The 72,089-nt window shown below is 35.2% G+C and overlaps 1 protein-coding gene across 1 annotated transcript in view; it reads left to right on the top strand.

The window, feature by feature from the left end:
- Positions 1-71,750: 71,750 nt before the first annotated feature.
- Positions 71,751-72,089, top strand: part of LOC141404903 (uncharacterized) — a 4,958-nt gene continuing 4,619 nt past the window's right edge. The window contains exon 1 of the mRNA XM_073988731.1: positions 71,751-72,089. This exon is cut by the window's right edge and continues 1,508 nt beyond it. Within this exon, the coding sequence (XP_073844832.1) occupies positions 71,827-72,089 (263 nt within the window). The 5' untranslated portion in view covers positions 71,751-71,826.

Below are 72,089 nucleotides of genomic sequence, written 5' to 3'. Positions count from 1 at the left end.
TTGGTGCGCACGATAACTCTCGAACGGATCATCCGGTTTGGTCCAAAATGTGGCTTTCGTAATATTTTGTCCAAACTTCGTTTAAGTTCGAAGATGGGCCATATCGGGCCACTCCTTCAGGTACCTCCCCCACAAAATTTCTAAAATGTTCTATGAAATTGTGCTAAAGATAACTTTTAAATGTAGTAACCGATTTGGTCCATACTTTACACAACGTGAAATTTCTATCAGACACAGATGCTGTTCCAATATAGACTTTATCGGCCCATTCCTTTGGGTACCCCCCACACAAAATTTCGGTTAAGTTCAGTTTTGGACCTGCTCTCGAATCGCTTTGATTTTTGTTGTAACAACTTCTATTTGCTGTTTTATCAGGTGCAAGTCCATACTTCCGGAGAAAGTAGCCTGAAAGGTGTGCAAACCCCTATGACACCGTGTGTAGTGGTTGGAGCGCAAGATAACTCTCGAACGGATCATCCGAATCGATCCAAAATTTGGCCTTCGTAATATTTTTTTCCAAACTTAGTTTAATTTTGAAGATAAGCCATATCGGTCCACTCCTTCAGGTACCTCCCCCACAAAAGTTCAAAATATGTTTACACCTCCTAATATATCTAACAGATATAGATCAGGTTCGAATTTGGACTATATTTGTTCACTCTTTCGGGTACCTCCCACACAAAATTTCGAATAAATTCACTTTAAGACCTGCTCTCGAATCACTTTGATTTTTGTTCAAGCAATTTGCATTCGCTGACTCCATTACGACGGTAAAAGTTTTTTCAGAGGCAAGTACATAATTCCTGAGAAAACAGCCCGAAAAAAAACAGCCCTGTTCGAAGATCATTTGAAAATGTAATCGATGCTATTCGTTGTGGCCCCGTTTACAGCGATATTATATTTTCCAAGTCCATGCTTCCTAGCATACTGATTCAAAAGTTATACGATGACCTACTGAAATGACCAGTGGGCGCGATATGTATCGAAAAGATATGATGAAAATAAGATCCAGGTCCAATCCTTCAAATACCTCCTCCGCAAGGCTTTTGAACTTTAATCCTAGTCCACATTTTTGTCGGCAAGTTCAAATGTCCAAAAAGGGTCACAAAATTCTGAAAAGACACTAAATACATTAGATCTGTCCCTAGATCGGTGGTGCTCAAAATATTTTGTGCAGTAGTCTCTCTGAGCGAGTCTTTCCATTGCTAAACCACGACGGCTGAGAATAAAGAGAACATATTTTGTTGTTGCAGTCACGTTAACGTATATGGGTGATCTTGGCTGCCCTAGATTAAAGTTTCACTTCACATAGGCTGAGTGTATATCTTTGTCGGCAAAGCCGACTAATACTTTTTTACTTGTTTCTATTTTTAGAAGACTAATAAGAGGTCTTCTTTCTGTAGATTACTTTTAGGAGGTATTTTTTCTGTAAAAACCTTTAGGACGTTTTCTATCTATAGAAGACCTTGGAGAGGTTTTCTTTCAATGAATGTAATTTTGGATTTTTTCATCTATTGAAGACCGATAGAATATATTATATTAAGGGACTACCTCTAGAAAATCTTCTTTTTAGAAAAGTCTTTTAAGAGGTCTTCTATATAGAAAAAGCCTTTTAGGAAGGCTTCCATGTATAGAAGACCTATGGTGCTCTTCTATTCATGAACACTTTTTAGGAGGTTTTCTATATGTAGAAGACCTTATGGTGGTCTGTTATCTATTATATATAATGAGGCCTTCTAAATATAAAAGGCCTTTGGGAGGTTTTCCATCCATAGAAATCCTTTAGGAGGTTTCCAACTCATAGATGACATTTAGAAGGTATTTTATCCATGGACGATCTTTAAAAGATCTTTATTCCAGGAGGTTTTTTATCTATAGGAAACATTTAGGAGGTATTGAATTCATGGAACAGCTTTTGGTCTGTTCCAGTACTGCAAGAATCTGCTAATTTTATTTTTTCGATAACATAAAGAAAATAATTGTATCGTAGTAAAAAAATAGTAGCTTCTTGCAGGTTCTGAAACAGAGTATTTATCTTTTTATGAGTTCTTCTATTTGTAAAAGATCGTTTGGGGGTCCTCTATAAATAAAAGACATGTATAAGGCCTTCTGTCTTCAGAAGATTTTTCTACCTACACAAGTTTTTAATTAGGTCTTCTATTCCATTTAAATCTTCATTCAATTCAGCTTGGCTGAATGGAAATTTCTATATGAAATGGCTGGATGGAAGTTTCCATAAGAAATAGGAAATTTTTTGTCATCACAATTTTCAAGTTCACTTAATTAACGTTCATATCATAGTTTTATGCTGCATTTCTCACGTACCCACTTCAAATAAGAGAATTTAATTGTAGCTTTCCTTTGGGATATTACCCTTATATTTGAACAGTTGTTCACATGTGATGCGTTGTTTGATGACAATAGGGTGTAAATATTTCCAGTTTTCTTATCTTTTATGTCTATCGTTTGTGAAATAGGAAGCAAAAACAAAGAACTTCGTGATATTTTAAGTCGCACAATTTTCGAAATACAATTCTTTTGAAGGGTATGCATGCGCCCTCCCTTGAAATGAAATTGAAAACAAATATAAAGTCACGCATTGAGAAGATGTTTGTTTGTACCGTACATGAGTGTATGTATCACAACAGATGTGACATTAGCCCAGTGGTGGTTTAAAATAAAATTCATCCAAATATTGCTGCTATTTGATATAATCGCCTATAGAATCGTATCTAAAGGTCTTAGTTATTCAAAGATTAGTAAGCACATTTTCCTACCGAATTACCCGTAATTTGGCATATTAAGTTCCATATGGACATAAAATATCCCTATCAAATCTATTGGCAATGGTCCACATTTATTCGAAACTTCCCCAATTGTCAAGAAAAAAATTCCAAGAGCTTCAAAAAGTCGTTTATTTTTTAGGTGGCATGTCATAACGTCCAGGGTCATAATGTCCATGGACGCTATGACACCAAAAAAAGTGTCGTAGCGTCCATGGACATAATGACAAATTTGGGAGTGTCATAAAGTCTAAAAATTTGCGACACTACGTCCATGACACTTTTGGAGTGACATAATGTCCAAAAATATCAAAACTTAAAATTTCGATGAAAAGAACCGTTATTTAGTGAGTAGTCTACTCAGAAGCTGTTTTGTGATGTGCTATTGAATTGGAGATTCATTCTGAAAGTGTCAATTGAATAGTGCGGTAGAAAATTGGAAAAAAAAAAATAAAAAAAAGAAATGGAAGTTGAAAAATTAAATTTGAAGTTCGAATTCATGTCGGGATTTCGCAAGAATTCCAAATTACTTGTACTAACTGACGAAAATCAAATTTTTAGGCAAAAAAATGTATACACAAGTTATACTCGCTATAAATGTTATTTTGAAAAATGCAGCGTGACTGTGGCATTAAAAAATAATATTTCTGAGCAGCTGAGTGTTGACACCCACCATAACCATGCCCCGCCTGAGGACTTAATTAAAAAGTTCAAAATGATGAACCAAGTGAAAGCTGAATGCGGAAAGAGAGTTGCAAATAAAGAAAAGGTGTACGGGACATTTTTGATGAAGAGTGTTCAAAGGATGTGGAGCTTGCTTCATCAGTGTCGTCCGTCTTTATTCGTCATAAACAAAGAGAATGAAAAATCGGCGGCCGATTTTTCATTCCCTTTCTTTATGACGAATAAAGACGGACGACACTGGGAAGAAGTCGGTGCGGAAAACCTTAAATGCAAATGTAATGAAAAATCGGCGGCCGATCGTTTTAAACAATTGTTTATCAATATCGTCTCTATGTTTTGAAATACAGAAGCTAATTGCATTAACCTTCTTCTTAAATTATTTAAGTTACACCTTATGGATTTTCTGTCAGTCTTGAGCATGTGAGGACTACTAGTGCGCTCGAAGGCTATAACTCGAAATTTTCAATGAAATTGGAAAAACACGGTCAATTTTTAAAGTTCCTCGATATTATTCGCGATGAGGATTTCTCATATTCTGTTTCTTTGGCGCAAGCTTCGGCGGGTAATTTGAGTGTTTTGCCGAAAAAACGACGAATTCAAGATAGTAAAAACTGTAAGATCAGTTGTCTTACCGAAAAACTCAACAAAGGCGTTATGACTCTATCTCAGTTCTTCGAAACTATTATAAACAAGGAAAACAACATTGTTAATAATGACATCATAGAGGATGCTGATAGCCAGGATATTTCTGAATCGGAGACTCAGGAGGATGCAGAAACATCTCCGAGTCAACCTACAGAGGTCCTTAAATGTGTTAATTGTGTGCAGGAACCGAGAAATATTTTGCTTCAACCATGTAAACATTTCAAGATTTGTTCGTATTGTTTTGAAAAGTTAGATGCAAAGTCCAAAACAAATCGATCACCTTTGCTTTGCCCTTATTGCAGACAAATTGTTGAAACAAACGAATAAAACTTTTATACCATATTTTTTTATTTTTAAAGTGTCATATCGTCCATGGACATTATGACCTTTGCAAAAGTGTCGCATTGTCCATGGACGATATGACACTTTTATTGGTGTCATAGCGTCCATGGACATTATGACCCTGGACGTTATGACATGCCACCATTTTTTAGCAAGTTCATACTTCCTGAAACAAGGTTACAAAATTCTGAAATACATACCCATAAACAAATAATTTATGGCAAAAAAGATTTCGGCTCTTTAACCGGTAATCGATAGATGAAAGTCTCAATTTCTAGCCAAAGATCTGCCTCATACGGAAACTGTGATTGTAGGGTTAAATTTGAACGACATATTTTGGTGAATAACTCATGAAAATCCGTTCTCGGGTGATTTCAATAAAAAATCGTGGAATTAGCAGCAAAGCCTTGATTTAAAATAAATTTATTTTAAAGACGTTAAGACTAAAGGTCTCGGTACTTAAGGCCTCGGAATTCTTGCTTAAGTCATGTCTGGCAAAAGAATGACCGAATCAAATTTGCCCTTTTCCTTTTTTGAATAGAGAAAAGGGAGTCCATCTGAGATTTTCTAAACAATTTCATTTTTTTTAATTGTTCAATATTTTTAAAGACTTCTTATCATGTTTTGTCGCGAATATGTAGTTTAGGTACAAATTAGAACCGTAAATCATTAAATACCCATTTATTTGTATAGATGCACGGATGTGAGTATACATACATACATTTTATGTGTTTATCAAAACATGAACATACAAATGTAGGCATATGTACTAAGTGCATTTTACGATCCCTAAGAATATTTTAAGTTACATATTTTTACCTGAGCACCAATTGCCTTCAGATTTTCTTGCTTCCTTCTTTCAGACATTTGTTCTTTAAATAAAAACAGACAATTTTTAATCTTGAAATTTCGAAGAAAAACAAAACCTCGTTTCTCTACCTACTCACCCTAACCTAAAAGGCGCGCCTAAATAACAGCTGTGCTAATTAAGGGATGTTTACATTTGTATTTTGTGAAAAAAAATTGAGACCACTACAAAGACAATTTTTGAGTATAAATAAGAAGACGATTTTCACAATCTTTATCAGTTTGTGTTTTGTCGTGATCGTGTTAACATCGTGGTGTAAAAAAAATTATCAAAACTTTCGTCCAGCAGGACAAGGTTTTGGGATAAGAGGACGTCTAACTCAAGGATCTGGCAATGGTTGGCAGGCAATCTTGGACAAATCTGAGGGTCAAACAATGGAGATTGGGAGACATGAAGATATGTCTGCCAAACCCTTTCACATCGAAAACCCCTGGCCTTTTTTAATCTCCACAATGATGGAGACCTGAAACCGCTTGGAACTCAGTTATGGGTGGAAAAGTAGCCTTGTCGTGAGAAGAGAAATTCTCACTAAGCACTTCCATTATCCGTGGCAACGGATACTCCTAATTCATTGATCTGACAATGGATTTCAACCAATCTAACTGTGGATTTTCAAACTTGAGGGTCAAGTAAAGAAAATGAGGAGGTTTGTACTGCTTTTGTGAATCTCAGCAATGGTTGCTCAGTGATGAAGACAAAAAAACCTTAAAAACCAATATTGTATGACGAGCGTGTCATGTCGTGAGTGCGTGTCGTGCCATCTTAATAACAAGTCTTGATACGCTTCACGTGTGCCAAAAGATTCTTGGGTACCTATTCACATTTTTGTGTAAAATTAAAATAAACATCCGTGTCACGAGCGTGAGCGATCGTGCCTCTTTTCAAAATCACCGTGTTGGTGCGTGAGAATGAATACACATTTTGGTCCTACATGTCGCTGCCTAATGTTGAGTGTCTATTATTGTTAAGAAACATCTGTGAATGGTTTCCTATTCAACCACAGCATTAACGAAAAGAAGTCTAGGGGGCGCCAATGTATATTCCGGTGTTTGCCAACTAAAAAAAAACATTTGGACGAAGGAAGACTTGGAATAACAAAAGATGCCTCGAATTTTCCAAAAAAAAACACATTTTTTGTTTCAGATATTAGTGCGCACAATAAAATCTCTATTCCAGAATCTCCATTAGTATTCAATCTGAAAAAATGAACAATTTTTTGTACGGAAACTCACAAAGGGATATTAAATATGAATATTTTGGCCTGTTCGGAGTATACTTTGTGATAGGTGGATCCAATAACATATACGAAAACTATATATCTTCAACACCTCTCCTGAAAATAAGGTCAACGTTAAGAATGGGTCCTTCAACCATTCTACTCAAATCATAATAATTCCTTAATTAAAGTGGAATATTCCGGAGAAATGAATGATGCCACTATGAAGTTCTTCCATTAAAAGGTAATGATCCTGTTATGAAATAAATTCATATTCTCATTTAGGTTTCCAAAGGTCGGTACATAAAATTGCCAGTCAGTTTTTGAATGGAGAAATATTATGGAAAACAACAAAGGAAAAAATTCTAAATATGCGATGCAGGTTTTGGGTATCTTATCCAGGCTGGCTTTCATTTTACTACCACGGAAATCTTTTCCCTTGGTTGATATGCACCTTAAATTGCCTTGTGAAAGCTAGAATTGGATTCTTACTTCTTTGAATGGAGAAATCACAAAGAGAACATCAAAAGACCCACTTCTAAATTTGTGATGCAGATTTTGGTACTTAAGATCCAGGCTAGCATTGGTTTCCTGCCTGATAGGAGGCACCGCAATACTATGAAGTCGCTGAAACCCCTTTCGATCCCATTCTTCCTATTCTGAATAAATCACATCAGTGTCATTTATAGATCGAATTCTAAATTCAGTGCCTTTAGCTTGGGATTTATTCATGCGGATAATGATCATGCTATTAACCCGACATTTCTAGAAATTTGTCTAGGATTTTGGACTGGGCCTGTATGGGTATGTAACCAAAAATAAAAGTCGTTTACTATTCGAAATTTGAAAATTTCAGCCCCACGAAGATTCATGGAAAAAAATACCGACCACTGAAATGGAAATTGAAGAAAGAAACTCAACTTCAAATCCACGAATATTTTGCTCAACTACTCCGTAGTCAGACGGTGTAATATCTCATAAGCAATTTTATAGTTTTTTGTTATAAATATTCGAAAATCATATACCTATAGCTAAGCTAACATCAACATGGCGATACGCAACTCTTGGCAGAAAGTGGAAGTTTCCTCGTTCGGCTCCCTTCTAATCCATAAACTTAAAATTCGCGTATACCAGACCACCGACATCAGTCAGCAGTTTACCTATAGAAAATGTGGTTTTTAGGTGAGAGCGGATAGCAACGAGTATGGAGTAGCTCTTTTCTCTCAGCTGTCTCACAAAAAATCTCAATTTTCTTCACGGCAAACAATGTGCGTGTGGCTACTGATATATGGAGAGACGTGAGCTTCCTTATCTCCGCTCTCTCTCTCTCTCTCAAGAATTGCTTATAAAATATTTCGCCGTGTGACTTCTGAGTAACCGATAACTTGTGTGATTTAATATGGCTACCAATATCAGCGTTACTACAACCACATGCTTGGACCTGTTTTACAAATTGATGGCACCTTAAAGAAGTTCGTTGAAGACACTTGACTATCACCAGCTTCTACCTACAGAGCCTGCATTTGGTGGACAACATCTTTCTTTGAATTTTTGAAGGTTCACAACATCCCACAAGTTCCAAATATCAAAAAAGAAGATATCATAATAAAATGGTTGTGTAAGAAACTTAGCATCCTGCTGGCGCCCAACACAACCATCAGTTCCTGTCCAGTCGCTTTGGATATTTTTCGGAAGTATGAATCTAAGTACTGCCACCAACTTTTGGGCAAGCTTTTATAGGTCACAACATCCATGGTGCCATGCCTTTCTAGCCAGCCGTTCGGACTATCATCAGCTTCCACCTATAGAGCCTGCATTTAGTGGACAACATATTTCTTTGAATTTTTTAATGTTCACATCATCCCACAGGTTCCAACTATCCAAAGAAAAAAGTTTGAAGGCTCATAACATCCCACAGGTTCCAATTGTCAAAAAGAAGATATCATAAATAAAATGCTTGTGGCAGAAACTTAATATCCTTCTGGCGCCCAACGCAACCATCAGTTCCTGGCCAGTCGCTTTTGATTTTTTTAAAAGTGTGGATCTAAAAACTGGCGCGCCATGTTTTAGGGAAGCATCTTAGAGGACGAAACTTCCATGGTACCATATGCAGCCATGACTACCCGGCCAGCCATTCTGATTTGTTTTCAGAAGTATTGGTGGATGGATTGTCACCACACTTCTTTGGAAGCTGATAGAGGGTCACAAATTCCGCGGTGCCGTATACAACACTTAGTTCTAGGCCATCCACTTTGGAAATTTTTCGGAAGTATGGGTGTTCTCAGTGCAGCCGCGTTTCTGTTAAAGCTGTTACTTGATAACAACTTGGGATGCAGATTAACATCACAATGTCTATGGTGACTTATGCAACCACGAAGGCGGAAACATATAAGTTGCATGGCATTCTTGGTAATTATGTAAGAGGCAACGTGGATCTTAGTTCAACTTGGACACTGCAGTTTCTATTATTCCATTATGTATGTCTGGTTTAAATTCCTGTCCAGCCCCTTTGACATTTCTTCAAAAGCAATGGCTTATGGTTCCCAGGAATTTTTCCAATATAAATCGCAGTGGCAAAAACGCAAACCAGGCATGAAGAAGCTGGCAGAGGTCACAACTTCCATGATGTCGTATGCAACCCTAAGTTCCTAACCAGTCGCTTAGGAAATTCTTCAAAAGCATTTATCTTATGGGCTTCAGCATTCAATTCGAAATCAACTTTTTTGGTAACTTTCATGGAACAAACGACTGCAGCTTTTTCCAATACAAAATGGCAGTGAGAGAAGCGTTCTCAGGCATCAAGAAGAAGCTGATTGAACACTCCCAAATAAATTAAAATCCTTAATATTTGTGGGTTTTTATGTTGGACTTTCTATGCTTTCTGTGCTTTCTTTCCGCAAAGTTGCTTACTAAAACGGATCATTTTTGTTTGGAATAGTAGAACACAGGTATCGATACCTTTTAAAACATTACAATAAAGTTTTGATATTAAATTGCGAAAAATTTAAATATTTTTAGAATTGAAAATGTGGTTCGACATGAAGGCTCCCTGCTAGTGGATATAACTGGGCTTCCCTCTCTTGTAATGATTTGCACACTTATGGCAATCGGGAGATTTTAATATGTCTATGTGTTGGTACAACTGGTGGTTTATTACCTACATTTTCTTCCCTGGGATTCAATGATCAACATCCATAGCTGGGAAAGCTTTATGAAGTCCCGTGAATAAGGTTGCAGTTAAGACCCTAAATATCACAGTTTATGATGTGGATGTCTTTAAAGCAATCTTTTGCTGCAAACGACAACTTTATACCCCGTAAACGATTTAAATTTCCGATTTAGCTGGTAATGCCTTGTCAATGTCAAGTCAAATTGGAACTGTAAACAGAACGGAAGTGATAAGATCAAGAATCGGTTTGCCGATAAAGGCTAGGATTGGGTAGAAGGTTGGATTTTCCTACAACTCACGGATCTGCAATGCACTTCCTTGGACATGAAGACTTTAAAATCGCTCCCATAATATACCAAAGATTTGAATCGCGAAAGTGCCAACCACAATCGCTCCATTAAGCGTCGCGTTAACCCATTAATACAATGAAACACAAGAAAGTATCTCAAGTGATGACAAGTTTTTCCTTGAAGTGTTCATGTGGTTGGTGGTAACGCGATGCTTAACGAACCGATTGCGGTTAACCCCCGTACTCATATAGCAGCTACCGAGGCTGAATACAGTTTTTGGATCAACAAGTTGAGCTAAATTTTTCCGAAGCAGTTAAATGGTTTTTGGGTATGTAAGAAAGACTTTTTATTATGTCTTGAAGTTTCAGATGAAGAATAAAGCCTGAGAAGTTTAAGAGAGTTTGCGTTGATTTGGAACCTGTGAATGCGAATGCAAATGCCAAATTGAAAACGTCTTTAGAGATTTTTGAATGCCACCTCTCAAGTTATTCAACTGCCTTAAACAGCAAAATCGATTTAGTACAAATTTCCCGTTAAGGATAAGAATTGGATGAAACAATAGATTTTTACAGCTGGGGAATTTCGCATATTAAAGAAGAAGATATTAATGTTGTAACCTCCAATTAAATAGCACAAAATTGCATATATTTTCAAATCACTTTGATTATCGTTGGTTTCTGTTCAAGAATTGCATAGCTTGCAACGTTAACTGACTTGGCAACTTGACAAGATTAAATTGAGCTACAATGTTCGGAAGCATCCTCCAATTTGTTTGGTATGTAAAGAAAACTTTCCATAACTTCGCGGTATTGAAACTTTCAGCTGAAATGGAGCATCATGTATGGGAAGTTCAAAAACCTAATAATCAAAGCAGTGACTGTTCGAGAAAATACTTAAAAATATTGGAAAATTCAACGCAGCTATCCTTTCAAATTCACTTATCAATGCATGTAATGCATTGGAATTTATGTGGTTCCTCATTACACCCTTCAACAACGACCTGTCCGTGAAATAGAAGATTGAATTCTAAATTTTTTCCAACTCTTTTGTATGTAACGAAACAAAATTTTTGGAACATAAAAACAATTAAATTTTCAGAAAATTACCAGAGATTAAATGTTGTCTCACAAATGCTCCATAACCTCAAACCAATAAGTAAATGGCGCCCAATTGAAATTTTGGATATTTATTCTGTATGATGAAGCTTATTTTAACACATCTACCTCCAACGTTGTATCGGGATTGGAGTATTGAAATATTTGGTATGTAACAAAACACAAACAATATTCAGCTGAAGGGGGTCCCTCGAATAGAAAGGTGCATTACCTGCCAGCTATTTTAGCACAAGACGTTGTATGTGAAGCATAGAGTCTAAGGGTGGAGTGCTAATTGATCTACGTTTTAACGCGAGTCTTCACTAAGGGTGCCGTGGGGTTCCCAAAGCTAATGTTACATCAACTTTCGGACTCTCGTCTCAACATTTTTTTCTTCAATAACTGAAGATCTCACAAACAATCCTCAGAGTTGAATGAACAGAAAGATATCAATTGGAGTGTGGTGAGACATAAGCGGGAGAAGCGTGGTGTTCCGAAAAGCTAATGTTATATCATCCTTCCGATTCTGGTTGCAATAAACTTGTGAAAACTCAGCTAATATTCCAAAATTTCATATCTTAGATTGGCTGCCACATTGTCCCATCTTCAACAAACGCAGTTTCCATAAACAATCTTCTGTGTGAGATAAACAAAATGATGTCCACAGGAGTGCGAGACTTAAGCGGAAAATGCGCAGTGTTCCCAAAACTAATATTTACTTTTCAGCAGTTCCAAAACATAATTTTCGTAAAGATGTCCATTTCTATGAACCAGGCTGGGTCCCACTTTGTTACAGAGTTTTTACAAAAAATAACAGATGTTAAACAAACTTCGCCACTTTGGATGATATCTCTACTTTTCTTTTGGGGATTGGAATTGCAACTCAACAACAAACGAGGTCACAGGAAAATCTTCACCAATCTATTATGACCATTGGTAGATCAATGCAAAACTTTGGTAAGATGTGCAGTCATAAGTTGGGCGCCACATCTCTGATTGCAAGAAAAATCATCAGTTCCGAAATATAATTTTCCCTTTTGGATGTTATCCATTGCTAAGCGCCACGTTGGGCGCCACATCTCGAAATTGCCCAAAAAATCATCAGTTCCGAAAAATAATTTTCCCTTTTGGAAGTTATCCATTGCTTAGCGCCAGGTTGGGCGCCACTTTTTTACATATGTGTTTAGCAGTGGAAAATACTAAACAAAGTTCTCTGTTTTGGAGTATATCACATCTCTTATGGCAATTCTATGATGGCCATTGGTATGTCAATCAAAAGCTTTGGTAAGATGTGCAGTCGGAAGTTTGTCGCCACTTTAAAACATTTTCACACCTCCCATTGGGAAGCAATCTTCAGCAGCAGGCATTACATCAAACAACTGCTACAAGGAAGTTTTCCGTTTGATTTGGAAATTTTCCGAAATTCTTTGAACCACTAGGACATTCCAATTAAACTTCTTAATACACGCTTGAAAACTGACTCTTAATAATGCAATATTTTTTTTTTTTTGGTAAGAAGTAAAGTATTTTCAATGGCAAAAATATTGAAAATAATCTTCAAAACTTCCTTTCAGTATTTGGATATCTGCAAGGATTATTCGAAAAAATGTATTGGAAAATACATTTTTAGGAACGACAGGGTGTCTGTTGAAATCCATACCAGGCGACAGGAAATGAAGTGGTCATTAGTTTACAAAATTCAAATCTAATGCAGGGGTCACTTGCAGACATATGAAAGTATTATCTTCAATATTCGTTAATTCAATACAAGAGGCTATCTTCCATATATTATATATTCAAAGTCCACCAGGAGAGACAGATAAAGGGGAACACCTCAAGAAATTTCAGGCATCCACGAAAAAATGCATATTTATCCCCAATTTTCTAAATATTCCAACGTAAATATGGAAACCAAGTTATCCATGTTTTTCAAAGTTTCTGTTTCAATGAGAAGATTCTTTCTATGTTCAGAACTCTTTTATGTCTTCAGAACAAATCATGTGATTTAGTGTTCATTTGTGGAATACGGTATGTAACTCAAATATCCTAAGACAACATAGCATTTGGTATTTCAGTTTACCAGCCAGCGATGTTTCAAACTCAATTGTCCACCTCCTCCTGCTAAGTTATAATGAAGCCTAATCAATCTAAATAACTAAGCGGAATAACGCCAGAGAATGCATAAACGTCCCAAACATATGCACAAAGCTTGCATTATTTATACCCTACTTATACTGGTGTGGTATTCGACCGTTCAACATCAATCAGGATCAGCGATATATACACTCTTATTTGAGAAAACTGAAGTTTAACGGAACTATTGTTTGGAATAAGGCAGCGGATATAGGCAGCGTGACAACTTTAGTATCTCTGAAGATGAAGAACAATTACATCAAATTTTTTATTGAATTCGTCCGTTGATAAAGAAATTGTAACTTCTTTATGGAAGGTAACAATGGAAATATATTTCTTTAATCCTCAAGAATTTGTTCTTTAATACACAGTTTATTTCCAGAATCTTTTTCTCGAACCAATCAGAATGGCGGAAATTCTGTTAGAAGGCAACAAAAAAAAGGAACTTTCACCTTTAATTGATTTCTGAATATACTAAGGGTCTATTGTGGAAAATCCGCGAATGTGTGATTGGTTGATAAGAAATAGGAGCTGCGATTCAAATGTCTTCACATCATGATGTAATAATTCCTAATTTTTCTGTAAAATCAGTCTACATATTTACATACATTTTAGTTATTAGACCAACAAATGATTATGCCCATTATGGTCTTTTACATGGTGCAATAATAAGGTGATTCATTAAAAACAGTTGATGTTTCATATTATTATTGCACCATGGCTTAAAACTGGTTACATTAACCTAGGGTCACTAGTAATTATATGATTAATTTAGGAAGATTTTAGGTAATTAATATTTTTTGTAGCCCTATTACATACATACATATGTATGTGGCAAAATGTATTGTAGACCACTAAATCATACTTATGTATGTATGTTGATATGTTTAACATATTCTTGTGGAACAAGAAAGGAACTTTCAATTTTCAGCTTAAACTGCGTCCTCATAGTCCATAAATTCAGCATATCCAAGAAGCTGCGTTTGATTATTATTTACCAATGCCATCATTTGAACAATCTCCTCCGAAGCTACACTTTGAAAAATGATCTTATGTAACTGATGATCCCTGCTGAATAGTATTTCAACAACGGCATCTTTTAAATGAATTGCTTTGTGATTTGAATGTTAAGAATGATATGATTGGCGAAGACTGATAAAGCGCACATTCAAGACATGGAATTAAAATCGATTTTTCTTCTGCTGCAATTATTAGAGACAGATAGGTTTATTTCCAATAAAAATGCGAATATGAATATGAAATGAATATGAATAATAAAACATTGTCTGTATCTCCCATTTTTTATCGAGTTGCTTCAAACGTAAATTTGATTAATATTTTTTCATTATATAAATATACATATACAGTAAACATTGTAATAAAACTGGGCGCGTCTCTATTCTTCAAGTACAAATAAATTTTTATTTTTTATAGAACATTTTATATTTTTTAATCGTTTTTAAAATGTTTAATACATAACAATACAAAAAAACTTTACAAATACACAATAAAAATGAAATCCCTCTCTAATAAAAAATTAAATTAAAACAGTTGTTTTATTACCATCTCATTTAAGCATACTTTTGACTTATAACTTGGGATCCTTCCGTTTTGGTGTCTCCACTTATTATGTGTGTTCGTTTACTCAAAATTTGTACAAATTGTTACCGGAAGCTCGTTTACTCTTAAGTACAATACAAAAGACCTTAGTCGTTTACAAGAAGTTACTGAACCTGTACAAATTTGTACAAATTATTGAGTAAACGAACACACCTATTATAGTTGATATTATGATAATGATAATATATTGGTGTTATCTTAGAAGTGATACTAAACAGATAACCCGAGCTCAAGATATGTTTTTCCCAACAGCACTTTCTAAAAATATTTTATGGACGAAACACTCCCAAAGGTCTTCTGCAGAGAGAAGATCTCCTAAAGGTATTCTATAGATAGAGACCTCCAGTTATATATGAAGAATACCTTCAGGAGGTCTTATGCACAGAATATATTTAGGATATTTTTTCTATCCTTAGAAGACATTTAGGAAGTTCACTAACTATGAAACCCTTACAATTATAGAAGACCTTTAAGAGGTCTACTTTCTTTGGATGACCTTTTGGGGGTTTTCTTTTTATAGAAACCCGTAATATATTTTTAGGAACTTTAGGAGGTCTTCTATCTTTAGAATTTTTATACCCTCAACATTTATGCTAACGGGGGTATATACATTTTCATACGGGCAAAATGTGACTCATCGAAATAATGTTTTTAGACCCCAAGTATGTTTGGACGAAATCCGTTTCAGACAATTTGGAGTCGATTTAGCAATGTCCGTCCGTCAGTCAATCTGCCTGGCTGGCTGGTGCGCACGATAACTCTCGAACGGATCAACCGGTTTGGTCCAAAATTTGGCTTTCGTAATATTTTCTCCAAACTTCGTTTAAGTTCGAAGATGGGCCATATCGGGCCACTCCTTAAGGTACCTCCCCCACAAAACTGCTAAAATGTTCGGAAAAATTGTGCTAAAGATAACTCTTAAAAGTAGTAACCGATTTGGTCCATACTTTAAACAATGTGAAATTTCTATCAGACATAGATGCTATTCCAATATGGACTTTATCGGCACATTCCTTCGGGTACCCCCCACACACACACAATTTCGGGTAAGTTTAGTTTAGGACCTGGGCCCTATTCCACGAAACAACTTATCAACATTTCATTTTGCACTTAGCAATACATATGTATTTTGACAATTCGCAAATTTTTCCGTTCCACAGAGCAATTTTTTTTTTTTTTTGATAAGTGATAAGTTGCTAAGGATAAGTTGAGTTTGCTAAGTTTTCAAAAAAATGTTTGCTCTCTTTTTTATTTCAGTTCCACAAACGTCATCTTCTGCTAAGTGAAAAGTTGTAACTACAAAGTGTATTCTGCTAAGATTTTGCAAAAACTTGTGCTCTTTCGTTCCACAGAAAACTTAGCATTTTGTTTTTGCAGACCAAATTTTGATAAGTTTGCCTAAAATTTGCGGGGTAAATGTTCTCTTTGCCAATGTACATTGTTAAAATAAGTAGAGTTTTTAAAACGTTACGAAGGGAGATTTTGTTCGGAAATATTGAAAATACGTTAATGAAAAGAAATTATTAGGACCAACCCCCTCTGAACATCTGTCTCCCAACTTCCACCCTACGAACCACACCCTGCGACCAACCCCATTCCGAACTTCTAACCTCCGAACCACGACATTCCGAACTTCCACCCTCCGAACTTCGACCCTACGAACCATTCCATTCCGAACATTCAACCTCCGAACTACCCCACAAATCACTTAGACTAAACTCCATCCCCTATGAACTTCCCTCCCCCAACTTCCACCCTCAGAACATCCACCATCAGAACTTCCACCCTGCGAACCACACCCTTCTGAACTTCCACCCTGTGAACCACTCCATTCCGAACATTCAACCTCCGAACCACCTCACAAATCACTTAGACTTAACTCTATTTTAGAGTTTTTTATTTTATTTTTTCTTTATTTTTACTTAATTTTTTTTGTTCTATTTTATTTTTATTTCATTTCATTTTTATTTTATTTTTCTTTTATTTTCATTTTACGTTTATTTTTATTTTATTTTATTTTTATTTATATTCTTATTTTTATTTTTATTTTATTTTACTTTATTTTATTTTTATTTTTTTATTTTTTTATTTTTATTTTATTTTTATTTTATTTTTATTATATTTTATTTTATTTTATTTTATTTTTATTTTTATTTCATTTTATTATACCCTCAGCATTTATGCTAACGAGGGTATATACACTTTCATACGGGCAAAATGTGCCTTATCGAAATAATGGTTTTAGACCCCAAGTATGTTTGGACGAAATGTGTTTCAGACAATTTGGAGTCGATTGAGCAATGTCCGTCCGTCTGTCTGTCTGTCTGGTTGGCTGGCTGGAGCGCACGATAACTCTCGAACGGATAAACCGATTCGGTTTAAATGTTGGATTTCGTAATATTTTGCCCAAACTTAGTTTAAGTTCGAAGATGGGCTATATCGGTCCACTCCTTCCGGTACCTCCCCCACATTTTGAAGATATGCCATATCGTTCCACTCCTTCAGGTACCTCCCCCACAAAAGTTCTAAATATGTTTACACCTCCTATATATCTAACAGATATAGATCAGGTTCGAATTTGAACTATATTTTTCCACTCTTTAGGCTACTTCCCACACAATATTTCGGATAAGTTCACTTTAAGACCTGCTCTCAAATTACTCTGATTGTTGTTCAAGCAACTTGCATTCGCTGCCTCCATTACGACGGTAAAAGTTTTTTTTCAGGGTCAAGTACATACTTCTTGAGAAAACAGCCCGAGAAAACAGCTCTGTTCGAAGATCATTTTTTACTTGTTTCTATTTTTAGAAGACTAATAAGAGGTCTTCTTTCTGTAGATTACTTTTAGGAGGTCTTTTATCTGTAGAAACTATTAGGACGTTTTCTGTCTCTAGAAGACCTTAGGAAGGTTTTCTTTCTATGAATGTAATTTTCGATTTTTTTCATCTATTGAAGATCGATAGAATATCTCATATTAAGGGACGACCTCTAGAAGATCATCATTCCAGAAAAGTCTTTTAAGAGGTCTTCTATCTAGAAAAAGCCTTTTAGGAAGGCTTCCATCTATAGAAGACCTATGGTGCTTTTCTATTCATGAACAACTTTTAGGAAGTTTTCTATATCTAGAAGACCTTAAGGTGGTCTGTTATCTATTATATATTATGAGGCCTTCTAAATATAAAAGGCCTTTGGGAGGTCTTCCATCCATAGAAATCCTTAGGAGGTTTCCAACTTGTAGAAGGCCTTTAGAAGGTCTTTTATCCATGGAAGATTTTTAAAAGATCTTTATTCCAGGAGGTTCTCTATCTATAGGATACCTTTAGGAGATATTCAATTCATGGAACACCTTTTGGTCTGTTCCAGTACTGCAAGAATCTACTAATTTTATTTTTTTCGATAACATAAAGGAAAAATTGTTATCGTAGTAAAAAGTAGTAGCTTCTTGCAGGTTCTGGAACAGAGCATTTATCTTTTTATGACTTCTTCTATTTGTAAAAGATCGTTAGGGGGTCCTCTATAAATAAAAGACATGTATGAGGCCTTTTATCTTCAGAAGATTTTTCTACCTACACAAGTTTTTAATTAGGTCTTCTATTCCATTTAAATCTTCATTCAATTCAGCTTGGCTGAATGAAAATGTCTATATGAAATGGCTGAATGGAAGTTTCCATAAGAAATAGAAAATCTTTTGTCATCACAATTTTCAAGTTCACTTTATGTTCATATCATAGTTTTATGCTGCATTTCTCACGTACCCACTTCAAATAAGAGAATTTAATTGTAGCTTTCCTTTGGGATATTACCCTTATATTTGAACAGTTGTTCACATGTGATGCGTTGTTTGATGACAATAGGGTGCAAATATTTCCAGTTTTCTTACCTTTTATGTCTATCGTTTGTGAAATAGGAAGGAAAACAAAGAACTTCGTGATATTTTAAGTCGCACAATTTTCGAAATACAATTCTTTTGAAGGGTATGTATGCGCCCTCCCTTGAAATGAAATTGAAAAGGAATATAAAGTCACGCATTGAGAAGATGTTTGTATGTATGTATGTACATTAAGGATATAACATTTTGTTTTTTTTTTTTTGCAAATATCAAAAAAAAACCACATAGCCGTGTAGAGCATGAAAAAATATTATAAAATAAGGTGTAACTTTTTCTCTATCGCGAAAGAAGTTTCCGCACCAAATGCATTGAAGTTAAGTAATGCATGCAACTTTCGCGAATTCGTTGCAAATGACCCCATATTCTCTTGACCGTTAGGTACAAAAAATATAAACATAAAATTCACGAGTTTATAAAGAAAAACCAAAAATTGCGATAGTGTCAGAAGTTCCTAATATGCTCCGAAATGGCGCGAATTGAGAACAAATTGGTCCAGAACGGTTTGATAATGATTTTAAATTAGATTACAAAAAAAAATAAAAATTTTAATGAAAAGCATATATGTTGTTATAACAGATAAAATTAAAAAATGCATTACTGAACTTTAATGCATTTGGTGCGGAAACTTTTTTCGCGATAGAGAAAAATTTACACCGTATTTCATAATAGTTTTCCATGCTCTACACGGCTATGTGGTGGTATTTTTTTGGTTATAGCCCTAATGTACATATGTACCATACATGAATGTATGTATCACAACAGATGTGACATGACTCTAGTGGTGGTTTAACATAAAATTCATCCAAATATTGGTGCTATTTGAAATAATCGCCTATATAATCGTATCTGAAGGTCTTAATTATTCAAAGATTATAAGCACATTTTCCCACCGAATTACCCGTAATTTGGCATATTGAGTTCCATATGGACATAAAATATCCCTATCAAATCTATTGGCAAAGGTCCACATTTATTCGAAATTTCCCCAATTGCCTAGAAAAAAATTCCAAGAGCTTCAAAAAGCCGTTTATTTTCTGGCAAGTTCCTACTTCCTGAAACAAGGTTACAAAATTCTGAAAAACATACTCATAAACAAATAATTTATGGCAAAAAAGATTTCGGCTCTTTAACCGGTAATCGATAGATGAAAGTCTCAATTCCTAGCCTAAGATCTGCCTCATACGGAAACTGTGATTGTAGGGTTAAATTTGAATGACATATTTTGGTGAATAACTTATGAAAATCCGTTCTCGGGTGATGTCTATAAAAAATCATGGAATTAGCTGCAAAGCCTTGATTTAAAATAAATTTATTTTGAAGACGTCAAGACTAAAGGTCACGGTACTTAAGGCCTCTGAATTCTTGCTTAAGTCATTTCTGGCAAAAGAATGACCGAATCAAATTTGCCCTTTTCTTTTTTGAATAGAGAATAGGAAGTCCATTTGAGATTTTCTAGACAATTTAATTTTTTTAATTTTTCCATATTTCTTAACTTCTTATCATGTCTTGTCGCGCATATGTAGTTTAGGTTGTAGAACCGTAAATCATTAAATACCCATTTATTTGTATAGACGCACATAAGTGAGTATACATACATACATACATTTTATGTGTTTAGCAAAACATGTACATATGTATATATGGTCTGTTTTTATTTAAAGAACATGTTTGGCCACCCAAATGTCTGAAAGAAGGAAGCAAGAAAATCTGAAGGCAACTGTTGCTCAGGTAAAAATATGTAACTTGAAATATTCTTATGGATCGTAAAGTGCACTTAGTATATTTCAAGTTACATATGTTTACCTGAGCAACAGTTGCCTTCAGATTTTCTTGCTTCCTTCTTTCAGACATTTGGGTGGCCAAACGTGTTCTTTAAATAAAAACAAACAATTTTTAATCTTCAAATTTCAAAGAAAAACAAAACCTCGTTTCTCTACCTACTCACCCTAACCTAAAAGGAGCGCCTAAATAACAGCTGTGTTAATTAAGGGATGTTTACATGTCTATTTTGTGAAAAAATTGAGACCACGATTTTTGAGTATAAATAAGAAAACGATTTTCACAATCTTCATCAGTTTGTGTTTTGTCGTGATCGTGTTAACATCGTGGTGGAAAAAAATATATCAAAAATTTCGTCCAGCAGAACAAGGTTTTGGGATGAGAGGACGTCTAACTCAAGGATCCGGCAATGTAAGGCAGGCAATATTGGACAAATCTGAGGGTCAAACAATGGAGATTGGGAGACATGAAGATATGTCTGTCAAACCTTTTCACATCGAAAACACCTGGCCTTTTTGAATCTCCACAATGATGGAGACCTGAAACCCCTTGGAATTCAGTCGTGGGTGGAAAAGGAGCCTTGTTGTGAGAAGAGAAATTCTCACTAAGCACTTCCATTATTCATAGCAACGGATACTCCTAATTCATTGATCTGACAATGGATTTCATCAAATCTGTCGATGGATTTTCGAACTTGAGGGTCAAGTGAATGAAATTCGAATATTTGTCCAGCCTTTCATATTGAAATCATGTGGCATTTGTGAATGGAGACTAAATACCTTGAAATAGAGCAGTAGATGAAATGATGGTTTGTTGTGCGAAGCAATGGAGGCTTCCAATTCATAGATCTGACAATGGATTTCAATCAATCTAACTGTGGATTTTCAAACTTGAGGGGCAAGTGAAGGAAATAAGGAGGTTTGTCCAGCTTTTGTGAATCTCGGCAATGGTTGCTCAATGATGAAGACAAAAAAACCTTAAAAACCAAAATTGGATGACGAGCGTGTCATGTCGTGAGTAGTGCGTGTCGTGCCATCTTAATAACAAGTCGTGATACGGTTCACGTGTGCCAAAAGATTCTTGGGTACTTATTCACACTTTTGTGTAAAATTAAAATAAACATTCGTGTCACGAGCGTGAGCGATCGTGCCTCTTTTCAAAATCAACGTGTAAGTGCGTGAAAATGAATAAATATTTTGGTCCTGCATGGCAATGCCTAATTTTGAGTGTCTATTGTTGGATGTTTTTTTTTTCAACCACAGCATTAACGAAAAGAAGTCTAGGGGGAGCCAATGTATATTCCGGTGTTTGCCAACTGAAAAAACATTTGGACGAAGGAAAACTTGGAATAATAAAAGATGTCTCGAATTTTCCAAAAAAAAAACACATTTTTATTTCAGATATTAGTCTGCACAATAAAATCTCTATTCCAGAATCTCCATTAGTATTCAATTTGAAAAAATTAACAAACTTTTTTGTACGGAAACCCACAAAGGGATATTAAATATGAATACTTTGGCCTGTTCGAAGTATACCCTGTGATGTGGTGGATCCAATAACATATCCGAAAACTATTTATCTTCAACACCTTTGCTGAAAATGAGGTCAACGTTAAGAATGGGACCTTCAATCATTCTACTCAAATCATAATAATTCTTTTATTGAAGTATGATATTCCGGAGAAATGAATGATGTCACTATGGCGTCCATCCATTAAAAGGTAATGATCCTGTTATGAAATAAATTCATATTCTCATTTAGGTTTCCAAAGGTCGGTACATAAAATTGCCAGTCAGTCTTTGAATGGAGACATTTCACGGAAAACAACAAAGGAAACAGTTCTAAATATGCGATGCAGGTTTTGGGTATCTTATCCAGGCTGGCTTTCATTTTACTACCACGAAAACCTTTTCCCTTGGTTGATATGCAACTTAAATTGCCTGGCGAAAGCTAGAATTAGAATCTTACTTTTTTGAATGCAGAAATCACAAAGAGAACATCAAAAGACCCACTTCCAAATTTGTGATGCAGATTTTGGTACTTAAGATCCAGGCTAGCATTGGTTTCCTGCCTGATAGGAGGCACCGCAATACTATGAAGTCGCTGAAACCCCTTTCGATCCCATTCTTCCCATTTTTAATAAATCACATCAGATTAATTTATAGATCGAATTCTAAATTCAGCGCCTTTAGCTTGGGATTTATTCATGCGGATAATGATCATGCTATTAACCCGAAATTTCTAGAAATTTTTCTTGGATTTTGGACTGGGCCTGTATGGGTATGTAATTAAATAAAGTTGTTTACTATTCGCAATTTGAAATTTTCAGCCACACGAAGATTCCTGGAAAAAATACCGACCATTGAAATGGAAATCGAAGAAAGAACCTCAACTTCAAATCAACGAATATTTTGCTCAACTACTCCGTAGTCAGACGGTGAAATATTGCATAAGCAATTTTATAGTTTTTACAAAGATCAGATGCAGCTAGTATCAACATGGCGATACGCAACTCTTGGTAGAAAGTGAAAGTTTCCTCGTTCGGCTCCCTTCTAATCTTTAAATTCATAATTCACGTATACCTGACCACCGATGTAAGTCAGCAGTTTACCTATAAAAAAGCAGTTTTTAGGTGAGAGCGGATAGCAACGAGTATGGAGTAGCTCTTTTCTCTCTGCTGTCTCACAAAAATCTCAATTTTCTTCATGGCAAACGATGACTGACATATGGAGAGACGTGAGTTTCCTTATCTCCGCTCTCTCTCTCTCTCTCTCCCTCTCTCAAGAATTGCTTATAAAATATTTTGCCGTTTGACTTCCGAGTAACCTATTACTTGTGGGACTTAATATGGGTACCAAAATCGGCGTTACTACAACCACATGCTTGGATATGTTATTCAAAAGTGATGGCACCTTAAATCAATCGTGGAAGACACTTGACTATCACCAGCTTCCACCTTTAGAGCCTGCATTTGATAGACAACATCTTTCTTTGCATTTTTAAAGGTTCACAACATCCCACAAGTTCCAAAAATTAAAAAAGAAGATATCATAATAAAATGGTTGTGTAAGAAACTTAGCATCCTGCTGGCGCCCAACACAACCATCAGTTCCTGACCAGTCGCTTTGGATATTTTTCGGAAGTATGAATATAAGTAATACATGGTGCCATGCCTTCCTAGCCAGCCGTTCGGACTATCACCAGCTTCCACCTATAGAGCCTGCATTTAGTGGACAACATATTTCTTTGATTTTTTGAAGGTTCATAACATTCCACAAGTTCCAACTATCCAATGAAAAGAGGTTTGAAGGTTCATAACATCCCACAGGTTCCAATTATTACCAAAAAGAAGATATCATAAATAAATAAATAAATAAATAAAATGCTTGTGGAAGGAACTTAATATCCTTCTGGCGCCCAACGCAACCATCAGTTCCTGGCCAGTCGCTTTGGATATTTTTTAAAAGTGTGGATCTAAAAACTTCCGCCATGTTTCAGCGAAGCATTTTAGAGATCGAAGCTTCCATGGTACCATATGTAGCCATGACTTTCTGGCCAGACATTCTGATTTGTTTTCAGAAGTATGGGTGTATTGACGGTCACAACTTTGCTTTGTAAGCTGAAAGAGGGTCACAAATTCCGTGGTGCCGTATACAACACATTTTTCGGAAGTATGGATGTTCTCAGTGCAACCGCATTTCTTTTAAAGCTGCTACTTGATAACACCTTGGGATGCAGATTAACATCACAATGTCTATGGTGACTTATGCAACCACGAAGGCGGGGACATATAAGTTGTATGGCATTCTTGGTAAATATAAAAGAGACAAAGTGGATCTTAGTTCAATATGGGCACTGCAGTTTTATATTCCATTATGTATGTCTGGTTTGAATTCCTGTCCAGCCCCTTTGAAATTTCTACAAAAGCAATGGCTTATGGTTCCCAGGCATTTTTCCAATATAAATGGCAGTGGCAAAAACGCACCACAGACAAGAAAAAGCTGGTAGAGGTCAAAACTTCCATGATGTCATATGCAACCCTAAGTTCCTAACCAGTTGCTTAGGAAATTCTTCAAAAGCATTTATCTTATGGGCTTCAGCATTCAATTCGAAATCAAAATTTTTGGTAACTTTCATGGAACAAACGACTGGACCTTTTTCCAATACAAAATGGCAGTGAGAGAAGCGTTCTCAGACATCAAGAAGAAGCTGATTCAATACTCCCAAATAAATTAAAATCCTTAATATTTGTGGTTTTTTATGTTGGACTTTCTGGGCTTTCTGTGCTCTCTTTCCGCAAAGTTGCTTACTAAAACGGATCGTTTTTTGTTTGGAATAGAACACAGGTATCGATACCTTTTAAAACATTACAATAAAGTTTTGATATTAAATTGCGAAAAACTTAAATATTTTTAGATTTGAAAATGTGGTTCGACATGAAGGCTCCCTGCTAGTGGATATAACTGGGCTTCCCTCTCTTGTAATGATTTGCACACTTATGGCAATCGGGAGTTTTGAATATGTCTATGTTGTGGTTCAACTGGCGGTTTATTGCCTACATTTTCTCCCCTGGGATTCACTGATCAACATCCATAGCTGGGAAAGCTTTATGAAGTCCCGTGAATAAGATTGCAGTTAAGACCCTAAATATCACAGTTTATGATGTGGATGTCTTTAAAGCAATCTTTTGCTGCAAACGGCATCATTATACCCCGTAAACAATTTAAATTTCCGATTTAGCTGGTAATGCCTTGTCAATGTCAAGTCAAATTGGAACTGTAAACAGTGCGAATGTGATAAGATCAAGAATCGGTTTACCGATAAAGGCTAGGATTGGATAGAAGGTTGGATTTTCTAACAACTCACGGATCTGCAATGCACTTCCCTTGGACATGAAGACTTTAAAATCGCTCCCATAATATACCAAAGATTTGAAGCGCGAAAGTGCCAACCACAATCGCTCCATTAAGCGTCGCGTTAACCCATTAATACAATGAAACACAAGAAAGTATCTCAAGCGATGACAAGATTTTCCTTGAAGTGTTTATGTGGTTGGTTGTAACGCGATGCTTAACGAACCGATTGCGGTTAACCCTCGTACTAATATAGCAGCTACCGAGGTTGAATACAGTTTTTGGATCAACAAGTTGAGTTATATTTTTCCGAAGCAGTAAAATGGTTTTGGGTATGTAACAAAGACTTTTTATTATGTCTTGAAGTTTCAGATGAAGAAAATAGCCTGAGAAGTTTAAGAGATTTTGTGTTGATTTGGATCCTGTGAATGCGAATGCAAATTACACAACAAACTGAAAACGTCTTTAGAGATTTTTGAATGCCCCCTCTCAAGTTATTCAACTGCCTTAAACAGCAAAATCGATTTAGTACAAATTTCCCGTTAAGGATAAGGATTGGAAAAAACAATAGATTATTACAGCTGGGGAATGTTGCATATTAAAGAAGAAGATATCAATGTTGTAACCTCCACTTAAATAGCACAAAATTGGATATATTTTCAAATCACTTTGATTCTCGTTGGTTTCTGGTCAAGAATTGCATAGCTTGCAACGTTAACTGATTTGACAACTTGGCAACATTAAATTGAGCTGCAATGTTTGGAAGCATCCTCCAAATTTTTGGTATGTAAAGAAAACTTTCCATAAATTCACGGTATTGAAACTTTCAGCTGAAATGGAGCACCAAGTATGGGAAGTTCAAAAACCTAATATTCAAAGCAGTGACTGTTCGAGAAAATACTTAAATATATTGGAAAATTCAACGCAGCTATCCTTTCAAATTCACTTATCAATGCATGTAATGCATTGGAATTTATGTGCTTCCTCATTACACCCTTCAACAATGACCTGTCCGTGAAATAGAAGATTGAATTCTAAATTTGTTCCCACCCTTTGGTATGTAACGAAACGAATATATATAAAAACAGTTAAATTTTCAGAAAATTAACAGAGATTAAATGTTGTCTCACAAATGCTCTCTCCATAACCTCAAATCGATAAGTATATGGCGCCCAATTGAAATTTTGGATATTTATTCTGTATGATGAAACTTATTTTAACACATCTACCTCCAACTTTGAATCGGGATCGGAGTATTGAAATACTTGGTATGTAACAAAACACAAACAATTTTCAGCCGAACCGGGTCCCTCGAATAGAAAGGTGCATTGCCTGCCAGCTATTTTAACACAACCTGTGGTATGTGAAGCATAGAGTCTAAGGCTGCAGTGCTAATTGATCTACGTTTTAACGCGAGTCTTCACTAAGGGTGCCGTGGTGTTCCCAAAGCTAATGTTACATCAACTTTTGGGCTCTCGTCTCAACAATTTTTTTTCAATAACTGAAGATCTAACAAAAAAATCCTCAGAGTTAAATGAACAGAAAGATATTGGAGTGTCGGGAGACTTAAGCAGGAGAAGCGAGGTGTTCCGAAAAGCTAATGTTATATCATCCTTCCACTTCTGGTTGCAATAAACTTATGAAAATTCAGCTAATATACCAAGATTTCATATCTTAGATTGGCTGCCACATTGTCCCATCTTCAACAACTGCAGTTTCCACAAATAATCTTCTGTGTGAGATGAACAAAATGGTGTCCTTAATGAAAATGCTTAACCTTAAACCAATAAATAAATAGCGCCCAATTAAAATTGATTTTTTTTTTTTGGATAATTGTCCTGTATACTAAAGCCTATTTTAAGCACCTAGCTTCGACATTATAGTGAATCGGAGTATTGAAATATTTGGTATGTAACAAAACACTAACAATTTTCTGACGAACTGGGTCCCTCGGATAGAAAGGTGCATTACCTTCCAGCTACAAAATGTATATGTTAGCACAAGCCTTCCCAATGAAGCATAGAATTTTCCGAACGATGTCGCACCATAAACCGGGTATCTTATATTGGATCGGTATGTAAGAAAACCACTTCAAATTTTCAGCTAAACCGGGTATCCCAGATAGTTTCGAGACAGGTAAAATACCCGCAGGGATAAGTAACTTATGTTCTAGCACGAACCTTCATTGTGAGTTGTGCGGTATTCCCAAACCTAATGCTCCATATCATTATAGTCTTGTCTCAATAAACTTCTGAAAATTCAACGAGATCCATGAAGAAGTAAAAAATTGCTAAGGAGATATTACGATTCCATTAGGCCAGTAAGGTCTAAGCATATATCAAGTCGACAAGGAACATGAAGCACTTAGACCATGTGTATCGGTGTATTGAAATATTTGGTATGTAAAAAAACACTAAAACTTTTCAGCAGAACTGGCGCCTTGGATAATTTGAAGTAAGGTTCAATACATGCAGGCTAAGAAATGCTTATTCTAGCGAGTACATTCATTGGAAGTCACTTAGAGCCTTGTTTTTTTAAATTGGATTGGTATGTAAGAACCTAATGTTCTATCACCATAGTCTTCTCTCAATAAAATTCTGAAAATTCAACTATATCACTCCATTGCTCTGATTGGGCGCCACATATTCGAGATTCATGAAGAAGTAAAAATTGCTAAGGAAATATTACGATTCCATTAGACCAGTAATGTCTAAGCATATATCAAGTCGACAAGGAACCTGAAGCACTTAGCCCATGTGAATCGGGGTACTAAAATATTTGGTATGTAACAAAAACACTAAAACTTTTCAGCTGAACTGGCGCCTTCGATAGTTTGAAGTAAAGTTCAATACCTGCAGGCTAAGAAATGCTTATTCTAGCCAGTACCTTCATTGGAAGTCACTTAGAGACTTGTATTTTAAATTGGTGTGTAAGAAAAACAACAACAAATTTTCAGCTGAACCAGGCAATCTGTGCGATCCTTCATTGAAATTGGTAAAACACCTTTTGGTCTTTGGCCTCAATAAACTTGTGGAAATTCAGTTTTTATGCCATGATTCTTTAGTTTTGATTGGGCGCCACATTGTCTCATATTCAAGAACTCCAAAATCCAAAAATATTTTTCCCTGTGAGATGAACAGATGTCCTCTAAATTGTGAGCCTTAAGCGGAAAATGTGAGGTGTTTTTCCACAATTAATGCCTACCTTCCTGGTCATCTTTGGACACATTATCATCCGACATCATTTGTATCTTAATGGTATGTGACTTAAATGAACCAATGAAAAACCAAAACGTTTAGCATTTCAGCTTACACCGAGCGACGTTTCAAACTCCATTATCCACCTTCTTCTGCGGTATGTTGGAATGAGGCCGTATGACGCTTGATAATGCAAGAAAGTCCCCAACATGTATGGTTTTTTTATAATGTTAAGCTACTCGGAAGTTCAAAATTAATCAGGATGAACACCTACGCAGCCAGATGGCCTCTCCCCCAATTGGTAATTTTTTCACAGAAAGTCAAGCTTTTTCCACTGGGACGCCTCGAAATTGAGCCGAGATGTATTTCTGACAATGTCCCAGCCGCTTCAACCGCATCTATACTTATTTTGGGAAAACTGAAATGATGTCCTCGTTGATTAAACTCAAAACATTGTGTTCATTTGGCTTAACAGTTCAGTTTTCAACCATTTTCCTTTAAGGCCTAATTCATAAAGCGTTATGAGGGATATTCTGTTACCCATCCTCAATTTATCATGGATCTTTGGAGCCTCTATTCATTTGGTTTGTCCAACTACAGTTCAAATAAACTTCCGTTAAACTCTGATGAAAATATGCAGAAAACTCCAGGATATAGCCAGAGTGCCAACTGTACTATTTTTGATGCGTCCACAGATCAAAACCTATAACTTTTTTATGGAAGGTAAAATGAATTTTTTTCCATTTTCTCTATTCCTCAAGAATCTGTTCTTTTATACGAAGTTTATTTCCAGAATAGTTTTTCGTACCAATCAGTATGGTGGAAATTCTGTGAGGGAAGCAACAAAGAGAAGGAATACTCATCTTTGACTGATTTCTGATTATACTGAGGGTCTATTGTGGAAAGTCATTGGATGCCAAGAAATAGAAGCTGCGATTCCAAGGTCTTCAAAGCATGATTCAATAATCTTTAATTTTTCTGTAATATCAGTCCACGTCCATGTACCAGCTGTCAAAATACATTATTGTGAATGAAATAACATACAAATGATTATGGCCATGATGGAATAAGAAGGTGTTACATCAAATCATACCAAACGTCAAATTTGGTCACAATAATGTATTTTTGTGAATTACCTGTTTACATTTTGTATGTGTTTTTATTCACAATAATGAATTTTGACAACTAGTGTGATAATCATCTGTTTTTGCCGCTGTACCTGTATTATTGTGCCATAATTATGGCCCAAGATCTATTTACCATGACAATATTAAGAAATCTTAAAAAAAAATTAAAAAATGGCAACTGGTTTGATTTTGAGCAGCTAGTGGAATACCTTATTATTGCACCATGGTTTAAAACTGGTTACATTAATCAATACCATTGTAATTTTATGATTAATTTAAAAATATTATAAGTATGTAAATCATATTACTCCTAGTCCACTAAAACATACATATGGTAATATATTTAACATGTTCTTGTGGAACACAAAAGCAAATTTAAATTTTCAGCTTAAACTGGGACCACATTGTCAATTAATTTTGTTTATCCTAGAGTCTGAGCAGGATTACTGTTTCCTGCAATCTTCTAAACGATTTCCTTTGAGGATACACTTTGAACAAAAATATTATCTTAAATAATCCCTGAAGATTCTTCCTCAACATTTAATGGTATTTCAACAATGTCACTTTTTTAATAAATTGCTTTGAGATTTGAATGGAAAAAGGCGCGGAAATTAAATCGATTTTTTCTTCTGCTGTATTTAGCATCGATAAGATGATGTATCGGCCAATTTTAAGAGGCTGATAATTTTATTTTCAATAAAAATACAATATGTAATACAATATACGAAAAACACAACGTTGTCTGAATTTTATTAATTTTTAATTATATAAATATACATACATATATAATAAACATTGTAACGATATAACATATTGTGTCTCTATTTTTTACATATACATAAATACATTTTTATTTGTTATAGATTTTTGTTTTGATTTTTAATCATTTTTAAATCAATATATATTATGAAAAGCTATACAAATTTAATAAATAAAAATAAAATCCGTCTCTAATAAAAAATATAAATTTAAATCGTTGTTTTATTACCAAAATAGTTAATCATATTTGTACCTTGTAACTTGAGATCTTTCCATTTTGGTAACCACATATACACGGTGCACCTTAACTAAATTTAAATGAAAGGTGCTTACACCTGGCAAGTTTTTGCGGTTTCTGAAACTACACTGTTCATAGATGAGAAAAATCAAAAAAACAAAAAAATTGCCGGAGGGATTTTCAAATAAATCGCGGACAATGTTCACATTTTTAGGGCTTTTTTAGGTTTTCACGACTTTGCTTGGAAACCGCGAGTCGTATCGTAATGCAACTAATGGAAATGTTGTAGCAGTGAAAATTCTCCTCAAGATTGGTCTTTATGACTTTTTCCTAGGATTTACCTTTTTTGAGATATTGAAGTACAAATTGGGACAATGGACTGACTGTATCACCTCCTTATAAAACAATGTCATGCACGGAGCGCCTTAACTAACTTTAAGTGAAAACAGCTTTTATCTGGGATGTTTTTGTGGATTCCGAAACAGCAATGCTGTTGGATGAGGAAAATTCGAAAACAAAAAAAATCGCCGGAGGAATTTTCAAATAAGTCGCGGTCATAGTTCACATTTTTGGGTTTATTTTAGGTTTTCGCGATTTTGCTTGGAAACCGCAAATCCTATCGAAATGGAGGTAAAGAAAATGTTGTAGCTGTGAAAATTCTCTAGAGGATTGGTGTTAATGATTTGTTCCCAGGTTGTACCATTTTTGAGATAAATAAGCTCAGGTTACATTTTTAGGTTTTTTTTGTTAGGTTTTCGCGTTTTTGCATGAATACGGAAAGTCTTATCGATATGGGACCTGAGAAAATCTTATAGCTGTGAAATTTCTCTTCAAGATTGATTGTGTGATTTTTTCTAAGGCTGTACCATTTTTTAGATATATAATTCTAAGTTGGGAAATTGCAGTCATGGCATTGTTTTATAAGGAGTCGATACAGTCAGTCCATTGTCCCAATTTGAACTTCTACATCTCAAAAATGGTAAATCCTAGGAAAAAGTCATAAAGGCCAATCTTGAAGAGAATTTTCAGTGCTACAACATTTTCATTAGCCGCATTACGATACGAATCGCGGTTTCCAAGCAAAATCGTGAAAACATAAAAAAGCCCTAAAAATGTGAACTTTGGCTGCGATTTATTTGAAAATCCCTCCGGCGTTTTTTTTTTGTTTTGTTTTTTTTTTTATTTTTCTCATCTATGAACAATGTAGTTTCAGAATCCGCAAAAACTTCCCAGGTGTAAGCACCTTTTGTTTAAATCCAGTTAAGGCGCACCGTGTATAATAATGCACAGTGGTCCATCCCACTTGTATGGGAAAGTGTGACAAAAATATTTCTTACCAGCGGATCGATCTGATTTTTTCAGTAAATACTTAAACTATGTAAAAACTTCTACTACCAAAAAAGTATCAATATGGGTCTAGTTTTTGCTATAGCCCCCATATCGCGGTACCACCCGATTTCAGGTATTTTGAAGATTTTATCAACATTTTCGGTCTGAATTGGCTCTAATTTATAAAGGATCCAGCTGTAGAGGTTTGCAGACGAACATGCTATTTCTCTTTTTCTGTGATCACCTCACACAGCGTTTACCCCCTTTTTATACCCTCAGCATTTATGCTAACGAGGGTATATACACTTTCAGACGGGCAAAATGTGCCTCATCGAAATAATGGTTTTAGACCCCAAGTATGTTTGGACGAAATGTGTTTCAGACAATTTGGAGTTGATTTAACCATGTCCGTCTGTCTGTCTGTTTGGCTGGCTGGAGCGCACGATAACTCTTGCACGGATAAACCGATTCGGTCCATAATTTGGATTTCGTAATATTTTGTCCAAACTTAGTTTAAGTTCGAAGATGGGTTATATCGGTCCACTCCTTCCGGTACCTCCTCCACAAAAGTTCAGAAAATTTGTGTGCACGATAACTCTTGAAGGAATTAACCGATTTGGTCCATACTTTCACTTTAAGACCAGGTCTCGAATCACTTTAGTTTTTGTTAAAGCAACTTGCATTAGCTGCCTCAATTACGACAGTAAAAGTTTTCTCCATATATCTCGAGAAAACAGTCCGAAAGTTGTAAAAAACCCCTATGGCACCATATGTAGTGGCTGGAGAGCTCAAACCGAATACAGCGTTCGTCCACACTTTGGATATTGTAATATTTCTTCGAACATTAGATGAAATTCGAAGGTTGTGCTTATAGGTCCACTCCTTTCGGCACTTGTTCAAATTTGGGCCCTATCTGACCAATCCTTGTGGTATCACCCACACAAATGTTCAACATTTTTGTTTGGTTAAGGGTCTGTTCGATGATCCTTTGGAAATTTTTATCGAAGGTTTTCCTAGTGGCCCTGTTTACAGCGATATTATGTTTTTCGTAAGCTAGTATGATAAGAAAGCGTTAATCCTATCCATATTTTTGTCAGTTCATAGGCCCAAAATTTTTAAAAATATAATTTGAAAAAATAGTGAACAGCGATTAGCAAAATTCGATTTTTTACCAAAAATGGGTATTTTTGACCATTAATCGGTCAAAAAAAAACGCTTTTAAAGGAAACTTCTCATATTTAAAGATAAGAGTTTTATGTATTCAATAAGCTCACAAAAAATATAAAGACAGAACACCAAATTTCAGTCATTTCGGGTAGATAATGAGACCATAACCTTCATATATATACTTTGAATAGTAAATAACAATCTCAGTCATTTCGGTGAAATAATGAGGCTAAAGCCTCCAAAATACCGAAAATCGGGAGTTACCATCCTATTTGGGCTATATGAAGGCGTGGACCTATACGGACAAATTTTAATGTGAAAGTTTTATATCCTCAACGAAGACTAAATACCAAATTTCAGCAATTTCGGTGTAATAATGAGGCTAAAAGCTTCAAAATATCGAAAATCTGGAGGTACCGTTCTATGGGGGCTATATCAAAACGTGGACCTACACCCACAAGTCTCTGCTGGAATGTTTCATTCTTCTTCCGAAGACTAACCGTCAAATCTCAGTAATTTTGGTTGGAGTAGATGACCCTTTGGGTCGTCTAATGTAGAGTAGATGACCCCTTGGGTCGTCTACTGTAGAGTAGATGACCCCTTGGGTCGTCTACTGTAGAGTAGATGACCCCTTGGGTCGTCTACTGTAGAGTAGATAACACCTTGGGTCTTCTACTATAGAGTAGATGACTCCTTGGGTCGTCTACTGTAGAGTAGATGACCCCTTGGGTCGTCAACCATGGAGTAGATAACACCTTGGGTCTTCTACTGTAGAGTAGATGACCCCTTGGGTCGTCAACCATAGAGTAGATAACACCTTGGGTCGTCTACTGTAGAGTAGATGACCCCTTGGGTCGTCTACTGTAGAGTAGATGGCCCCTTGGGTCGTCTACTGTAGAGTAGATGACCCCTTGGGTCGTCTACTGTAGAGTAGATGGCCCCTTGGGTCGTCTACTGTAGAGTAGATGGCCCCTTGGGTCGTCTACTGTAGAGTAGATGACCCCTTGGGTCGTCTACTGTAGAGTAGATGGCCCCTTGGGTCGTCTACTGTAGAGTAGATGGCCCCTTGGGTCGTCTACTGTAGAGTAGATGACCCCTTGGGGCGTCTACTGTAGAGTAGATGACCCCTTGGGTCGTCTACTGTAGAGTAGATGGCCCCTTGGGTCGTCTACTGTAGAGTAGATGGCCCCTTGGGTCGTCTACTGTAGAGTAGATGACCCCTTGGGTCGTCTACTGTAGAGTAGATGGCCCCTTGGGTCGTCTACTGTAGAGTAGATGGCCCCTTGGGTCGTCTACTGTAGAGTAGATGACCCCTTGGGTCGTCTACTGTAGAGTAGATGGCCCCTTGGGTCGTCTGCTGTAGAGTAGATGACCCCTTGGGACGCCGTATATCTATAGAAGATATATAGAAGATCCTCTATCAATAAAGACCTTTAGATAGATAGAAGTACTTTAGCAGGTATTCTATTTATATAAGTTTTCTCTATACAAGATCTTTAGGGGGTTTTCTATGTTTAAATGGCCTTTAGGTGGTCTTCTATCACACAAAACTTTCGGAGGTCTTATATCTATAAAATACCGTTAGGAGGCCTTTTATCTATAAAATACCGTTAAGAGTTCATCTATCAAAAAAGACCTTTTGAAGGTCTTTTATCTTTAAAAGACCTGTTGGAAGTCTTATATCTATAAATTACCTTTAATAGGTCATCTATCTTTAGGAGCCTTTAAGGAAGTCTTCCATCTGCAGAAGACCTTTAGTAGGTTTAATATCTATAAATACCTTTGATGTCTGCTATCTATGGAAGGCCTTTGGGAAGTCTTCTTTTTACAGGATACCCTTAGGAGGTCTTCTATTTATAGAATACATATGGGACGTCTTCTTTCTGTTTTCTATATACAGAGGTCCACTAAAATGTCCTCTACCTATAAAAGACCTTTGGATGTTTTCTATCTACGTAAGACCTTTTGGAGGTATTGTTTCTATAGAAGGCCTTTAAGAGTCTTCTAAATTTAGAAGACCTTTAGGAAGTCTTCTATCTTTTGAAGACTTATAGGGGATCTTCTATCTTTACAAGACCTTTAGGAGGACTTCTATACTTAGTGGACCATTAATTTACCTTTAGAAGACCTTTAGGAAGTCTTCTATCTTTGAAATAACTTTAGGAGGTCTTCTGTGTACAAAGAACCTTTGAAAGAGGTTCTATTAATGAAAGAAGACCTTCAGACGGTGGAAGACCTCTAGAAGGTGTCTTTCTATAGAAGACTGTTAGGGGGTATTCTATCTGTGGGAGACCCTTGGGAGGTCTTCTATCTATGGACGACCTTTAGGAGGTCTTTTAAATACGGAAGACCTTTAGGACGTCCTCAACCTATAGAAGGAGACGTGTATAACGTCTTCTATTTATGGAAGTCCTGTAGGAAGTCTTCCAAATATAAAAGTCCTTTAGAAGGTCTGCTATCTATATATGACTTTTATAAGTTCTTCTAACTATGGAAGATCCTTGAGAGGTATTCTATATATAGAAAACATCCTATAGGTATTCTATACAAGCTGTAGTTTAGGACGTCTTCTATCTACAGAAGACCTTTAGAATGCTTTCTACCAATGAAAGACCTGTAGGAGATCGTCTGTCCATGAGAGACCATAAGGAGGTCTTCTATCTATAGAAGACCTTTTGTAGGTCTTCACGAATTTATCGAAAAAGATATTTTTAAATATATATTTATAAAAAATTCTTGTTACAATTTCGATACATGTGTTTTAAGTATGGTATGCAATGTTCCCACATTTCATCTTCAAATAAGTAAATTTATTTTTAGATTTTATTTCTCGAAAGTACAAACATTACCTTCTTTAAATTTGAGCAATTGTTCACGCATTTGACAGGGTACACAATAGGGTACACAAATTTCCAGTTTTCTTATCTTTTATGTTGTTGATGTACTTGTGAAATGGGGAGAAAAAACAAAGAATTCCATGGCCTGTCCAAGTCGTACAATTTTTGAAATTCGACTTATTTGAAGAAGTGCATTCACCCGCCCTTAAAATGAAATTGAAAACAAAGATAAAATCATGTATTGAGTACATACATATGTACATGTATTTGTACGTACATGAATGTACATATGTATACATGTGACGATAAAACCCCTAGTGGTGGCTTAAAATAAAATTCATCCAAATATTGTAGCTGTTTGGAATAACCTCCTATATATGTATACGAATCGAAGGATTTTAGTTATTAACAAATTTAAGCACATTTTCCAAATGAATTTAACCTCATTTTTGTCATATCGAGTTCCCTATAGTCAAGAAATATCCCTATCAAACATATTGGCAAAAGTCCACATTTGTTTCGGAATGTCCACAATTGTCTATATAAAGGGCATCAAGAGCTATAAAAGCAGCATAGTATTTTTTTGCATAGTTTATATTTCTTGAAAAGTCCACAAAATTCTGAAAACCCAATGACTTCTGCAAAAGGGGTAACGGCTGTTTAGCCGGTATTCGATCATCCCATATGTAGATGAAAGTCTCAATTTCTAGCCGAAAAATTTACCCCATACAGAAACTGTGAGTGTAGGGCTAAATATAAAAGTCCGTTCTCGGACGAAAATCATGAATTTATCAGAAAAGCCTTGATTTTAAAATATATTTTAAAGGCGTCAAGGCTAAAGGCCTGGGCATTCTTGCTTTAGTCCTTTCTGGCAAAAGAATAAAGAATTGTCGAGCCAAATTTGGACTAGATTGCCCTTTGCCTTTTAGTCTTTTACCAGTAATGATTTAAGGAAGAAAGTCAGATTCTTATGTACCGAGGCCTTAAAAGATTTTGGTTTGTTTCTTTCTTTATGTCAGAGGCTGAGCATTTATCTCTGTTGGCATAGCCGACTAATACTTGTTTACTTGTCTGTAACCTTTTTACTCGAATAGAGAAAGGTGAGTCCATCGGAGATTTTCTAGATATTTTATGAAATTTTGTAATTGTTCAATATTTTTAATTTCCACAGTTCGTCTCAAAAACTTCTTATCATGTCTAGTCGGATAGGCACATATAAATTAGAACCATAAATCATTAAATACACATTTACTTGTCAAGAATCCCGAATGTGAGCATAATACATTTATGTGTTTATCAAAAATGTACATTCATACATACGTATGTATGTAGGCATATGTACTAAGTGCATTTTTACGATCCCTAAGAAGATTTTATTTTTACCTAAGCCTTCAAAATTTCCTCCTTCTTTCTTTCAGCTACCTAAGAAATTTGTGTGGCCAAACACGTTCTGTAAATAAAAACACAGACCATTTTTAATCTTGAAATTTCAAAGAAAAACAAAACCTCGTTTCTCTACCTATTCACCCTAATCACAGGGACTTAAATTCGCGCCTAACTAACAGCTGTGTTCATTAAGGGATGTTTACATTTATATTTTTTGAAATAGTGGGCACGCACCACTGCAAAGAAAGAGTTTGAGTATAAATAAGGAGACGACTTTAACCATCCTCATCAGTTTGTGTTTTGTTGTGATCGTGCTAACATCGTGCTGTAAGAAAAATTATCGAAAAATTGTCATCTAGCAGGACAAGGTTTTTGGTCTGACGGAGGACGTCTAACTCAAGGATCTAGCAATGATTGCCAAATGGCAAAACTATTGGACACATCTGAGGGTCAAGCGATGGAGTTTGGGAACATGAAGAAATGATTGTCCTGCATTCCACAGCGAAAAATTTGGCCTTTGTAAATCTTATCAATGAATCCTTAATGATGGAGTCTTGACAAACCCTTGGAACTCAGTCATGGGTGGCATGGAGCCTAATTGTGAGAAGATAAATTCTCATTTTGCACTTCAATCATTCATAACAACGGAAACTCGCAATTCATGGATCTTACAATAAATTTCAACTAATCTGATAATGGATTTTCAAACTTGAGGGTCAAGTGAAGGACATTAGGAGGTTGAAGCAATCTTTCTTAAAGAATTTATGTGGTCTTTGTGAATATCAGCAATTAATGGTGGCTCAATGATGAAGACCAAGAAACCTTACAAACCAGCCATGGATGTAATGGAGAGTAGTGTGTGTCGCACCTTCTGAATAAAAAAACCATGAGTTGGTGCTAAAAATTATTCCGTAGGTGCTTGTGCTTTTTTTGTAAAATAAAAACACGCAGGAAACATGCGTGTCACGAGCTTGCAGGACCGTGCCTATTTTCAAAATATTTTGGTCCGTGTTCAGCATGTCGGTGCCTAACATTTTAGGGTCTTTTGTTGCATTCTTTCGGTTATGGCACATCATTCAATGGTTTCCTGTTCAACCGCAGCATATGGTCTGTTCCAGTACTGCAAGAATCTAATCATTTTTACTATTTTTTCCATAACATAAAGGAAAAAATGTTATGAAGCCTAGAGGGCGATGTTTGCCAACTGAAAAAAAAACTTGATCCTTGCCGATTGTCCAAGGAAGCTTATATAAAGGTTCCCTTATCTCTTTGGATAATGTTACAATGAAGGTTTGGGACATCTAAAGAATCTTTCAGCTATTTCCTCAAGGTTTACAAATTGTACGGTTTCCAGGAATCATTGTTCAGTACATAAAACTGCAACAAGGAAGGAAGACTTAGAATGACAAAAGATACCTCGAACTTTCAAATAAATACATTTTACTTTCAGACAATTGTCCCGATAATAAAATTTTTATTCCAGAATCTGCGCTAGTATTCAATTTGAAAAATTGTACAAACTTTTTTGTACGGAAATACACAAAGAGATGTAAAATAGAATAATCTGGCCATTAATTTTATAAGATATGGATTCAATAAAGCAGCAACAGCACCAGGAAGACTTTGAATAACAAAAGATGCCTCGAACTATCCAAATGAACACATTTTTCTTTAGTTTTAGCCCAAAAAATAAAAGTTCCATTCCAGTGTCTTCAAGAATGTAAAAAAATGTTTTGTACGGAAATAGACAAAGAGATGTGAAATTGGATATTTTAGCCTCCTTTGGGTAATATTTTTATGTGATAATTCCAATAAAGCAGCAACAGCACCAGGAAGACTGCTCACAGTACACTTTGCGATAGGTGGATCCAATAACATATCCGAAATCTATAGATCCTCAACACCTTTGCTGAAAAAATGTTTGGTTTTGGTCATAATGTCAACGTTTGGAATGGAAATTTTCAATCATTCTGAACATTCAAATTATAATAATTCCTTTAATGAAGTGGGATATTCCGGAGAAATGCATGTTGCCGCTACGGAGTTCTTCCATTAAAAGGTAATGGTCCTATTATAAAATAAATTCATATTCCCATTTAGGATTCTAAAAGTTAATACGAAAAATTGGCTGTCGTCAACATGAATGATGTTCTTCCTTTCTTGAATGGACAAATTTTCACGCAAATAAAGAAAGAAATCAGTTGCTGGACTACTACGTTATTTGAATGCTAAAGGCTCATCAGATTCCACTGGTTATTTTCACATATTCACCCTTGAGATTGGAATAATGAACATACGTAGATTCATTGGCATGTAAGAAAAACACTTCCAATTTTCAGCACAACTGGTTTCCTGCTGGCAAATTATTGTAGCGAGAGCCTTCATAGGGAGTCTCATGGTCTGTTTCCAAATTGAAGCCTTATTATGGGTCTGGTATTGTAAAGTGGATCGGTAGGTAAGAACAACACTTTCAATTTTCAGCTAAATTGTGTCGTCCAAATAGTTTTGAGAAAGGTAAAATACCTGTACTAGCAAAAGCCTTCAGTAAGAGTGGCATGGTGTTCCCAAAATTATTATGTCAAAAAATTTCGAAATTAATGGATTGGGCGCCACATTTAGATATCTTCAAGAACTGTAGATGTCAAATATCATGAAAAGAATAATGTCAACTGAAATGTGGTATGACTTAAGCGGGAGACGCGTGGTGTTCCGAAAACTAAGGTTATATCAACATTCCTGCCCTGACACCATAGCTTTGATTGGTGGCCACATTGTCCCATCTTCAAGAACTGCAGATCCCAATTCAAATTATTTTCCTACTCGAATGAACAGCATTATGTCAACCGGAGTGTGAGATTTATGCAGGAGATATGCGGTGGTCGCTTAACTAAGGTGGTGTTCCCAAAATAATTATATCAACTTTCGTGTTCTGGTCTTAAAAAACATGTCGAAATTAATGTTATGACTACATAGCCCAGATTGGGCGCCACATTTAGATTTCTTCAAGAACTGTAGATGTCAAATATCATGAACAGAATAATGTCAACTGAAATGTGGTCCGACTTAAGCGGGAGACGCGTGGTTTTACGAATTCTAAGGTTATATCAACATTCCTGCCCTGATACCATAGCTTTGATTGGTGGCCACCTTGTCCCATCTCCAAGAACTGCAGATCCCACAAACAATCTTTCGTGTGAGATGATTCAAATTATTTTCCTACTCGAATGAACAGCATTATGTCAACCGGAGTATGAGATTTATGCAGGAGATATGCGGTGATCTCTTAACTAATCTATCCAATTCTTGTCCAAAAACTGTTAAAATTCTGCTACATCACATCTATTTGTCAATTTCACATCCCTGATTGGACAAAAGGTAATTTTTTTCTGTTGGCTAGTCGTAATGATGCTTATTACTTAACAGCACATTGGGCGCCACTTTGTTACAGATATGTATCTTAAAAATGCCAGAAATTAGACAAGCTCATCTGATGGGGATGAATTAACCACTTTCCTTATGGGATCGAAATAGTAACTGAAGAACTAGAGAGGTCATAGGAAAACGATGCTCCAATCTATGATGTCCCATGGTAGCTGAATCCAAAGCTATAATACGATGTGCAGTTGTGTGTCGGGCACTACATCCCATGATCCCAATATCATCAGTTCTGAAAAAATCCCTTTTGGATGTTATACATTGCTCAGTCCCACGTTGGGCGCCACATTGTTACAGATTAGTTTAAAAGTGGAAAAGGCTCAACAATCTTCTCTGTTTGGAAGTTCCTTTCCTTTATGAGAATTGCAAATTGGAACTCAAAAGCTATAGAGGTTACACGCAACTTCTTCTGATGTCCATTGGTATTTCAACTAAAGATGTGATGTGCAGTTCTACTTTGGCCCACAATTTAAGGTATCGTCAAAAACCTGCCACGGGGAAACATATTCCATCAAACTTATGCTGCGATGTGCAATTGGGCGCCACTTTAAGATATCTTCAAACTCGCATTGGAAACAAATTCCCCCAGATAGGATGGTATTACCCTTCTGCTACAAGGAAGTTTTCTTTTTCGAAAGTCATGATACCTTTATAAAATTCAAATAAAACTTCTATAATATACGCTTGGAAACTGGAACTTAATATTGCTATTATTTTTACGGTATGAAAAAAAAGGATTTTCAATAGAAAACGTATTGAAAATAATTCTTAAACTTTTTTTTTTCAGTTTTTGGACATCTCCAAGGATTATTCGTAGAAACACAGCAAATAATTTTTAGAAGGACTATTGTGTCTGTTAAAATCCATACCATGTGGCAGGAAGTGAAGCGATCATTAGTTTACAAAATTTAAATCGAATGCAGGGGTCCCTGGCAATGTGTCATCTTCAGACTTTGTCAATTCACTACAAGAGACCATCATCCAGACATTATTAAGTCCCCAGGATAAACAGATAAAGAAACACATCAAGAAACCTCAGACATCCTCGAACAACTTCATAGTTATTGCCCACTTTTTAAATTCCCCCTGCAAATATGAAAACCAGATCAACCAATTTTACAGGAGAATTTTCTTTACTAATTGGGAAAATGACGAATAAAGAGAGATTATTATACATTGCACCTTGCGGGTCCTTTTCGGTACATTCAGATGTCACTAAGGTGAAACAAGATCTTAAACCGTGGGCACACTTCGAGAAGTACTTTGACATATTTAATTTCCAAATGGTATGTAGGTCCCATTTTCTCTAACATCAATACTTTTCCAAATTTTCAGTACGACGACATAAATCTATTGGCTACCACCTAACATAAAAGAGCATCTTCCTTCTTCTGGAGTTCTAAATTTCAAGTCAAAAATTCTGAGTCCTTTTACCAAAAATAAATAGATTAAAGTCCGCTCAGCTGTTAGTTCCCAGCGAGTTTTTGAAAATTATATGTTCCATTCTAACGGAGAAATTTGCTTGGATGCAATTTTGAACCTCTCGAACATCTTCATCAGAATAGAATCACCAACCTTCCACATATAAAAAAGCAGCAATGACAAATAAACTTCCAATATTGGGAATTATTACAACACCTAGAGAGAGAGAGAGAGAAAATATAGTTCCAGGAGTCTTCTAATGATTTTGCGTGAAGAAAATTCCGGAAATTAGAGTCCATTTCAGAATATGTTATCAAAAATCTGTGGATCTCTACGTAAGTCCAATTTCGTTTGAACACGAAACTTCTGAATTTTGCAGGTTAGGTACCAGCGGATCTATACAAATTTTTATTGGTCAATTTCCTTCCTGTCTTCAATTACATTGGGATCATATCGCCAAACGATTTTATAAGTTGGGATGTCAGCTTGTCTTCGTTCAGGCGCTCTCAAGCAGTCGTCAACAGATAAGTAAAAAATTAAGAACGATTTGATGGATTCGGAAGCGATAAGGAAAACATTTTGCCGATCAATCAGAAATTTTCATTCAAAATCCATGGAAATCAGTACATCGGTTGTACCGCTGTAGTTTGTTGTTCAATTGAATTCTGGGAATTCTTTAAAACATCCGTTTTGAAACAAATTCCGTCTACAACACTAGGGAGAGAAAATATGTTTTGGCATTAAGAAAATCCCGGAACTCAGAGTCCTTTTGAGGAATTTGTCATTAAAAATCTGTGGATACCTATGTAAGTCCAATATCGTATGAACACTAAAGTTCTACATTTTCAGCCTAGGAACCAGCGGTGCTATGAAAGTAAATATTGGCCAATTGCCTCCACTGACATTGGGGACATATCGACCAACGATTTAACAAATTCAGATCCAAGGTCGTTTACATTCAGCAGTCGTCAATAGAACGGTTAAAAATGAAGAACTATTTGCTGAATTCGGATAAAGGAATCAAATTTTCTTCGCATTTTATAAAAGAAAAAATCCTGCTGGTCAGTCAGTGATTCGGAATCCATGGACATCGGCACATCAATCTAAAGCTGTGGTTTTATGTTCAGTTGAGCGCCACTTTGAGATATCTTCAAAAACATCCATTACGTAACAAACTTCCCCGCTTGTGATGATATCTAACTACAACTGCATGTTTCTGTCTCAATGTGGAATTTTTTGGAAAATCTAAGACGACTCTTCAGCAAAGTTTTTACCGAAAACAAATCTGCCGATTTAGGAGTGGGTCCCTAATAATGATTTCAACCTGTGGTTTTGGTGTTGAGTTGATGTTGGGCGCCATTTTGAGACATTTTCAAACACAAATTACAACAATTATCTAGATGACAACTAGCGACATCTACAATCAATATATTGCAATAGTCAATGGTATGTAACTAAAATTTGCTAGAAAATGAAAATAGAGGAACAATTATTTTAATTTTACAAAAGAAAAAATCCGGTCGATCAAGAAGTGGCTTTTATTCGTAATAAACAATGTACCTCAACCTGTGGTTTGATGTTGGGCGCCACCTTCAGATATCTTCAAAAACATCCATTAAGAAATTAACTTCATCAGGCCAATATCTGGCGACAGTTACATTCAATTGTTTGGTTTCAATGTGGATATCCTTGGCAAATATTATTTGAATTTTACTAAAGCAATATTGCTGCCTATCAAGGAATGGCTCTTATTTGGACTTAATAATGTACCCCAACCTAAAGCTGGGTTTGATGTTTACTTGATGTTGGGCGCCACATTGAGACATCTTCAATAACAAACTCCGCCAATTATCTGGATGATATCTAGCAAAAGCTACAGGCCAAGTTTCTGTTTCTATGTGGAGTTCTTTGGAAAATTTAACGGCGGTCTTCTGTATTCGGAACTCTTTTTCTTATTGAGAGAAGTCTTGTTATTTGGCGTTCATTTGGGGAATATGGTATGTAACTTAGATTTCTTTCGAAAAAACATAGAATTTGGCATTTCAGCTTATCAGCAAGCGATGACTCCAAGTATATTGCGCACCTCCTCTTTCTAAGTTATAATGAAGCCTAATCAATCCAGTCATATGAATAACGTTAGAGAATACATGCACGGCGCAAACAATTGTTTATAGCTTCTTACATCCGTAGAGGAATTAGGCCGCTCAACATCAATCAGGATCTGCGATATCTTCATTTATTTTGGAACTAACTGAAGTTTAAGTAAACTGATGTGATCTCTTGATGGCCAACTTTGATGCAACTCAAAACATTGTATTCAATTGGGCTTAACTTGAATCTTCGGGGCCTTTATTACCTTGATTGATGGTATTCGGCAGCTTTACATCAACCAGGATCAACAAAATCTTGATTTATTTGGCAAAACTGAAGACCATAAGTGAACTGATTCAGCTTCTTACACCGGAGAGGAATTAAGGCACTCAACATCAATCAGGATCAGCGATATCTTCACTTATTTAGGGACTAACTGAATTTTAAGTGAAATGATCTGATCTCTTGATGGCCAACTTTGATGCAACTCAAAACATTGTATTCAGTTGGGCTTAACTTAAATCTTCGGTGCCTCTATTACTTTGATAGAGTGTATTCGGCCGCTTGACATCAATCAGGATCAGCGAAATCTTGTCTTATTTGGGAAAACTGATGTGATCTCATGATGTCTTCGTTGATTCGACTAGAAACATTTACTTCATTGTACATGAGATTAAATATTCCGCTTATCCTCTGATCAAAAATTATAACTTTTTATAGAAGGTACAAATGAAAATAAATTTTCTTTAATCCCCAAGAATCCGCTCTTTAATATAATGTTTATTTCCAGAATATTTTTCTTGCTCGTACCAATCAGAATGGTGGAAATGGAAATTCAGTTTGGAGCCAACAAAGAAATAGAAGCGCCGCTATTCAACAATCTCAATTTTTTTTCTCTAAAATCAGCCTCAACGTACATTTTAGTTATAACGCCAAAATGTTATGTCCATTATGGGCTTCTTAGTCGAAGGTCACACTAGCATGGTTTCATTGAAACTTTTAGGAATTCTTAGATCGAGTTCCCCACCCACTACAACAACTTCATGACATTACTCCAGTATGGAACTCGACCTAGGAACCCTTGATTTCATGGCATTGTAACCAAAGACTTGGACACATAGTGCAATAAGAAGGTATTTCATCAAAAAACATACATTCCATGGCACAATAATACAGGTACAACGGGAAAAACAGCTGATTATTACACTAGTTGTTAAAATTCATTATTGTGAATAAAATCAGATACAAAAGGTAAACAAACAATTCACTGCAATGCGTTATTGTGAACAATTTTGACGTTTGGTATGATTTGCTGTAATACCTTCTTATACTATGTTTACATTTACGAAATCCACTCGATTTCAACTGTCAATTTCATTGTTCTAACGTCAAACGAAATCCAATGGATTTCAGAAGAGTTTTCATTTGACGTATACACAATGGAATTGACAGATGAAATCGAGTGGATTTCGTAAATGTAAACATAGTATTACCATGGTACATACAAAATATCATGACCCAACGCACAGATCCCACAACAAGAACAGCTGATCATAAGTTTGGCTATCAAAATGCCTTATTGTGAATGATTCAGTACAAAATATTGACATCTAAATTTATAAATTTAAAGACCTCGGTACATAAGCTGCCTCGCCTAGTTGCCTTGCTTTCCTGCTTCATTTCTGACATAACATAAAATAAAAGAATAAAGAAGGCCGAGTCAATTTCGAACTAGGTTGCCCTTTTCTTCTTTTTTCTCTTATTTTTGTTATGTCAGAAATGAAGCAGGAAAGCAAGGCAACCAGGCGAGGCAGCTTATGTACCCAGGGCATAATTTGCGAGGGAACCTTGTTATTGACTCATGAAAAAGATAAACAAAAAAGATGAAATTAAAAAAATATGACATTTGGTTTGATTTTGAGCTGCTGGCGGAATACCTTACTATTGCACCATGATTTACAAGTGGTTACATTAAATACGGTCCTAGTATTTATATGATTAATTTCAAGTGATTTTAGGTAATTTATATTAACCCTAAAACTATTGCACTATTTATTGTATACCACGAAAAGATTCATATGTTAATATGTTTAAAATATTGTTGTGGAACACGAAAGCAAATTTAAATTTTCAGTTTAAACTGGGACCACACTGTGAATTCCTGCAATCTTCTAAATGATTTCCTTCGAAGATACACTTTGAACAAAAAAACTCTTTTAAATAACCCCTGAGCCACTGAAGATTCTTAGCATATTTTAAATGAATTGCTTAAAGATTTGAATTGGAAATCTTCGGCTGTGTTCTGCAACGACAGGATGATGTACGCTGGCGATTATCTGTCACGACTAATAAAATAAAATAGACCCCATTATATACATACATATGAAAAATAAAACGGTGTTTGATTCTCGCATTTGTTATTGGGTTTTTTCAATCGTCCAGCTGATATGCACGTACACAATCTAATGCTTGGTTTACATTTACGAAACCCACTCGATTTAGGCCGCTCAACATCAATCAGGATCTGCGATATCTTCATTTATTTTGGAACTAACTGAAGTTTAAGTAAACTGATGTGATCTCTTGATGGCCAACTTTGATGCAACTCAAAACATTGTATTCAATTGGGCTTAACTTGAATCTTCGGGGCCTTTATTACCTTGATTGATGGTATTCGGCAGCTTTACATCAACCAGGATCAACAAAATCTTGATTTATTTGGCAAAACTGAAGACCATAAGTGAACTGATTCAGCTTCTTACACCGGAGAGGAATTAAGGAATTAAATGAATTGCTTAAAGATTTGAATTGGAAATCTTCGGCTGTGTTCTGCAACGACAGGATGATGTACGCTGGCGATTATCTGTCACGACTAATAAAATAAAATAGACCCCATTATATACATACATATGAAAAATAAAACGGTGTTTGATTCTCGCATTTGTTATTGGGTTTTTTCAATCGTCCAGCTGATATGCACGTACACAATCTAATGCTTGGTTTACATTTACGAAACCCACTCGATTTCAACTGTCAATTCCATTGCTTAAACGTCAAATAAAATCGAATGGATTTCAGATGAGTTTTCATTTGACGTATACACAAAGGAATTGACAGTTGAAATCGAGTGGATTTCGTAAATGTAAACTAAGCATAAGGTTGTAAAATAATCACTTTTAGGGTCGTACGCAGGGTGTTTTCAGGAGGCCCGGCAGATTCAACAGATTAATATATAATAAATATTGTAAAAACATTTAATACACAGTGTCTATTTTTTCACATACAAAGATATTTTTATTTCTTATAAAAATTATAAATTTATAATAATTCGAATAATATGTATAATGTATTATGAAATAAAAATTTTAAATTTTATAAATAAAAATAAAAAATTAATTCCAAATGTTGTTTCATTGGTTAGTTTATCATACAACACGGTGCGCCTTAACTAAATTTATATGAAAGGCGCTTAAGGTAGAAACACAATGAAATACGCCGCTTTTTCACGCTCAGTTTCATGTAAAAGACTAAAGGCCATATACTACTTAATTCAAATGAATTAGGCAGCATTTGAAATAGGTAGTACTTTGCCTTTAATCTTTTACATGAAACTGAGCGTGGAAAAAGCGGCGTATTTCATTCTGTTCTCACCTTTACACCTGGGAAGTCTTAGGGGTTTCTGAAACTACAATGTTCATAGATGAGAAAAATAAAAAAAAATAAAAAAATCGACGGAGGGATTTTCAAATAAATCGCGGTCAAAGTTCACATTTTTAGGACTTTTTTAGGTTTTCGCGATTTTGCTTGGAAACCGAAAGCCGTATCGAAATAGGATTAAAGAAAGAGTTGTAGCAGTGAAAATTCTCTACAAGATTGTCCTTTACGATGTTTGCGTAGGTATTACCATTTTTAAGATATTCAAGTTCAAATTTTGACAATTTACTGACTGTATCGCCTCCTTATAAATGTATGAGTCATGACTGTAATTTCCAAACTTATATATCTCAAAAAACGGTACAATCTAGGAAAAAAAAATCGAAAGCCAATCTTGTAGAGAATTTTCAAAGCTAAAAGATTTACTCCAGTCCCATTTCGATAGGACTTACCGTTTTCAAATCGAGAAAACCTAACAAAAAGGTGAAAATGTGATCTAAACATCTATATATCTCAAAAATGGTAAAACATAGGAACAAATTAAAAACGGCCAATCCTCTGGAGAATTTTCACAGCTACAAAATTTTCTTAGTCCAATTTTGATGACTTGCGGTTTCCAAGTAAAATTGGGAAACCCTAAAATAAGCCTAAAAATGTGAAGTTTGACCGCGATTTATTTAAAAATCCCTCCAGCGAGTTTTTCTTGTTTTTTTTTTTTTGGATTTTTCTCATTTATGAACATTGCTGTTTCAGATTCATCGAAAACTTCCCAGGTGTAAGCGGGTTTCATTCAAAGTTAGTTAAGGTGCACCCTGGTTTGGTCAATAAAACTGTAAAATTTGAGCTTTTATATCATGACTCCAAAGCCCTGTTTGGCCACCACATTTTTCTATCTTTAAGACCTACAGATGCCAAAACAATCTTCCAATTTGGATGAACAGAATGATGTCAACTAGATTGTAAGACTTAAGCGACAGAAGTGTGTTATATCAACATTCCGGTTCTCGATATAATAAACTTGCGAAAATTTGGCAAATGCCTCATCACTTCATAGCTTTGATTGGGCGCCACTTTGTCCCATCTTCAAAAATTGCAGATCCCACACAAAAAATTGCGGTGTGAGTTGGACATAGCGTGACCCGTAAGAGGGTGACGTATTCCCAAAACTAATATCTATTTTCCAAGTCTGGCTTCACACTTGTTAAGATTCAGTTAAAAACGATTAAATATAAATTAATTATTTAAATTTCACAGACATTTGAATTCAATAATGCCTGTACAAATGCCTGTGATCCTTAGTATTAAGAAAAGCTGTGATATTTACACTTTTTTTGATTATTTTTTCCACAACACGCTACGAGTAAAGCACTATTTTGAATGAAAATTAAGCTATTACCTCCTCTTTCAAAATTCACTACAATATTCTGCTATACGTATTAGTTTCGCGATATTTTGAATATATTTACTTGCACTTAAAATATATGTTGTACTCACAACAAAAAATATTAGTCAAATGTTTCGACTTTTGAAGCTATTCTTAAAAAAAGGTCAATGTTATAGCTGTCAGAATTTCCAGATGTTGTACCAAAGTTTTGACATTCATTTTTTTATTTTTGGCCAATGGGCGGATCCACTGTGCATATGTGGTATTTTTGTTCTTTTCTTCTTTTCTTCTTTTACCCCCAGTTTATGTATTTCGAAACGAAAATGTGTGCGCATGAAACACACCCAAACTTTAATTTTTGAAATATTACTGCTTTTGCTTTTACTTCAAAACAAAAAACAAATTTGAAAAACACACTCAAATTTGGTAGTTTTTCTTGCGCATTCATTTTCTTATCGACATACATGAACAGGCTGTTAGAGTGTTTCTGCCTCTGAAAAATTTAATAATTTTATTAATACCCCGGTTACACATAACCGAATTAACCCTGTGAGTTTGGGTTTCAAATGTCAATTCCATAGCGCAAATGTCAAATAAATCCTCATAATGTGGGTTAACCCGGCAAAAAGCTCTAGTGTAACCGTGCTTTAACCCACTAGTCGTTTAAACACCACCAAACATGTTTGCAAAAAAATTGACGTAAAACTCGGGTATTTTCGCACATTTTTGTGTTTTTTTTTTTCATATTGTTATAGTATTGTCTGTTATCTGTCATTCTACTTCTATAAAGTCTCATTTGTCCAACACATTTCTACGCATTTTGTCTAAAACACAAGCAATTCAAAAAAATCGATTTTTTTTGTAATTTTCGACTTTTGAAGAAAAATGTAAATTTGCCTAAACATTTAATAAAAAATGTTGGTCCATATTTGAGTTAGGCATTTTTCCTTTTTGGTTGCGTTAAGTGGTAAGTCGTCACTTGACGCAGATGACATACACACATACATATGTATGTTTATATGACTGTTTTCATTTCTAAGAAATTTCCCACTACCACGGACATTTGTGTTTAATCCAACTGTTGTTGTTTTCGCAAAAATCCCAAACAGCTGCTTAACGAACGAGATATTTACCTGGGTTGTAATACCCACGATCAACACACAATTTGTAATTACAAGAACAGTTTCCGCAAGGCGGTGCCCTTGAGGTTGGCTAGGTAAAACATACGTATGCATGTATTTTAATCCCAGCACATTTGTGAAGTGGATTAATTTTTCTCAATGTCCTTGAAATTGAGTATAATACTCAGAAGAACTTCATAACAACTTCGTAGTCCTTCGTTGACTTCTGATCTGCATAGTTTGAATCAATTTTCATTTGAGAAAAGGAATCTGCTATCACAGACCAAATATGACATTTGTCAATAAATATTCCCAATCAAAGTATCTATGGCGCATGGTGAAAGAATTTCTGGCCCATGGAAAATTACAAACTCAAGCAAAGACATGAGTTTGAAATAAGCTGGAGCTTATGGAATCAGAATATAATAATTTGTTTTGCATATTCAAATTAAATATTGAATAATAACGAGTTTCTTTTTATTTTCAGATAGAAATAAGATGGTCATCCTATCAACTTTTGGAGAGCCGGCTTTCACTTATGACTGTAATTATTTTCCAGTCCAAAGAGCGATAAGAGTGTCTAGGATTTGAAGCTGGCTTTGAAATATGGCCGAATTATGCTCTTGTCCAAACTGGGACCATTGTGAAGTCAATTTCTTTGGGCTAATGCTGAATGAGGGTTTTTGCAAATATGACAGGCTATTCAGCACGGATAGAATTCTGCTCTTTTTAGTTCTTGGAAATTTATGTAGAATCAAATTTAGCAATTTTGTTTTGTAATAAAATTTGGTATTATATTAAATCTAAAATATAAATATGCGTGTTTAAATTATCTTTTAACAACAAAGTTACTTCACCTGACCGTCAAACCATGGTTTTACATTGAGGTACATTTATGATTCCGAATGAGAATCACTCCCATATCGTGTGATTTTTTCTTTTGAACAATTAAAATATTTTAAAATTTAAAATATGACATCCAACAAATTATTTCCCATTTTCACCCATCTATTGACGACTGATTTAGAGCACCGAATTTCAAACGAAGACAAGCTTGTATGCTTGTATTTATTAAATGATCCCAATGTCACTGGAGGTAGGAGTTAGGAAGATAAGTTGACGCTTGCCCCTAGATGAAAATTCAGAAAGTCGATGACATATTTCGCAAATGGTCGCTAAGCTTCTTTTATTTTTATATTAGGAAGTACTTCTCAAAGTATGCCAGTCTTTCAATTTAGGAAGCGGCGACCAACGTGGTGCTACGTAATGGATGTGTATTACGACACACACCTGAGAGGAAAAATATTCTTTAAAATTGCTAATTTAGAAGAGAATACAATCTGTTGTGCTATCAGGTGGTATAATTGTTCCGCAAACATAGCAGATGGCACAAAGGAGACTTTTCTCATCTCATTTATGGTCAAGTTCGAACGGTGTGTCTTAAGACACCGCTTGTAGAGAAGTTAATTAAAAATATTAAACATATTTTAGGAATTTCATGCATTAAGGTTTTGTCGTAACCTTTTTTGGCCTGTTGAGGCTTTGTTACAATGAAATGTGAAAAATTAGCGATATCTTATTTATATAATCATTTGAAATATTTTGTATTGTAAATTAACTTTATTTAACAATATTTTTATAATAATTAAATATAAAATTTAAAAATGTAAAATATAAAATTTGGTAGAAAAATATTTTATCTTTTATTTCTTTAATATTTTTTACAATAAAATAATAAAACATTTTTAAATATTTGTAAAGTATTTTTAATATGTTTTAACATAACTTTAAATTACAAATATTTTTATTTTATATGACCGATATTTTTTATATTTAAAAAATAAATTAATAAATAATAATAACATCATTATAATAAAATCCATTTAAATAAATGTTTTTTTTTTTTTAAATATAAAAAAATAAATATAAAATAATTTTAAATTACAAACATTTTAAATTTTAAATTTAAATAAAAAATATTTATTATATTAAAATAAAAAAATAAATAAAATAATACTAATAAAATACATTTATGTTAATTTTCTCGTTTAGAGTTAAGCTTGATGATCTGAAATTATTTGCAAGTGAAAAAGGAAAGCCAAGGACTCGAACCCACATAGTCACCAAATTACGTTACCTGGTTTCATTGGTGGTAAAGCAAATCTTCGGACGTATCGACTATGCAATGGCTTCTCTGTCCTAGAACTTATCGTTTTTCAAATGCAAATGTGTTTTTGTACATTAACGCGGATACTTGGCCACAGAAATGTATTCTTCATGACAAACGCGTTTTGCGCTGACTTTGAAGTTATGAGTTGGCTTTGAACGCTAACACGCCATGACAACATTTTTTGATATGTTTTTCAAGGACGTGGGTTCAAATCCCAGCCGGGCTCAGCCTGTTTTTTTTATTTTTTGAAATTTTGCCTTTTATGGCGAAGATCATTTTTTTAATGATTTTTGTTAATTTTCTCGTTTAGAGTTAAGCTTGATGATCTGAAATTATTTGCAAGTGAAAAAGGAAAGCCAAGGACTCGAACCCACATAGTCACCAAATTACGTTACCTGGTTTCATTGGTGGTAAAGCAAATCTTCGGACGTATCGACTATGCAATGGCTTCTCTGTCCTAGAACTTATCGTTTTTCAAATGCAAATGTGTTTTTGTACATTAACGCGGATACTTGGCCACAGAAATGTATTCTTCATGACAAACGCTTTTTGCGCTGACTTTGAAGTTATGAGTTGGCTTTGAACGCTAACACGCCATGACAACATTTTTTGATATGTTTTTCAAGGACGTGGGTTCAAATCCCAGCCGGGCTCAGCCTGTTTTTTTATTTTTTGAAATTTTGCCTTTTATGGCGAAGATCATTTTTTTAATGATTTTTGTTAATTTTCTCGTTTAGAGTTAAGCTTGATGATCTGAAATTATTTGCAAGTGAAAAGGAAAGCCAAGGACTCGAACCCACATAGTCACCAAATTACGTTACCTGGTTTCATTGGTGGTAAAGCAAATCTTCGGACGTATCGACTATGCAATGGCTTCTCTGTCCTAGAACTTATCGTTTTTCAAATGCAAATGTGTTTTTGTACATTAACGCGGATACTTGGCCACAGAAATGTATTCTTCATGACAAACGCTTTTTGCGCTGACTTTGAAGTTATGAGTTGGCTTTGAACGCTAACACGCCATGACAACATTTTTTGATATGTTTTTCAAGGACGTAGGTTCAAATCCCAACCGGGCTCAGCCTGTTTTTTTTATTTTTTGAAATTTTGCCTTTTATGGCGAAGATCATTTTTTTAATGATTTTTGTTAATTTTCTCGTTTAGAGTTAAGCTTGATGATCTGAAATTATTTGCAAGTGAAAAAGGAAAGCCAAGGACTCGAACCCACATAGTCACCAAATTACGTTACCTGGTTTCATTGGTGGTAAAGCAAATCTTCGGACGTATCGACTATGCAATGGCTTCTCTGTCCTAGAACTTATCGTTTTTCAAATGCAAATGTGTTTTTGTACATTAACGCGGATACTTGGCCACAGAAATGTATTCTTCATGACAAACGCTTTTTGCGCTGACTTTGAAGTTATGAGTTGGCTTTGAACGCTAACACGCCATGACAACATTTTTTGATATGTTTTTCAAGGACGTGGGTTCAAATCCCAGCCGGGCTCAGCCTGTTTTTTTTTTATTTTTTGAAATTTTGCCTTTTATGGCGAAGATCATTTTTTTAATGATTTTTGTTAATTTTCTCGTTTAGAGTTAAGCTTGATGATCTGAAATTATTTGCAAGTGAAAAAGGAAAGCCAAGGACTCGAACCCACAGAGAAGCCATTGCATAGTCGATACGTCCGAAGATTTGCTTTACCACCAATGAAACCAGGTAACGTAATTTGGTGACTATGTGGGTTCGAGTCCTTGGCTTTCCTTTTTCACTTGCAAATAATTTCAGATCATCAAGCTTAACTCTAAACGAGAAAATTAACAAAAATCATTAAAAAAATGATCTTCGCCATAAAAGGCAAAATTTCAAAAAATAAAAAAAAAACAGGCTGAGCCCGGCTGGGATTTGAACCCACGTCCTTGAAAAACATATCAAAAAATGTTGTCATGGCGTGTTAGCGTTCAAAGCCAACTCATAACTTCAAAGTCAGCGCAAAAAGCGTTTGTCATGAAGAATACATTTCTGTGGCCAAGTATCCGCGTTAATGTACAAAAACACATTTGCATTTGAAAAACGATAAGTTCTAGGACAGAGAAGCCATTGCATAGTCGATACGTCCGAAGATTTGCTTTACCACCAATGAAACCAGGTAACGTAATTTGGTGACTATGTGGGTTCGAGTCCTTGGCTTTCCTTTTTCACTTGCAAATAATTTCAGATCATCAAGCTTAACTCTAAACGAGAAAATTAACAAAAATCATTAAAAAAATGATCTTCGCCATAAAAGGAAAAATTTCAAAAAATAAAATACATTTAAATAAAACATATTTTTCAAAATATTTTTAAAGTATTTGGAAAATTTTTTAACATAATTTAAAATTACAAATATTTTTATTTTATATAAAATATATTTTTATACTTTAAAAAATATTTTTTTATTTCATTTATTTTATTTTATATTTTATTTAAATGTTTGAATTTTTTTCTCAGGCTAAAAGGTCAGTTTCAATAAAAATAAAGATTATTTATTTTATTTTCTTATCTGATGTTTCGCTGCTTCTTCAGGGATAATATTTTTTAATTCAAAAATGCCTGTTCAAATGCCTGTGATCCGTAGTTAGCTTTGATATTTACATTGATTTTTTGATTATTTTTGCAATTATTTATTATTTTATTTGTTGTGTTGTGTAAAGAAACCTTCAAATTTAGAAAATTAAATGTAAAACTTGACGAAAAATTAAATATTTAATAAAATATAATCCTTGAAGAAGCAGCGAAACATCGGATAAGAAAATGAAATAAATAATCTTTTTTTATAAAAACTAACCTTTTAGCCTAAGAAGACAAACTTTTCAAACATTTAAATAAAATAAAAATTTGTAATTCAACATTATATTAAAAAATATTTTTTTATTCAAATGTATTTTATTATTATTATTTAATTTTTTTAAATAGAAAAAATATTTTTATTTAAATGTATTTTACTGTAAAAAATATTTATGTAAAAGAAATTAAAAATAAAATACTTTTCTACAAAATTTAATATTTTATATTAAAACAAATATTTTCCTTTTTGTTAAAATTATTTTATATATAATAAAGAAATATTTATTTCCAATAAAATAATATTAAATAAAAAATATTTCATATGACGCTATATTTTTTGAAATTTTTTTTATAAAATAAAAATATTTGTAATTTAAAATTATGTTAAAAAATGTTCCAAATACTTTAAAAATATTTTCAAAAAATATTTTTTATTTAAATGTATTTTATTAGTATTATTTTATTTATTTTTTTATTTTTATATAATAAATATTTTTTATATAAAATTAAAATATTTGTAGTTTAAAATTATTTTATATTTATTTTTTTATATTTTTAAAAAATATTTTTTATTTTAATGCATGTTATTATTAGGATTTTATTATTATTTATTAATTTATTTTTTAAATATAAAAAATATCAGTTATATAAAATAAAAATATTTGTAATTTAAAATTATGTTAAAAAATATTAAAAAATACTTTACAAATATTTAAAAATGGTTTTATAACAATCTGGTTTAGATTGTTCAGGAAAACACAAGTGAGGATTGATGTATACTGCCGGAAGGACAAATTGTCTCATTGTGATCTTATCTGATAGTTACCATAACGTGTTAGAATGGAGATCACCCCTTGTGATCTTATCTGATGGTTATGTAACGCGTTAGAATGTAGATCACAAACTGAGCGATTTTATTGAATTTTGTTCTAGCTTAAGTACAAATCGTGAGAAGAAATAGTAGGGCGTAAATATATTAGTAATATTTTACAGTTGCATTAAATGGTACATTAATGAGTTGTTTTACAAGAGTAGTAGAATAAATTATTTACATAGTTGCATTCTGTCAGTTAACTTTAAATACAATGAATCAATCACAATGGGAAATTGGAATATTTACAAATGACAAAGGTACAAAACTATGAAAATTTTTACTATGTATTGAAATGTAGAGGACATGAAAGTGTAATTATTGAAATATGGATTGCTTCAGTTTTTTATTATTTTATTGTAAACAAATATTAAAGAAATAAAAGATAAAATATTTTTCTACCAAATTTTATATTTTACATTTTTCAATTTTATATTTAATTAATATAAACATATTTTTTGTTTAAATTGTTTTATATATAGCACAGAAATATTTATTTCCAATAAAATAAATTTAAAAAAAAAATATTTCAAATGGTTATTGGTCTGTTCCAGAACTGCAAGAATCTACTAATTTTTACTATTTTTTCCGATAACATAAAGGAAAAAATGTTGTGGTAGTAAAAATTAGTCGCTTTATGCAGGTTCTGGAACAGAGCATATATAAATAATATATCGCTAATTTTTCAAATTTCATTTTACCAAACCTCAACAAGCCAAAAAAGGTTACGACAAAACCTAATGAATGAAATTCCTAAAATATGTTTAATATTTTTAATAAACTTCTCTACAAGCGGTTTCTTAAGACACACTGTTCAGACTTGACCATAAATGAGATGAGAGAAGTCTTCTTTGTCCCATCTGCTATGTTTGCAGAACAATTATACCACCTGATAGCACTACAGATTGTATTCTCTTCCAAATTAGCAGTTTTAAAGAATATTTTTTCCTCTCGGGTGTGTATCATAATACACATCCATTGCGTAGCACCACATTGGGCGCCACTTTCTAAATTGAAAGACGGACATACTTTGAGAAGTACTTCCTAATATAAAAATCAAAGAAGCTTAGCGACCATTTGCGAAATATGTCATCGGCTCTCTGAATTTTCATCTAGGGACAAGCGTCAACTTCTCTTCCTAACTCCTACATCCAGTGACATTGGGATCATTTAATTTAAACATACAAGCTTGTCTTCGTTTGAAATTCGGTGCTCTAAATTAGTCGTCAATAGATGGGTGAAAATGGGAAATAATTTGTTGGATGTCATATTTTAAATTTTAAAATATTTTAATTTTTCAAAAGAAAAAATCTGACGATATGGGAGTGATTCTCATTCGGAATCATAAATGTACCTCAATGTAAAAATATGGTTTGACGGTCATTTGAAGTAACTTTGTTGTTAATAGATCATTTAAACGCGCATATTTATATTTTAGATTTAATACAATACCAAATTTTTATTACAAAACAAAATTGCTAAATTTGATTCAACATAAATTTCCAAAAACTAAAAGAGCTGTATTCTATCCGTGCTGAATAACCTGCCGTCATATTTGCAACCAGCTGATAAAAAACCCTCATTCAGCATTAGCCCAAAAACAACTGACTTCACAATGGTCCCAGTTTGGTCCAGAGCATAATTCGATCATATTTCGAAGCCAGCTTTAAATCCCAGACATTCTTATCGCTCTTTGGACTGGAAAATAATTACAGTCATATATGAAAGCCGGCTCTCCAAAAGTTGATAGGATGAACATCTTTTTTCTATCTGAAAATAAAAAGAAAACCGTTATAATTCAATATTTAATTTGAATATGCAAAACAAATTATTATATTCTGATTCCATAAGCTCCAGCTTATTTCAAATTCATGTATTCGCTTTGGTTTGTAATTTTCCATGGGCCAGAAATTCTTTCACCATGCGCCATAGATACGATTTTGATTGGGAATATTTATTGACAAATGTCATGTTTGGTCTGTGATAGCAGATTCCTTTTCTCAAATGAAAATTGATTCGAACTATGCAGATTAGCAGTCATCGAAGGACTACGAAGTTGTTATGAAGTTCTTCTGAGTTTTATACTCAAATTCAAGGACATTGAGAAAATTTAATCCACTTCACAAATGTGTTGGGATTAAAATACATACATATGTTTTACCTAGCCAACCTCAAGTTGTATATTGATCGTGGGTAAATATCTCGTTCGTTAAGCAGCTGTTTGGGATTTTTGCGAAAACAACAACAGTTGGATTAAACAGAAATGTCCGTGGGAATGGGAAAATTCTTAGAAATGAAAACAATCATATAAACATACATACATATGTATGTCATCTGCATCAAGTGACGACGTACCACTTAACCCAACCAAAAAGGAAAATTGCATAATCTAAATATGGACTAACTTTTTTTTTATTAAATGTTTAGGCATATTTACATTTTTCATCAAAAGTCAAAAATTACAAAAAAGTCGATTTTTTGAATTGCTTGCGTTTTAGACAAAATACGTAGAAATGCGTTGGACAAATGAGACTTTATAGAAGTAGAATGATAGATAACAGACAATACTATAACAATATGCAAAAAACCCCGCAAAAATATGCAAAAATACCCAAGTTTTACGTCAATTTTTGCAAACATTTTTGGTAGTGTTTAAACGACTAGTGGGTTAAAGCACAATTACACTAGAGTTTTTTGCCGGGTTAACCCACATTATGAGGATTTATTTGACATTTGCGCTATGGAATTGACATTTGAAACCCAAACCCACAGGGTTAATTCGGTTAAGTGTAAGGCCATATTTATATTATAGCCTTTTGCAGGGTTAACCTTCTTAATGAGGATTTATTTGGCGTATACGCAAAGGTATTGGCATTTGAAACCAGTGGGTTTGTTAAATCCGGTTATATATAAACGTACTATAACCGGGGAATTAATAAAACTATTAAATTTTTCAGAGGCAGAAGCACTCTAAAAGAAGAAAAGAACAAAAATACCACAAATATATAGTGGTTCTAGGTGTACGAATACGAGTTTTGCCGCTCACGCAGGCGCCATCTACACCTAAATGACGGAACAAATTTATAATGTTTGGCGAGGGTTGTGTGAGTTCGAAGCTGTAATTTGAACACGTGCATCATCTTTTACCGTACTGACTTGTGGTACTATGATTTTTCATCGGCTTAGCTCTCGGTCGTCGTGGCGTTCTTAGCAATACGATAATAGGAAGGAAAATACAACCACATTATATAAAAGTTGAAGTACCACTATTGTTGATGGTCGTGGATATGTTTGTAGGAAGTAGCGATGTTTAGGAATCCGGATGTTATTGGACCCCTTTTACCCCACCCATTGGATGAACCATTGGATTCAATCCCCTATGAGCCTTCTCCGTTTAATCTTGGATAGGCTCCCATAAATGTCATGGCTTACCTTCGCTTCTGCCTGCTTTGTTTAATTAAACCACATGACTATGTTTCGTTTAATTCAGAACTCAACTATAATATAATATCGAATCTCTTAAATTATTGTTACAGTAGTTTTAGAAAATCGTAAGAAATGAAACAAAAGTACTAATATAAGACAAGTAAGTAGTTCTTGTCCCAAAATGAGAGCGGCATGCAAATTAATATCCTATCGTCGAGCTCGATATAGGTCGCTGTCGTGCTACTGGCATAGTACGCTTCATAAAAATGTAGCCCTGCACTTTTGAGACAATTACTTTACATTTAAAAAAAAATATATATATAAGTGATAAAGACTTTGGACAAACATATATTGCGCAAAATTGAAATTCAACTAAGAAATTACTTATAAGGAGATATAAATAATATTAGTTATAAAAAGGTTTTTATACATATATATATAGTTTAGGTTACATTAAACAAGATGACTTATCTGAAGGTATGTAATCCTTAGCTTGTGATGAAGTATCGGGGAAACCAGGCACTCTTAGTTTCTTATGGCTTTTCCGGGCTATGCTTTGCTGAACTTTTATTCCAAAAGACCTGGTAGCACACTATACATGAGGGTTGACTGTACTAACGAACATAAAATATGCTTAAAGAAGTGGACGGTACTGCTGTGCTGAATTTGAATTCTCTTATGAATGTAGACTGTCTGTGAGATGTTGACTGTACTAACACACGTTGAATATACTCATGGCAATGGGCGGTACTGCAGTAGGCTAACGGTGCTGGATTCTCTGATGAAGGTAGACTGTACTGTGTGATGTTGGCTGTACTAGCACACGTTGAATATACTCATGGCAATGGGCGGTACTGCAGTAGGCTAACTTTGCTGAATTCTCTGATGAAGGTAGACTGTACTGTGTGATGTTGACTGTACTAGCGTGCCGTAATCTAGGTATAGGAATTCAGGCTACTGCCTAATATGAGTTCCCGAGGTCTGGCGAGTTAACATACTCCTACCGGCTCGGGACTGGATCGTAATAGCACCCCCGATTTGCAATACCCGAATATCTAGGGTTTCTTGGTGACATAAGATGATTCTTGCACAAAAGACCGGTACATTAGTTCCAGGAAAGTTTATTAAATCGAGAAGAATTAACACAAAGGTTAAGGCTGTGCAACTGATTGAGTGTTAATAATATCTATGCACGATCACTTTTAGTTATCAAATAAACAATACTGTCCGAGAAACCTTTCACAACCAGCTTCTAGTTAAATGTTTCGATTCAGATAACCGGTAAATTTTATTTATAGTCACCACCGTAAAATGTATACTTTTCGAGCTTACTTCGATTAATGATACTTCAAGACTGACTCTCCTCGAACAACAAAAAACTCTTTTCTTCCATGATCATGTGGAATGCTTAAGGGTTGCCTACTTGACTAGAATCTTCATAAATCAGCTGTCCAGGGTTCACCAAAGTTCACTTAAGAAAACGGACCGCTCTCCTGACAGGGTGACATTACAAACCTGATCAGTTCCCGTAGGCCTGACAAAGGGTAACTGAATCAGGAACTCACAGATAAGGATTTACAACATAAGGCTGTAAAATAACTCAACGATTTCTGGTAAACTGCGACCAGTCCTGAACTCGACTTCATCTATTGAAGATCCTTGGCGTGATATACTCCGATGGGTTTGCCATTCATGCTCTCTAACTCATACAGACTATTCCCAACTCTCCTTACGACCCTGCATTTTACAAATTTTTTGTCCAATTTAGCGTTATAATGTTTCGAGGCGTCACTTAAGGCAAAGTTTCGTCGTAAAATTTCCTGACCTGGACGGAACTGGACAGTTCTTGACCTTAAGTTATACCTAGAAGCATTTTTCTCATATGCAGTGTGTAAATTGTTCTTAATGGTGTTTCTCAGAATCTCTAACATTTTACTTTTTGGCAAGATATCCATTTCCCCTTCTTCTAAGGTTCCTAACTTCTTTGCCATATCATATATACTTCCATGAGTTATCATGTGAAGCCCAAATAATGAGAAAAATGGAGAGAATTTGGTGGACGAATGTACGGTTGACCTTAAAGAGCATTCCACAGCTGACAAATGACGATCCCAATCCTTTTGTTCGGAGTCAACATAAGAACGAATTGCCGAAATTATGGAGCGGTTTACTCTCTCGGAAGCGTTTGCTTGCGGAGAGTAAACTGCATTCCTTAGGTGTTTGCATCCATACCTGGTTAAGAAGGATTGAAACTCCGTCGAGAGAAACTGTCTTCCATTGTCGGAGTGGATTACCTGAGGTACCCCAAATTTATGGAAAAGCTCGCTTTCTAAATACCTGATTACGTTCTTAGATGTCGCATTCCGCATTGCTTTTAAAAGGACAAACTTTGTTAAATGGTCCAATATTACAAATATGGTTGTATTCCCATTACGAGATTTAGGAAAAGGTCCTAAAAAATCTATGTAAACTTTTTGCCAAGGTCGGTCCGTTGTCGTTTCCGAACCCATCTCCGGCCGTAATACCTTGTTAGGGGCCTTGATCTCTCGGCAAAGCGCGCATTTGTTTATATAGTCCTTAACCTGTACGGCCATTTTAGGCCAGTAAAAATACATCTTTAAGGCTGAAATTGTTTTTCCTATGCCACAATGCGATTTAATGGTTGGTGCATGAGCATTTTCTATTAAAGATTCTGTAAGACTGCTAGGTATCCATAATTTCCAAGTGAAACTTTCATGGATAGAATTCCCATCTGATGGTAAAGTTTTCTTATACACATAAGAATCTTGGATTTTCAAGTCCGGCAATCTTTCGTTATTTTCTAGAACATATTGGCGAAGTTGTGTATATTCTTCGTTATTGAAATCTGAAGAGTTCATATCGATTATTGGCTTTTCGTTTACAAACATATTCAGCTCATCTAGATGAAGTCGGGACAGTGTATCCGCCACTACGTTCTGACTCCCTTTACGGTGTTCGATCTGGAATTGGTACGATTGAAGCTTAAGGCTCCAACGCGCCAATCGTCCACTTAAATCTGTTTGCCCCATGAGCCATTTTAAGGCACTATGGTCTGTCACTACCGTAAATGGCATTAGCTCTATATATGGTCGGAATTTTTTTAGCGCACTTATTACAGCGAGGCATTCACGCTCTGTCACCGTGTAATTTTGTTGAGCTTTTGTCAATTTGGCTGAATGAAAGGCAATTGGGTGTTCGAGGCCATTCTCATCCAATTGGTATAATACCGCGCCTACTCCAAGATTCGACGCATCACATTGGACAAAGAATTGCTTCGTAAAATTTGGATGGGTTAACACCGGGCTAGTTGTTAGTGCCTTCTTAAGTCCTTCAAAAGCCTGAACAGCGTCCTCTCCAAAAGTGAAGGTTTTGCTTTTCCGCAACGTATTAGTGAGGGGTGCAGATATAGCTGCATAATCTTGGATAAATCTTCTAAACCAAGACGTGAGACCAAGGAAACGCCGCACATCGCGAACGGTTTTAGGAATTGGAATCTTTGTGATACCCTCAACTTTTTCTGGGTCAACCCTAAGTTTCCCTCCACCAACTATATACCCTAAATACCTGAGCTGTTGACGACAGAATTTCGACTTCCTTAGGTTGATTGTAAGGTTCGCTGCTGTCAACAAATCTCCGACCCGACGCAAAAGCAACAGGTGGTTATCGAAATTGGAGGACACGATCAGCAAATCATCTAGGTACACGAATACCTGCTGCCGCAGCTCCGAGGGGACCACCTTATCCATCAACCGACATAACCGCTGGGCTGCGTTACATAGCCCAAACGGCATGACGGTGAATTGGTAATGCGGTCGCCCCGGAACCGTGAAAGCTGTCTTCGGCCTACTGTCCCTCGAAAGAGGGATTTGCCAAAACGCGTCCTTCAAATCGATACTAGATATATAATAGGTATCTTGCAATCGTCCAAGAAGAGCGTCGATGAAAGGGAGCGGGTATGCATCTTTCACTGTCTTTTCATTCAGCCTACGAGCATCAAGACACAGACGATTTTTCTCTCCCCGTCTCACAAGTGTAACAGGAGAGTTCCATGGACTTTGACTGTGCTCGATAACGCCCAAGCTCAGCATACGGTCCAATTCTGTGTACATTAATGCCTCCACTGCCGGGGATACAGGGTAGTGTCGTTGCTTTATAGGTACAGCGTCGCCTGTATCTATCACATGCTCTTCCATGGTGGTTTTTCCTAATCCGTGTTGATCGTAATCTAAGAAATGCCTTTTAGCCTCGTCGAGCTTTATCGTTTGCTCTTTACTTAACAAATGTAAGTCTGGGTCTATTTGTTCTGTGGTAACTGAAAGACTATTTATTAAAGCTGGGGCGATGTTAAACGCTCTCCAGAAGTCCACCCCACAATACATGTCATTTTCCAGCCCTGGAATAAGGTAGACTTCTAGTTTATGAGTTTGTCCTTCATATCCTAATTTTACTTGAATTTTACCTATACACGGAATTTGTTGCCCATTGGCTGTGCCAATGGTACATTTATAAACTGGAATGACTGGCAGGTTCAACTCATTCACCAATGATTCACAATTCCTTCCGAGACAGGTCACCGTTGCCCCACTGTCGAAAAGAGCTACAACATCTTTATTATTTCTTTGATGGTTCGAAAGGGTCTAGGATCTGATGCGCTAACAACGGCACTAATACGAGCTGATGAAATAGTTTTCCTCACTTCTTTCCTTTTTTTAAACCGTGCTCTAGTCTTAAGGATTCGCTTGGAAACTGTTGTCGGTACTAGTTCAGTATCAAAGATTTTTTTCCGCGTCCTTATATAGTTCTCCAAGCGACAATGGAATGGTAAGGTTATGTTGGGTTTTGTACAGTGTTCAGGCGTTATAACATTGGAGGTAATACGGGTTTTTGTTGCAAGTAAATCAGACGTACTAACATTCTTATCGGAAATTGAGGTGTGGGATTTCTTTATTAGGTTTGGGTCGAACGTGATTCCCCACTGGTCGCGTTCGCCTGTCTGTTTCCCGATCTGCAGTTGCTACATTGGGGTGCAGTAACACCTTGTGCTCCACATCGGAAACAAAAATAGGTTCTCTGTGCTGAGGTGCATTGTTTAAAATTGTGACCACAGGTTCCACAATTCCAGCATGCATTTGAATTTCTATTTATTGCTTGCCTATGATTAGACTTTAAACTAAGTTGTTCTATTTTACTTTCAATTTCAACTTCACTTTCCGGATAAATTTCGTTAACACTGCGAATTAGCGGATTCAATCTTGGTCTTTGCTGAAACTCACGTTCCAAAAAATCTTCCGCCTTTCGACACTCATTCCTAAGATTCTCTACCGAATAAATTTGCGTGCCAAAGATAAGATGGGCAAGCTTTGGTTTTAAACCAGCTTTTATTATATCTACAATTTCATAGTCCGGTAACGGTTCCCTTAATTGTGTTCTAAGGCTGGTTATTGCATCAATGAACTGGGTAGCTTTTTCATCTCTGCCTTGTTTCCTATCCATTATCTGACGCATGACTTCTATGTTGGAATGATATCTTTGAAATTCTCTGACTATGTCGTGCCTTAAATTCATTAAATTCAAATTGGGGTATAGTTGAATGCGGTTCCAAAACCATTGATTTGCCCTACCCTCCAAAAGGTGATGAAACCCGTTGACCAAATCTTGATCAGAACACCGGTAACTCTTCTGTAACTTATCTACCCTAAAAATAAAATCTTCTATCAACGGTGTTTTCGGTGTTCCGTCAAATTTTATTCCCCATTTACTAATATCTAGAGGCTTGGGTGTATAATTGTTAACATTTGAGTTACTACCTCCAGCTATGTTATTATTGTTGTTGTTTCGATGGTTATTTCGTCTCTCTTCTATTGGTGGCAAGTCATGAGGCCACTCTACGTTTTGCGAGGTATTACTAGGGTTACTTGACCTTCTAGAATCGGAAATAGCATTCCTAACCGCTTCTTCTACCGCAGTTCGCATTTCTGTTCGCATCATGTTAATAATTGACGCTTGAGTGTTATTATCAGCCCTATCTGAATTCTCAGCAAAACTTGTACTGTTTAATCCACTTGTATCTGTCCCCCTTGCCGTTATTGGGCTAAATGGGGGCCTCGTTATGGAACTATCTTCATTATCTTCTTGCAGCGGTGGAACAGTTGTTTGACTTTCTGCTATAACATTTTCATTGCTAGGTGTGTTGTTGGTATTCATATTGCTAGCTTGGCTAGGGTCTTGAACAGTTGTTTGACTTTCTGCTATAACATTTTCATTGCTAGGTGTGTTGTTGGTATTCATATTGCTAGCTTGGCTAGGGTCTTGACTACTGATAGCAATTGGATTGGAGCGAGTAATCCTACCATGTGGGTTGAAACCCGTAGAAGTCCCTGAAGGATTAGGCATTACCAAAGAATTGTAAAATACTTGAGCTAACTAGTAACAACCGTTCGAAACTATGATCACATAATTATTTTTACTTGATGACTAAATAAGTTTAGATCGTATACTCTACGTATAAACATTAACCGCCTTTATAATTTTTTATTAATTTTATTACTGCTTGTGAAAGCTAAACCTGAACTTATAAATACTGCGAAGATTGTATAAATCTACTATATCAAAGAGTAAGAAACGAAAGTTTGTAAGCCATGACAATATCATCGTATACTCCAACATACAAACACAGTTACAACATAACCATTATTTAATTGCCATAGTTTATACCGACGCGGTTGAAAAAACGATTTACGTTGAAGTTCAAGACAATCGATATATTTATAAAATCAAAAACACATTCTACTAAAACGTAGCTCTCTATGACGATATTCTACTACACCATATAGGCCTACGCTTTAGAAGTTGGTAACGGTACGCATTAACACTACGATTTGTCGCAATTAAATCGTCTCATACGAAACATTTTTTTAAGTCATACTAAACAAGTGCCAATACGCTGGGCGCCATTTATATAATGTTTGGCGAGGGTTGTGTGAGTTCGAAGCTGTAATTTGAACACGTGCATCATCTTTTACCGTACTGACTTGTGGTACTATGATTTTTCATCGGCTTAGCTCTCGGTCGTCGTGGCGTTCTTAGCAATACGATAATAGGAAGGAAAATACAACCACATTATATAAAAGTTGAAGTACCACTATTGTTGATGGTCGTGGATATGTTTGTAGGAAGTAGCGATGTTTAGGAATCCGGATGTTATTGGACCCCTTTTGCCCCACCCATTGGATGAACCATTGGATTCAATCCCCTATGAGCCTTCTCCGTTTAATCTTGGATAGGCTCCCATAAATGTCATGGCTTACCTTCGCTTCTGCCTGCTTTGTTTAATTAAACCACATGACTATGTTTCGTTTAATTCAGAACTCAACTATAATATAATATCGAATCTCTTAAATTATTGTTACAGTAGTTTTAGAAAATCGTAAGAAATGAAACAAAAGTACTTATATAAGACAAGTAAGTAGTTCTTGTCCCAAAATGAGAGCGGCATGCAAATTAATATCCTATCGTCGAGCTCGATATAGGTCGCTGTCGTGCTACTGGCATAGTACGCTTCATAAAAATGTAGCCCTGCACTTTTGAGACAATTACTTTACATTTAAAAAAAAATATATATATAAGTGATAAAGACTTTGGACAAACATATATTGCGCAAAATTGAAATTCAACTAAGAAATTACTTATAAGGAGATATAAATAATATTAGTTATAAAAAGGTTTTTATACATATATATATATAGTTTAGGTTACATTAAACAAGATGACTTATCTGAAGGTATGTAATCCTTAGCTTGTGATGAAGTATCGGGGAAACCAGGCACTCTTAGTTTCTTATGGCTTTTCCGGGCTATGCTTTGCTGAACTTTTATTCCAAAAGACCTGGTAGCACACTATACATGAGGGTTGACTGTACTAACGAACATAAAATATGCTTAAAGAAGTGGACGGTACTGCTGTGCTGAATTTGAATTCTCTTATGAATGTAGACTGTCTGTGAGATGTTGACTGTACTAACACACGTTGAATATACTCATGGCAATGGGCGGTACTGCAGTAGGCTAACGGTGCTGGATTCTCTGATGAAGGTAGACTGTACTGTGTGATGTTGGCTGTACTAGCACACGTTGAATATACTCATGGCAATGGGCGGTACTGCAGTAGGCTAACTTTGCTGAATTCTCTGATGAAGGTAGACTGTACTGTGTGATGTTGACTGTACTAGCGTGCCGTAATCTAGGTATAGGAATTCAGGCTACTGCCTAATATGAGTTCCCGAGGTCTGGCGAGTTAACATACTCCTACCGGCTCGGGACTGGATCGTAATAGCACCCCCGATTTGCAATACCCGAATATCTAGGGTTTCTTGGTGACATAAGATGATTCTTGCACAAAAGACCGGTACATTAGTTCCAGGAAAGTTTATTAAATCGAGAAGAATTAACACAAAGGTTAAGGCTGTGCAACTGATTGAGTGTTAATAATATCTATGCACGATCACTTTTAGTTATCAAATAAACAATACTGTCCGAGAAACCTTTCACAACCAGCTTCTAGTTAAATGTTTCGATTCAGATAACCGGTAAATTTTATTTATAGTCACCACCGTAAAATGTATACTTTTCGAGCTTACTTCGATTAATGATACTTCAAGACTGACTCTCCTCGAACAACAAAAAACTCTTTTCTTCCATGATCATGTGGAATGCTTAAGGGTTGCCTACTTGACTAGAATCTTCATAAATCAGCTGTCCAGGGTTCACCAAAGTTCACTTAAGAAAACGGACCGCTCTCCTGACAGGGTGACATTACAAATTAAAAATTTGTTTTGTTATTTTTAAATCTGTCTTCGTTATAGTAATTCCCACAGTCTATACAGTCGGACACTCAGCCCAAACTAGTTAGCTCTGACTATTTAGTTTGCTGTCAAATACATTATTGTGACATAAAATACAAAGGAAATCAAATCACAATAATGAACAATCTATCTGTAGGCCTTGGTAATTCCCATCAATTGTTTAATATTTGCATATAAAATAGGGAATTAATAAGTCGAAGGTCACACTAGAGTGTTTCACCTTATAATTTCATCATTGTCAGAACAATGCAATTGATAGATTGTGTGAAATCAGCTGTTCTTATCGCTTCACCTTATGCATGGCACAATTACCAGGTATATTACTATGTTTACATTTACGAAATCCACTCGATTTCAACTGTCAATTCCATTGCTCAAACGTCAAATGAAATCCAATCGATTTCAGATGAGTTTTCATTTGACGTATACACGAAGGAATTGACAGATGAAATCGAGTGGATTTCGTAAATGTAAACATAGTCAATGCATCAGCCAACAACTACAACAAAAACCAGTTCAGCACTGTGAAATGTCAAAAATGATTTCCAAAAATAATGCGATTCACACAATTTTTCAACAAAATTTTGTTAGGCAGTTATTGATAAACGCATTATTACAAAAATCCATCAAAAATTCACAATTTTTCTTTTAAATTTTTGTTTTTTATTTTGTGTTTTCAATTACAACAACCTTCTTGACAGCTCACAGTACATCAGCTGAGCTGACGCGGGTACCTGTATGATTGTGCCATGACCTTATACATATATATTAGGTCTGTTCGATAACTTCGCAAGTAAAAAGTATTTGCAAGTTCTTGCAACTACTTCTCATTTCTTTTTTATTGACCAAGTTTGTTATCGAACAGCATTTTGCAAAAGTTTGTACAAACTTTTGTGTTATCGAACAGACCTATTATTGCATCATGGTCTACAACTCCCCTGTGATGTCTTCAGATATCCTGGGAGCCGATCCACACATCATGTTTGTCCCAATTTAAATTAGGCCATTTTCCTTGCGGCAGTTGTCAGTTTGATGTAGAGAGAGGTGAGGCATATGGTAACCCTTTGCCTCTCAACACCCTCTCTCACCAACAAACTCACAATTGCCGCAAGGAAAATTGCCGAATGTAACTATGGACTTTCTTAAAATGTTTGAGGCAAGATATGGCCTGTTCCCGTACTTTTTAAAGTGGTAAAAGTCGTAAAAGTTGTAAAAGTCGTAAACGATTTTCATATAAATTTTGTGTACGGGAACGCAAAATGTGTAAAAGTGGTAAAAATTGTAAAAACTTTTTAGTTCTGGAACAGAGCTTTAATAGCTATATTACATTACGTGTATTTTATGTGTATGTTTTGCATTTTTTTACATCTACATGTTGTACACATAGTGTGATCCATATAAAAATTTTCATCTATCAAAATGATGTGTGAACCCATGTGTAACTTTTTCGTTTTAGAGCCCTTCCTATTTTTGTATGTACAATAAATAGAAAACAGCTGATTTGTAGGTTATGTCACACAAAAAAACATATACTGGTGTAATAGCAAAAATTATAAATCATATGTAAAATGTCATTTTTCGCACACACAAAGAATTACACGAGGACAAAAAAATTAAAAACATACACATGAAATACACGTAATGTAATATAGCTATTATTAGGTGTTTCATTGGTCTTCTTCCCTGTTTTTTATTTCAATTTCTAATACATAAATGGTGCCAAGTAAAAGTAGAAAATGCTCATTGACTTGCAACATTATTTCTGATTCCTCATTTATATGCACAAAGACATAAAGTAATAAAGACCTGACAAAATGCATGCAACAAAAAAATGTTTACGAAACTTTGTATAGAAACATTACCCTTAACAGGTTGCAGTTAATTCAAAATCGCAACCAAGGAGGAACATTTCATGTAATATTATGAAATTTATGAATTCAAGGATCTATTCAAGAATAATTCTATGTCAAATGGATCGGTAAATTCGGTTAAATACGTAAAAATGTATACAAGAAAAAAATGTTAAATCCCCATATCGTGATATAACATTATGTTAAATTCAAAATCCATTCACTGAAGAATGATAGCAAACAAAATGTCTTATCTTGTTGTATTTATGTCTTTGTATGCATAAAAGGTTTGAGGCATTACCAAGTTTGGGTGTGTTCATTCTTCTCGGGATTTTCTTTTTTTTCGTTGCGATCACATTTCCAAGGATGTTTATGGTTTTGAAGTGCTCAGCATGGTACAATAATACAGGTAGCATTATCATGCCAGATGATGGTAACATAATAGCTTCGTTCCAGTACTTTTTTAATGATAAAAGTGTCAAAAGAGCAAACTGTCGAAAATGTGTCCCACATACACATTTTTCCAAAATGTACGGGAACGGAAAAATCGCAGAAACGTCAAAAAAACTGGAACAAATGTCAAAGTCGGTGAATCAACCAATCAGAAGCCGTCAAAGATGTTGCACATTTTTGCTCGCCCAAATTTGTCGTGTAAAAAGTTTCTAAAGAGAAAGCTATTCAGCGCCATTTTTGTTCAAAGAGAAGTGAACATTTTGCAACTTTTTGGTGTACGGGAACGCATTTTGGGGAAAATGTGCAAAATGTGTTAAATGTGTAAAAACTTTTTAGTTCTGAAACGAAGCTAATGTGTCAATTGCATTGAATTGATGTCAAATTTTGACATCTTATGTTGCCGATGCGGCTACCTGTGTATTTGTACCATGATGCTCAGGTAAAAATTCCTTTTAATTTGCAACATAAATCCTGTTTTTCCAGAACATTGTCTATAATCAGCTACCTAGTGTAAAATTTAAAAACAAAGAAAGTAATCCCAGGTCAGGCAATGTGCGCTTACTGAGAGCAAGTGAGCGAAAACTTCAATGTAAAATGCATTGCAATGTATGCTCACTTGCTCTCAATAAGCGCACATTGCCTATCCATGAAGTAATCATAAAGGGATAAACACTAATTCGGTTACTCGAAATACGACACCAAAATAAATAGCACTGTAGAAATTACAACCTTGGCATTCATTTCTGATAATTAGAGTTGCGAGCGTGTTTAAAAAGAGAAGAAACCTCAATCGAAACAAGATAAACTGTGTGAATGCGAATAGTAAAACTTGAAGCAAAATGCCCAGAGCTCTTTGTACAATTTATAAATGTATAGCTGCAACACGACGAAATAAAGAAAGGAAATGTGAAGTTTGTATTCGAAATCATACAAGAATGGAAGGTGATATGCAAAAACTAACAGAACTAACAGAAGAGTCTAATCGAAGAAACCATGCGCGAGTTGGTGGTGGCAATTGGGATTCATTTACCAGCTTTTTTAGTTTGGCGCTGAACAACCTGGATAAAATAGAAAAAGATTTTGCAGAATTTGATATCGCATT

Source organism: Musca autumnalis, unplaced genomic scaffold, assembly GCF_047663935.1.
Source record: "Musca autumnalis isolate F117 unplaced genomic scaffold, ASM4766393v1 scaffold_5, whole genome shotgun sequence".
In the NCBI taxonomy this organism is placed as follows: Eukaryota; Metazoa; Arthropoda; class Insecta; order Diptera; family Muscidae; genus Musca; species Musca autumnalis.
Note: the sequence above shows the minus strand (reverse complement) of the source record. Positions and strands in the feature narration are given on the sequence as shown.